Raw genomic sequence first — 72,089 nt, forward strand, 5'->3', positions numbered from 1 at the left:
GGGCCATTTCACACAGGTGGCAAAGGGGTGGAAGAAGGGGTCCTAACATTGCAGCCAGCAGGTGTATTACACATACATTGTCTGCAATGCTTTGCGGCATTGATCCCGCAAATTTAAAATGGCCTGCAGAGTTTGACAAGTAGAGCAGCCTGTCAAATTCGCCCCTTGTGATTAATGGGAATCCCCCTTGGGATGAAAAAGAATAATGCAAAAAAAGAGACTTTGGAGAGCTCACAGGATAACCTTCTGAATGCCTGCCAACCCCTGCTCTACTATCCTCTGAAAAGCAAGCCACAGCAGGTTGCTTTTCAGAGGGTGGTAGAAACTCCTTCCCATGTGATGGTGACCTTAAAGTGTTACTAAACCCAGGACCCTGCATTCACTATATCTGGTCTCCCACAGTACACAGAACATGGAAATGAAATTATTTTAGAAAATATAAACTGCTAAATACCTTTACTCAATAGCAGCATAGCAGTCTTGTGACTTCTAACAGTGTCCGGCCAAGCACTGGTTAATCACTTGCCGACCGCCTAAATGTAAATATACATCATTACTTTGAAGTTAAATACCGGGGTTATGGCAGCAGCTAGCTATCATAACCCCAATATCTTTATTTACAGCAGGCGGCCGGCTTCATGCCCTTGGAAGACCATAGAGATGTCTGACGTCATTTCCGCCTCTCTGGCTTAAAAGGGTTTTTTTTTTACTTAAAGTCAAAATTACCATTTTCTTTTTTTTCTTTTAAAGGTAAATGGGAGATCTGGGGTCTTATTGATCCCAGATCTCTCAATAAAGAGAACCTGTCATGATGCTTATTTCTATTACAAGGGATGTTTACATTCCTTTTAATAGGAATAAAAGTTATAAAAAAATCAATTAATTAAAAGGGACAGTGTAAAAATAAAAAGTAAACTAAATAAGAAAAAAAAAACTTAAATGTCCCGCGCAGAATCGAAAGCATACTGGGACTGTGATCTCATAAGGGGGTGTGGTCATCGCCTATATAAGTCCATTGCGGAGCGCTCAGAGAGCATTCCAGCTGGAGAGAGCGTCGTGTCAACATCGGAAGAAGAGAAGAGGGAAGAAGATGATCCAGATGTCCGGGCCACCGCTAGCAAAAGAGCGGCAGAAGATAGCGGAGGAGTCACAGAAGATCCGGACACCAGGAGAAGACGCCGGAGAGACCCCCGAAGTCGGAAGAAGACTCCCAGAGCTGCCTAATAAATTACTTTAAAAACCTGTGTACTGTGTTTTTTTATTGACACTTTTTTCCCTAGGTGAATGGGTAGGGGTACGATGTACCCCATACTCATTCACAAAGGGTGGGGGGCTGGGATCTGGGGGCCCCCTTATTAAAGGGGGCTCCCGGTTTCCAATAAGCCCCTCACCCACAGACCCTGACAACCAACGGCCAGGGTTGTCAGGAAGAAGCCCTTATCCTCATCAACATGGGGACAAGGTGCTTTGGGGGGGCTGCAGGGCGCCCCCTCCCCCAAAGCACCCACCTCCCATGTTGAGGGCATGCAGCCTGGTACGGCTCAGGAGGGGGGGGTCACTCGCTCGTCCCCACCCCCTTTCCTGACCGGCTGGGCTGCATGCTCGGATAAGGGTCCGGTACGGATTTTGGGGGGACCCCCACGCTTTTTTTGGTGTAGGGGGTTCCCCTTAAAATCCACACCAGACCAAAAGGCCTGGTATTGCCCCAGAGGGGAATTCCCTCTCGAGCCCGCTGCAGTAGGAAAATGTGTTTTTCCTATTGCAGCCAGCGCGAGATGTACAGTACCTTGTCACCGAGAACCAGCGCGATCGGATCACGCTGGAAACATTCTCGTGGCTGCGTACTGTAGTTTGTACAAAAGTCTGATGCTTTTGTGTACACACGAACGGACTTTGCTCCATCGGACTTTTGTTGCCGGAAAGTTTGTGCTTTCGCACAGCCAACAAAAGTCCGATGGAAACAGAAAAAGTTTGTCAGATGGAGCGTACACATGGTCGGATGTTGCTCCAAAACAGCTAATTTGCATGTCTGTTGTCAAAAAGTCCAATCGTGTGTACGGGCCTTAAGAGTGTTTTGTCAGCCAATTGAACTGCTTTAACTGATAAAATATTACAAATAGATCTCAAAGCACCCCAAAACAGTTTTGTTATGCTACTTTGCATATCATTAAATTGCCTTTTTATATAGTTTAATAACTTACCTGGGAACTATCCAGCTTTGGCCAGAGTTGCCAGCTAATCAGGATGAATACCAGAACTTTGCCTGCCTCGGTCAAATGACGGGATCAGCATCATTATTGTCAGTAAAAGCAGGGACAAGGATAGCTGCTGGAAGGAAAATTCTTCTCTTACCCCCCACCACCTCTCTCAGGAAAAGGAAGAAAGGGTCCACCCTTAAAAGGTCTAGGTCAGTGATGGCGAACGTTGGCACCCCAGATGTTTTGGAACTACATTTCCCCTGATGCTTAACTACACAGCAGAGTGCATGAGCATCATGGGAAATGTAGTTCGAAAACATCTGGGGTGCCAACGTTCCCCATCACTGGTCTAGGTTATGAATAAATAGAGGATCCTTTCAAAACATTTGACGTTCTTCCTCTGGATATTAAGCGTTAGTGCTCACCAGTAGCTGCCATCTGTGTGAAATTTAAACACAAAGTGCTACTTTCCATGGAGTACATGCATCCAACCCATCATTTTGAACAGGTATTTTTCTTTTCTTGGTATTGATGTCGGATGAATACTGAACAGGTGGATGCACTTAGAGAAGCTTGAATTTGTCTTTCAGAGCTACATCCATCAACTAGGGGAGACCATCAAGCAAATTGTGATCATTACAAGCTTGTTTGCTGTGCTTGATACAATATATAGTGTTTTTCTGGCTGATAATCCAAGTACGCCTACACTAATTATTGTCTCACATGACACTGATCAAGCTGAGGTGCCCTTGTAGCACTCCTTTTTTCTCTATACAGCACAACCCCATTGCATGGTATAAGGCATGTTGACAGCCTCAAAAGACTAGCGTTGATTAATTGTTCACCAATGTGAAGGCTCCTTTGCTCCCCATTTTTCTTGGCAGTATTATTAGTGAATATTCTCTTCCCGCCAATGGAAGTTTAGTATGGCCAGAAAGAGAAGAGATCAGAGAGAGAGAGAGAGAGAGAGATAGAGAGAGGAAGTGTTAGACTTGGCATCATCATGGGGAGATGTTGGAAAGCCTTCCCAGAAGCATAACATTCCCTTTGGCTGGCCATTTTGTGCTGTGGCTCAAACAAACCTGGATATGAGTGAGGGTCAACTGCGCTTTTTTCCATCTTCCCCGTCATGTGAATTTTTACAAATTATAGGGTTAGATTCGTGAAAATGTTATAATATTGTTGTCATGTTTCACATGCCTTGTGATATGCCTTTAAATGTTATATGTATTATTCTGTCCATAGTCCCTCCCTTTTCTGTATAATCTCAGTTTATCCTGTATAGTTAGCCCCACCCTTTGTTTACTCTCCCAGTAATGCATTTATGCACACATGTGAACTGGATCACATTATGATCTTTTGATCTATCTGATGTTCATTGTTGTAAGATCCTCACAGTTTATGGATTAAACTTCACAAGATCAACAAGGTGTCGTCTGGATCGAGCCACTGTCTGTTTATCCAAATAAGATGGGGTAATTGACATCTCAACACAACTAACTGTAAGTTACAGAGATCACACTTTCAATGCTTAGATTGGAGAGACAGAACAATCGTAGTGTGGTGCCCAAAGAAAACTGTAAATTACTGCTGCTACTTATCCAGCACAGGCTTGTAAGTTAATGCTAATAGCTCATTGGTTGCTTAAGGAAACACCCTCTTTTTTAATCTCCCCCAGTTTTTATACATCTCTTTACAAGTCATGTTGCCGCCACTTTTACATTAAAGCATGTGAGAGTAGAGAAAATGCATCATTGCTTATTAATCAGCCAGAACCCTAGCTTTCCTATAATTGCTTGTCCCTTTGATATATCATCACTCATATCCCCAGGTGGATGCACACTTCCCTCATCTAGTTATAATCACACGCTGTGTTTACTGAGCCAGCAAGTTATAGACAGAAATATTGATCAACCCCGTGAATTAATTTCACTCTTTAGTTGGAGATTTTAATTTCTTTTAATAGACAGTTATGCTAATAAGACAAATCCTTGGTTCTGGATGACTGCGGAGGCCCCGAGAGTTGTCCTAAATGGGCTGCAGAGGTTGGATTTGGATTGACACAGTCATGGGATATGGAGGATGTGATGCAATTTGCATTTAATAACCATAGATATGAGATGGCGTTCAGAAGAGGAGATGTTTGTGAGAGAGATTAAAATATGCTCACTGTCTTTAAGATAAAGTTGCCATGTAACACATGTGATGCCAAGGAAAAAGGAGAAGGAAAACATTTTACAGGCAAGCACTTACCATTCTAAAAAAATGGAAACGTGTTTTTCTGTATTTTACTTTGTAGGCAAAACACCTTTAAAATGATAGAAACCCAATAAGTTCTCTCAGTGAGGCGTGGGTTCTTCTTAAAACAAGCAGCGCAAGGAGCATAGTGTGACATACAATGAGACAAATTCTCTACCAACCAATTGTAACTCTCTGTACTAAAGTCATAATTGACTTCCTCTGCAAGAGTTGATTCCCTAGCACAGCCCCTCCCTCCTCACATCTTCTAGCCCTCTCTTCTTCTGGAAGTGTCTAAGCACTCTCTGTGCTGACCTAGCTCTTCTGCCTCGTCTCCCCTTACCCCCCCCCCCCGACATAATCTTTTATAAAGCTGCTAGGGAAGAGCAAAGGGGAATACTATAAAGTATCACCTAAGTAGAAACTTTAAGTGTTCTGGGGGGGTCCAACAGAAGTCTCTAACCTTTCAGATGTACACGCAAGGGAAGCTTTTACAGGTAAATAACATGCATAAAACACTTTACAGTAAATGCATACTGTAAATTTTTGATGGGGCGAAACAAACTGAAAAATTCTGAAAAAAAACCCATCAATTGCAGTCTCACTGTGCCATCAAACGCAGCCACTGTGCCCATCAATTGCTGCACACTGTGCCATCAAACGCAGCCACTGTGCCATCAAATGCAGCCACTGTGCCATCAAACACAGCCACTGTGGGTGGCTCGGTGAAGAAAATAAGAAAGGGAATATTGAAATATTTTCTGACAGCGGCACGAACCATCATAGCAAGAAAATGGAAATGGTGCCTTCTGTAGTGGAGTGGGAGTGTGAGATGGCGGACATGCGTGCCCTGGAAGAAAGAATGGTGATAGAGGAGGGGTTAAAGGTACAAATACTTAACACATGGGCTAAATGGGAAGAGTTCAGAGCCTCTTCGGGGCTATTGAGGACAATTATATAGATTCCAATGGAAAACAACAAGAGGGAAACCCTTTTTTTTTTTTTTTTTTTTTGTGTGTGTGGTTTGGTAGTATGAATGGGGATGATTGAGTAGAAAGAGAGGACAGAGGGTGGGGGTTTAGAATAGGGGTTACACATTCTCGCATCAATTAAGTAATCAATTAAAAGGTTAATGAAACCTGAACTAGTGCTTTGATAAAGAAGTATAGAATTATTGTATGTCTTGGATGTGTATAAGTTTCCTTTTTAACTTATGGTAAAAAATGTTTTGATAAATAAAGATTGTAAAAAAAAAAAAAATTCAACCCATGTGGGATGCGAGTCTGGAGCAGGAAAATCCAGAATACCTCTCTACGACAAAGTAATCAAAATATATCACCCCCTCTGGGTGGAACCCTGACCTTCTCAATAATTTGTATATGCACGGCTGTAATATTGCCGTTATGGCATAAGTTAAAGTGTTTGGCCACATTTGTTGATAGATTTTTCGTTTCGCTATATAGGTGCTCATAAAAACGATCACTTAGACGTCTATTTGTTCTACCAACATACTGAGTGTGGCATAAATCACAAGTCAACAAATAAACAACATAGCTAGTATTGCAATCTTAAAAATTTGATACTTTATATTCCTTATGTGTCATTGATGAGACAAACTGGTCACCACCAGTAATATGGCCACAACAGGAACACCCGTTACACTGTACCTAAAGTTTCCCTTAAAATGCAGCCATGTGGCCGACTTCGTAGTTTTCTTATTGAAGAAACTAGGGAACAAGGTGTGACTCAGGGAAGGGGCACTGTGGGACACTATATTGATTCCCCCCGCAGAATATTGGCACAGGTTTCATCCGCATATAGAACAGGAAGACGTTTGGTGATTATATCTCTAATTTCCCTAAATTCATTGTTATACGGAGTAGATAAAGTCCTTTGCCTCTGATGGTCTGAAGACAGGTTCTCTTTAGCTGGAACCAGAGTGAGCCAGCACAATTTGCACTGCCATGCTCTAACCACCAGAGGGCTCCCGCTCCCCTTCTCGCAGCACCACTACTCCCTTCCCTCTCTGTGGTCACGTCGGGAAGAAGAGGAACAGAGATGAGCAGAAGGGGGGGAGAAAGGGAAGGAGGATAACTGCGCTGGGGACAGGATTCTCATAGAGCACTGCTGAGGCCTGTGAGCTAACTTCAGGTGACAAGCTACATGCCCACAACCCCCCCGCCCAAGGTGACAAGCTGCACAAACCCCCCCCCCCGTCCGCAGAGGGGTTGTCTTCCAGGAAGCCGAACCCTGGTGCTGGGGAAGTTGGGGACCGCTGGTATACACAGTGCAGTGTACTGGGTCCCTTTTATATTGATGGTCAGCATAAGGTCTCCTTACAAAGTTGGTCAGTGGTAAGTGCCCACTTTGACTGATATCTTTAGATGAATAGAGAGGAGAGTGCCACTGACACTTACAATCCAGCAAAAGTATATCAGTCGCAAAAATCTTTTAAAAGATGAACACATTTCGGAGGATTCAAAGCACCTCTTTCATCAGGGCTACAATATAAAACAGTTATAAAGTTTAACTTAATGTTATCCTTAGTTTGGATCTCTAGTAAGCAACTTTCTCCTATCAAATGTCCTACTCTGTCATATTCGATAGCCGTCTGGGACAGACTGAAAGCGAGGATAAAGAGCCATTCTTCTTATATTCCTCTAGCCCTTATACTAAGTAATCCTGAATTTATTCCAGGACTATCCCCGCATCTTTTTTAATGGTGGGGAAATAAAGGCGTCAGGCAGGATCTGAACTTTGGACCTCTGCAGTGTCTGGCTGTAGCTATTCCCACTGTGCCACCTGAGATGCTGGACAGCACCCCGCCTGATCCCTTGGACAACCGTGCCTTGTATCTTGCTTCTGCTGACCCATGAACTTCCTGATTTAAGCCATTTCTATTCACTTCCCGTTGGCCAGATTATTGTGCTCTCTCCAGTCAATATCATGCTTCTTTGTGTACCTGCAACTGTCCTTATCTTTGCTATCACTATCACTTCGCTATCACTTGTTATCGACCCTTGGCTTGTTCATCAACTATGCTTCCACCTGATCCCATCCAGCTACTTCTTGTTACTGACCTTTTGACTTGTTCATCAACTATGCTTCTGCTTGTTCCTTATTTGCTTCATCTGTCACCTCACTCTTTTCCTGCTGAGCAATCCTGAGGGCCGTGACCTGGCATTAGCACACAGTGAAACCCATCTCCACTCCATTCCACTTCACTCCACAGGGGCTCTGGTTAAGCCCAGCTAGTGCCTAGACACCATGCCTTGGGTGAGTTCATCCGCTAAGCTAGTCTGTTGGTGTATTTGAGGCACCCTCCTAATTTGGTTGCTAGGAAGCTAGGCAAATTTAGTTCTCTGTAGTCTGAGTTTTGATTGCTTTTAGCTGTTCTGGGTTTTAAAGACTGCAGGGTTGATTGCTCTCCCCTGTCTTCCAGAGGATTTGGGAACATAAAGGGTGGAGCAAGGTCAACCCCAGCCTGAATATTTATTGGGCTCCAGCCAATCCATGGGGAGGTGTGCCCAGAATGGGGTTGGAGAGGCATATAAAAAGTCTGAGATTTAGAAAGCAGGGGTCTTCCTCTTCCCCCAGTTGGAGGGAATCCCCCCATCTAGGTGGGGGTAGCTAACCCCATCTGCAGCAACCAGCCTGAAGCCAGTTTTATTCATTGAGGTCCAAGCTGTGGCATAGCTAAGGGGGCCTATTCTTGAGAATCTCCTTTGTGGAAGGTTATCAAAGGAGCCCTCACCTGGAAACTTGGTCTTGGGAGCTCACTGAAGAGAGCCCGCTGGAAGTTAGAAGGAGTCTGGCTGTCCTGTGAGCAATAACCACTCCCTCACTGCCTCCCTCACTAACCACTACCCTCCACAACAACCAAACCAAATTTGATAAAACGTGGGACCCTTGAATACAGCGTCTGTCTATGGACGAGTGAGGCCTCGAAGGCACCACCTTCTTCTACTGCCCTTAATATTTCCCTTGCTTTTTACTGTTTTTCCTATTTCACTGGTTTTCATATCTTCCTTTCCTTTTATTTCAATTTTGTATACATTGCCCATGTACTCTACAATTCATACTTCACCCCTTTGGGTGTTGAACTAGATAAAATCAATATGAATAATAGTATAATTATTCACTAGAAATGTTTTGACTTTACTTTTATGATATGGCACATACAACATTGCTGTTATACTTTATATTTGTACACAGAGGTAACAGTTGATGCCTGAATGATAATTATACACTCCTTTTGGGGAATTGTCCATAATAAACTGGAATTTAAAGATTGAAATATAAAATAATATTATCCATATAAAAAAAAACTGTGGTTATGAATTAAAATTAAGATCTTTAGTTGATAAAATAAGACGAACAATAATGTAGTCAATAATTAGTTATGGCCCTAGTAAAATAGAGAGCTTCCTATTTAAAATTTCTACAATCATTTGGGATACCTACATATATTAGAGTTCAGGCCCCTTGTACCTCCTTTTCTCCACCCTCTCTTTGGCTGTAAGTGCTTAAATACTCCCTTACTATTGTTAAAAATTGTGAAGTTCCTCCTTATATTCACAATATCCTCTTTTGTTGGTGGTAAGTACTTTTTTCACTTTTGGGGGATGAGGGGAGGGGGTGAGTGCCCTCTTTCATTGGTTGTTAGTGGTGGGGGCGTCCCACCATTTAGGTGGTCAGTGATGAAGTTCTCCTTTTGTTGATGATCATCGGTGAGTACCTCTTACTTTGATGGTCTATTTGTAAAGTGCCCTATATCATTATCAGGCAGTGGTATGTACCCCTTTTCATTGGTAGTTATTTTGATTGATCCTTACATTGATGACTAGGCTTACAAAAAAAAAAGATGCCACTGTCATTCGGCTCTGTCACTTCTGAGTGACGTTGGTGCTGGGACTACTTAGGCACTGTCAGTTAAATTATAGTATGGTTAAATGTGACAAGTTGCAGTTAAGTAATACACATACTCTTCACTGGTAACTTAGTATATTTTGGTATTTTTTGTGCAGTTGCCATTTCAAACTCCTTTTAGCACAAGCTCTTTTTTTTGCAAATGGGTATGTGTATCCTCTAGTAATAAGAATGCAGCTCCTTACAGGAATTTTCAACTAATTTTCGGCCCTGTTTTAATTTAAATTCAACACTGCTTGTCCCAATGAATATTATCAGAAGTATGTTAAATTTGCATTATCTTATAGTTGTGACAATTGCTTTTTAGGGTCAAACAAATTTAAGCATTATTTGGGTAATTGTGTTACCAAAGGAGTAGAGTGTTTGAGTGTTCTGTTAGGCTAGGTTCACACTAGAGTGCGTTGTGGGAAACCTGTGTTCTGTCTGCGCTACCAAAACGCACTGCAGTTGCAATCTGTACCGGGTGTCAATGTTAAAGCGGAGTTCTGCATTATTTTTCAGTCAGCAGCAACAAATACTGCAGCTGCTAACTTTTAAAATAAGGACACTTACCTGTCCAGGGCGCCCGCGATGTCGGCACCCGAAGCCGAACCATCCCTCGGCTCTTGGGTGAAAGCGCCGCCATCTTCGGTAAGGGAATCAGGAAGTGAAGCCTTGCAGCTTCACTTCCTGTTTCCCTACTGTGCTGCGCGATCCCACTGGTCCCTGCTGTCTTCTGGGACCTGTCTGTCTCCCAGAAGACAGCGTGGGGGGGAGGGAGAAAGCGCCGGAAGTGGCATAGATACCCGCGGGTGGCTCGGATATCTATGCCCGGAAGTTGGAGCAAAATACCTGTATTAGACAGGTATCTGCTCCCCCCTCCCCCCTGAAAGGTGCCAAATGTGACACCAGAGGGGGGAGGATTCGGAAAAGTGGACGTTCCATTTTTTGGGTGGAACTCCGCTTTAAGTTAATGACACCTCAAACGCAGGTTGCAAATAGTGTTTGCCTGCACCAGATTAAATGCTACAAAAGTACCTTGCTACTAGGTTGCAATGTGTTTTCAAAAGTAGTGCATGCACTACTTTTGCTGTGATGCAGTGCGATTTGAGACCATTTAAAAAGAATGGGCTCAAATCGCACCTCACTGAATTGTACGTGAATTATACAAGAATGTAGTTCTGTTCACTTTTGTCATACTGTCATGTAGGATTTTTTTTTATTCCCCTGTATATGATTTGATACTTGAGTTGACCAGAGCTATACTAGGCCGTCAGAATCTTCTTCCTTTAGTATTTAAAAAAATAGAAGGGCAGTGCATGATATTTAAAAATGCAGGAGGAGGGTAGAGGGTCCCACTAAGTAAGTGTAATTATTCTATAAAAAATGCATTTTCTTTATTATGGCCTTGAAAGCTGCCTATGTAGTAGAAGGTCACATGTAGCCCACACACTTCAAGTTAAAATATGCTAAAGCAATGTCTGTAAACACAGCAAGGTTAATATTTGAACAGTTAGACTAGTTTTCTTGATGAATGAAAAATTTATAGCCACTGACTGCTACGTTTAGGGAGAAGACATTTTTTCTTTCATAAAAGACCAAATTAAATCTCATCTCATTCTCTATTTACAAACTCCCAAAAACCTTTCCAAAGTTCAGGAAAATAATTGGTGACACCGCCAAGGGTAACTGTGCTGCGCTAAATTGTGTAGCAGTGATCATATTATAATGTTTATTATAATTTACTGCTCAAAGAGACTGTGACATCTGAAAAAGCAATAATAGGCCAACAGATAGCACATTATTATTACATGTCAAGTACTGAAATGGAAGTAATACACAAATTCTATAGAGAGCTGGTGTGTGGAGCCAAGAGTGCGTAAAGGTAGCGCTCAAAAATAGAAAATGAAAGCTCATTATGGCTAGCTCTCGATTTTATATTGTCTCCTCTTTACATTGTATTGTTCCTGTGATGAGGATTTTCAAGAGTCATTGCACTTTGTACAATCACATTTTTTTAGAAGTGTTATATTGAAAGAAGTGCCATGATAACTATTTACAGATGCATGGTCACTTAAAGAACTCTCCTTGGGCACTATTTAAAGCGGGGTTCAACTCAAATTTTTAACTTAATCTTACCCCCTTCAGTTAATTGCATAGATGTTCAAATGCCGCACCAAAAATTTTTTTATCGCTGTAATTACCTTTATATTATACTTTATTGTGGCACTTCCTGTCTTTCCTCCCATGGGAGTAGGCGTGTTTATTGCCTTTCCCCGGCGCCGCACTGTCTCCTGGGAGCTTAGTGTCAGGCTTCCCAAGATTCAGTGCGGAAACAATGATCATGCGTGTGAACAAGCTGTGAATGAACAGCATTCACCGCATCCAGGAAATCAATGCTTGTGGGCTTCACATGCCCACAAGCAAGATGGAAACAGCCAGCATCACATTTTTTAAGTTATTCTTCAGTACGAAAACAGACAGAGGCGGAAATATTACACCCAAACTGTGAGTATTATTTTGGGGTTAGCAAAGTGTCTCAATGACCTAAAAAAAAAGATTGGTCTCCGGACTCCCGCTTTAAATGCACACATAGGATAAACTCAGTATCATTTCATAACTTCAGCCCTTTTGTGAAACAAAAATCAGGAGATGGTTTTAAACTGCTTTCCAGCTACTGTAAGGTAAGGGATAAGCTACACGTTCAGGCTAAACAATCTTTTCTTGTTTGCTTTTGAAAGCTTCCTCCTTCCACTGTCAAAGCTGTTAAAGTGGTTGTAAATCCTTACAGACCACTTTTACCTACAGGTAAGCCTAGATTTAGGCTTACTTGTAGGTGCAAGAAATATCTCCTAAACCTACATGGTTTAGGAGATATTTGCAAAAGACAGGCACCGATGTCTACGGTGCATGCGCCGTAGACAACGGCGCGCAGGCGCACTGAGCGTGCCATTTCTAACGGCGATCGTGCCGTTAGTGGCGGCTCCCGCGCAGTGACGTCATCGCGGCTCCGGCCAATCACAGCACTGGAGCCGCGATACCCGGAAGGAAGATGGACGCTTCATGGAAGAGGGGACAGCGGTGACATCGCAGGCTCCTGTGTCAGGTAAGTGACACATAATGGGCTACTATGCATTTGCTTTACCTTTGCAGGGAAACAAAGAGGAAGCAAAACCCATCAGGGTATACTTCCTCTTTAAGAATGTGGTGAGTGCTGGCATCTGCAGGGTTCAGAGCAACCAGTGACACCATCTGGTGCCATTCTTTTGCTGTCTGGGAATCCCCGGCTATGCTTGGATAGTTTAGAAAACTATCGATAATTCATACCAGGCCCTTTAGGTCTGGTGTGAATTTTAAGAGGGAACTCCACACACAAATCAGTATAAATAATGTGGGGTCCTTACCTTCCCCATGAAAATATCATCTCCAAGACAAAAAACTTACAAAATAAAACTTTTTAAAATTTATAATAATGCTGCAAGAGCCCATATCCTTCCCTCAATTTAACACTGGTTTTCCAAGATTAAAAGTGAACAGCAGGCAAGCAGCTAACTACACAGATGAAATGCTGTTTTACCTGCAAAATGTTATGTACTCTAGCTTATATGAATGAAAAAAAATCTATGAATGGAGGAAGGGCGGTTGAACGAAGGTTCAGTCATGTTGGCGCAGTCATGTTGGAACAGGAAGAGGCCAACCCCAAATTGTTCCCACAAAGTTTAGAGCATGAAATTGTCCAAAATGTCTTGGTATGCTGACGCCTTAAGAGTTCCCTTCACTAGAACTAAGGGGCAAAGCCCATCCCCTTAAAAACAACCCCACACTATAATCCCCCCTCCACCAAATGATTTGGACCAGTGCACAAACCAAGCTCCATAAAGACATGGATGAGCAAGTTTGGGGTGGGGGAACTTGACTGGCCTGCACAGAGTCTGGACCTCAACCCGATTGAACACCTTTGGGATAAATTAGAGCTGGGACTGTGAGCCAGGCCTTCTCATCCACATCAATGCCCGACCTCACAAATGCGCTTCTGCCACACTTGCCATATTGTCAGTAAGTGCTGGATACAGGGATTTTGAATGGCATACTGATAGGAGGTAGTCTAATTGTTATATATTTAGAGAAGGGGTCTCCACACTCGGCGTAGGCCATATCCAGCTTGCTACAAGATTTGATATGGCTCATAGCTGATGTACACAGACTGAGGATACAGATCAATTGGTCTCTGCTGAAGGGGACACTGATGTAAGGGGGGCTCTGATGTGAATCCAGATGTAAGAGGGGCACTGATGGAGACCCTGATGTAAGGGGAACTCTGATGGGACACTAATGTAAGGGGGGACTCTGATGGGAACCCTAATGTAAGGGGGGACTCTGATGGGGATCCAGATTTAGGGGGGACCCTGATGTAAGGGGAACTCTGATGATGGGGACACTAGTGTAAGGGAGGATTCTGATTTGGACCCTGATGTAAGGAGGGACTCTGATAGAGACACTGATGTAAGGGGGAACTCCTAAGGTCGACTCTGATGTAAATGGAGCTCTGATGTGGACCTTGATGTTAGGAAAGACTTTGCTTTGTTTTACTTAAATTCTTTCTCTTTTGTTCTTAATCATAATGTGCTGAGTCAAAAAAGATCCAAATAAAACCTGTAAAAAACCCCTACATTTTTTTTTTAAATATACAATGTGGCCCTTATACTGAAAAGTTTGTAGACCCCTAATCTATTATTATTTATTATTATACGGGATTTATATAACGCCAACAGTTTACGCAGCGCTTTACAATATAAAGGGAGACAATACAGTTATAATACAATAAGATACAAGAGGATTAAACAGGCCCTGCTCAGAAGAGCTTACAATCTAATAGGGTGGGGCAGGTGGTACAACAGGTTGTAACTGTGGGGAATGAGCTGATGGAGGTGGTAAAAGGTTAGTTAGAGACGTTATAGGCTTTCTTGAAGAGATGAGTTTTCAGGGATCTCCAGAAGGTAGCAAGAGTAGGGGATAGCCGGACAGGTGGAGGTAGCGAGTTCCAGAGGATAGGAGAGGCTCTGGAGAAATCCTGGAGACGAGCATGGGAGGAGGAGATGAGAGAGCTTGAGAGTAGGAGGTCTTGAGAAGAATGGAGAGGGTGATTTGGGTGATATTTGGAGACAAGATTGGTGATGGATTTTTTGGAGCACTTATAGATTGTCCTCCTTTTGAACTTTGCACAGCACATTGAAACACTTTCACTTATTCATATATTTTTTATATTTTGGATCAATTGCTTTTTATGATCCTATGGACTTTTGGTTTTAAAGCATACAGATAAATATCACGTGAATGCACATTGTCACTTTATTATATTCATTGCAAAATTGCATGTTTTATTAAATTTTATGTATTGCACCAATATCATTTTATAGCTATTAAGTTATAGCTTTATATGTTATTATTTAGGTTCACAGTTCTGTTAGCACAGCGTATATATATTTGATTGGTTTACTCTTGCATGCTGTATGAGACATGTGTAACGCTTGCAGCTGATTTAATAGAGAAGCACTGATCTTAAAGTGATAGTACTGGTTTTATAGTTAGTGGAGGCTCAAAGGACATTATAGTATAAATATATAGCTCTGAACTCATTACCTTAACAATGTTTTATGATTAAATAATCTAGTCTGAGCTCATCGACATATGGTTTTGGGGTTGTCATATGCAAGTCTGGCGGGAATGTCCTCGATTATGGGTCTTTTGAAATAGGGTATTTGCCCTCTTGAGATGGGTGACTGGAGTCACCAATCTGCAATCCCAGGACGTAGCACTGTTAAATGAACCCATCAACCATGCTGCTCAAGCTACCCAGAGACTGGCATTCTTCATCCTCTTAGAGGCCGAGCTAACTATTGCTAGGGATTGGAAGAAGGCTTCAGTCCCAGTGTCTCAGGTACAGCAAAAAGTCTCATCGCAGTCTTATCGCTCTCTCTTTCTACCCTCTGCCTCTTTACTAAACTTGTCTGGAGATCTGGCTATGTTGGGTAGGTCTAGTCAAGGCATTCAGTGAGGATAGCAATTATGTTTTCAGTGTAACAAGTCACTTTTACATTTTGGAAAGTTTTTTTGCTCATGTCTGACCAGTGCTTTATTGTATTATTTGTACTTGGAACTCCATGGTGAGTTTTTCTCCAGTTTTGCATTAAAATGTAAATCTTTAACTAAAAGTATTGATAGTAAATAATCTAGGCTGGACTACTGCATAGCCAGCATTGGCCGTGGCCTATGGTAACAGGTCTTCCTTGTTCGACAAAAAACCACCAACACTTCATGTTGCTGATTGTCAGCAACACATATTCATATATATTAAAAGGTTTCAAACTGTCAATGTGATTGCCATTGATATCTGACTGGGTCCTGTTTGCTGTCACTGCACAGTTGGATTAAACTTAGTTGGAATAATAGTGTTTACAGTGGCTCTGTACACCAAGAACTGAACATCTAGCAGAAAAAGTTGACAGCTTTTACTACTCTTCTAATCATCGGTTTTGAGTATACTGATGCAGAATGGACAAACTGCCTTTTTTGCCCAGTCCACCCCTAGGTTCATTGTGCCTTGTATAGCTATGATATCTGACCCCATTAGTGTAATACTAAGACTAACCAGTCCAATGGGTTAGGAAGTGAGTTGCAGAAGAAAGTTTTCTTTGGGGGTTGGAAGGGTAAGAAACATAATAGCCCATTCACACCAGTGCATTGAGATATTGTAAGGTAAAAAGCAGGCATTATCGCAATCTGCAGTAGCTCATCAAGCACCATTGGATGCAGTGCTTTGCTATTAATCTTTATTGGCAACCAATGCACCAGTGCTATAGCCCATGTAGGCATGTGTAGTGCAGGGCAGCCTAGTTGGCTGTAATAGGTAGTGGGTTAGCAAGTGTATATACTCACTTTTCAGCCGATTTGGTATGTTTATGTGTACAATTGTTCAGTGCTGTCTGCCCCTATCATTGTCTCCCGCACCATTTTGGAGAAGCCTGGTGTCCTGATAGGACAGAAAATCTCGGGAGATTTGGTTGGCCATTTTTGGGTGGATACCTTATATAGGAAAGCCCAGCCACGTTGAGATAGTTCACGTGTGTGTATAGACAGGGACAGAGACCCTCTTGTGAGGGAGAGTTAAGAGAAGATAGGGAGAGTGTTCCAGCCTGTCAGGGATAGCTGAGGGTTCATACGGAGTCCTGTATTAGCAATCCTGGTCGGATGAAAGACTCCCCGTGCTGGATAATAAAACCGGTGCTCTCACTGTGAGGGCAGGACAAGCGTATCAGATGCCTATATCCATCTGCTGAAGAAATACCGTTGTTTCCGGGTAACGTGTGTGAATATCAGCCTCTACAGATACGCATTGTGTGCTTGGGTTTATACTGTGATATTCAATGGAAAGTGCCTATAGTGTTTGACGAATACAATTACTGCTTACATCAGAAGTGACTGTGCTGTGTATCTGTGCCTCCATGCTTGGAGTGAAACTGTGTGCATTACTGCTGTAAATACTCTTTCTACTACCGTCTCTCTGGTAATAAACGTTGCCTGGTTTATAAAGTCAGTACGTGTGATTCCCTCTGTGAAGCCGCTACACCCTACCCCTGGTTACACCCACTTTAGCACCCTGTAGTGCACAATGTGCATTGAGGGTACTGCAGTGAAAAAATTTAGAGCATTTAAAAAGGATAGGGCTGTGGTAACGCAGCCTGCTTGCAATGCACTGCATTGCATTGCAGTGCAAGTTACCACAATGCATGGTAGTATAACAGGGTCTAAGGTCTGAACCTGAATGATGGATCTTTGTTTTTGGATTTTGCATGTATGAGCATCAGACATGTATCCTTGCAACTCTGGGTCCCGAGTTCCCTTCCTACCTGAGACATAGTATACATGGAGTTATATGTGTTTCTGTGGGGTTTTACCCACAATCCAAAACTCCCTGTTATGAAACCCACAGCAAATGATCAAAGTCTTACCTTGCAATTAAACTTGGGGTAAGGGGACCTGCAGCAGATGGTGGTACAGCTACTGGACAGACCTCTCCTAAAGCACTATGAACACTGGAACATCTACCTGGCAATATATTTATAAAGGAAACGCCAACAATCTGAGATTAACTGGGATTGTGACTGTAGAATTTCTAGGAAGCATTTCAAATGTTTAATTACAGAATAATTCCATTAAGTGCCATTTGTCTTTAAACACGGCACACATGTAAGTATTTGCTCATATTCTTTTAATCAAAAATGATTATTAGTGGAAAAACTGTGATTTGCAAAGACTGACAAAGTGCCAGCAATTGTTTATTTGAATTGCACAGAAATTTACAGTGAGGAAAAGGAATTTATAACTTAAATGCCACCTCCAAACAGATGGTACACGCTACTTGGACAGGAACAGTGTGGAGAGATGGCACAATATTTGCTAGGCAGATGGAATTCAGCTACAATAAATTAGCCTTGATCCAGCAGGGAAGGTTTATAAAATTCTGAATAACAGAGAGAATATGGAATATTTATACTTTAATTTACATCAAGAGGAAACCAGTGTAATTATCTGGAAGTACAGATAAATCAAGTTGCAGGAAGACATATTTCTCTGTCCAATATTAACCAGAGGGATTTTATTTTTTGTCACTAATGTTTTTGTAAACTTTACAGTTTAAAATTGCATTTATAAGACCCAAAAATATCAATGTACAATTTTTTATAACATTTTTTGTTTTTTATTTAGCAACTTTGTGCGCTGGTGGTCACACTCATTATCTATTTACTAGCATGACTAAAAGAGTTCTGGACAGTGGATGACAGTTTCCCATTTTAACCAACGTTGATCTAATGTTTATAGGGCAACACTAAAATTGGTCCATATTTGGAGCTAATTTTTACAGTTCCTGATGAACCGGCCAACATTCGAGTCATGGGTGGCCCTGACAGGAAATTCTCTCCTGACAATCTTTGACCTGAAAACTGAGAAGAAAATTGTTAGCTGGACAGAAGCTGCATCCAATAAGATGCAGCTACTGTCTGGGTAATCAGACAGCCTAGGGTGCCGACGATCAGGATACAATAGCCTGCAGGAGAGATTTGCCGTTTAATTTAATTGGGGGAATCAAGTGAATTCTCCCTCATTCCTGAACATAACTTTCATTTTGTACAGGTTGGAAAAAAAAAATCCATTCTCCTATGCATTTTTTGAAATGTGAAAGAAGATTGTGATTGCTCCCTTTATTATTTATTGTTTTATATAAAAGTGATTTTTATAAGGTATTAAGCTCCATCTATCTGTGTCATCTACATTTATATATATTTTTTCTCAATTATGCTTTTGCTGTTAACAATCAAGTACACTTTCCAGCAACCCTTAAACATGGGCTGAACAGTCTCTTCTCCTTGTCAAATCCAAGCAGATCCAACAAGAACAGTTCACTGGGCAAAATCAGAACATCCTGTTGGGTTATAGTTCCTAGATATACTAAACTCTTGGATTACCCCAGAAGAGTTTAAATCCTTGGCCAGGCAAAGTTTTTCTAAGTGGGCATGCTGCTCCGCCAGCCTTCACTAGGTAAATGAAAGATGATCTGATGAAATTGTCCACCATTGTCTCATTAAAATTGCCACAAATAGAATTTATAGGAATTGAAATACGTTCTATTCATCATTTTTCCAATATGAATATGATCTCCTTCTAAGAAAATCAGCTCTAGAATATCGATACCACCTAAAATCAGTGTTATTGTCGCTTACTTTCATTTTGAATTTTATCTTTTTAAAAGTTCTCAAGCATAGGATCATTAGAGACAACACAAGGAATAAAAAAATATAAAGAAAAGCATCATTAAATAGAAAGTCTGAGCAGAATCTTGTATGCCTCGAGCAAAAACCGATTTGGTTTCCTGTTAACTGGCTCAGTGGCTTCCCATGCAGTGATGAGGGGGAGACGCATTTAATTCCGTTGTCTACTTCCATGTCTCCATCAGAAAGCCACATAATTAAATACCAGATATTGCAGTCACAATGCAGTGGGTTGGAGGTTAAATTTAACTTTTTCAAGTTTATTAAGTTGTCAAAGGCCCCAGCGGGGATTGTTGTGAGTTTGTTTTCCTGCAATAGTAATTCTTCTGTTTCTTCTGGGAAGGATGGAAAACTATCCAAGTTTCCAAAGCTGCAGTCCACTTTTAGTGCACCTTTGCCCAGACTGCTACATTTACATTTTACCGGGCAGTCACCTCCATGTGTAGTTGTCAGGAACCAGAGCCCCAGCAGTATTAATTTTGAATAAACCAGCATCCTGAAATAAGAAATTCACAATTATTTTTAGAATATTTTATACATATTGCAAGAACAGGACTTTAATTCCATTTAAGTACAGTAAATTACTCAAATTATGATGTTACTCTAAATTTTTCCTTGATATGTTGTACTTTATACACTTCATCACCATCATTGTGTCTGCCTTAAACCAAATGGAATGTGTCAACAACAATTTTATGTTAGCAATTTAACCTTTTTGTACTATTCATAAAATTATGTAAAGGGTTTACGGAAAAAAGACTATAAACCATTAATTTAGTTATTACTATGTTTAGCAGTTTAACTTTTAAGTGGAATCATTTCTTTATATGCAGCATAACATTAAATCAGTTAGCTTACCTTTTTTTTTTTTTAAAGGGTAAATTTTTATTGAAATTCACAAGATTTTACACTTCCATATCACATTTCACTTTTTCATACAATATCATTGAAATACATTACACACTGTTACCATATATTTAACCCATATAACTGTTAATAAGCAAGCATTCAATTTTTATCATAGAATGTAAGCAATAAAATTGTTTATCACACATGCTGTTAACTGTTCTGTTTCTTTCTTTTTCCCCGTTTTTATGTGTCCCATCTATGTTCCAAATATGACATTTGCTCTTTCTCTCACTTCTCATTTGTCATAGTCAATATATTTTCACTACTAATAACAATATAACTTTTATACCACAATATCTCCCGATATATTTTCAATCCATTTTCCCAAGACTTTATCAAACTTTTTATTGCTACCTCTGGCTTGATATGTAAGTTTATACATTGGTAGAGCGTTATTAACCAATTTTAACCAGTCTTGAAAGGAGGGGGGGTCCGAGTTTTTCCATTTAAGGGCCAGAGCTTTCTTGGCATAACAAAATACAATTTGCAAAAGGGTCTTCTGTGATGTGGACAATTCTTCCTCCTCCAGGTCTCCAAGAAGACACCTGGCCAGAGAATATATGTTTGGGATCCCAAGTTTCTCTTCCATATATGTAAGGATTGTCTTCCAGTATGACATCACCCGAGGGCATTGCCATACCATATGGAAGAAGTTTCCCACCTCTGCTTTGCATCGAGGACACTTCGGGGTCTCCCTCCTTCCCATCTTGTGCAGTCGTTTAGGGGTATAATAAATTCTATGTAAGTAATTGAACTGAAGCATTTTATCTCTAGCTGCGATCATTGAGGACAACATTGTATCCAGCACCTCCAGCCAGTTAGCTTACCTTACTACTTAGATGTCCATAGCAAGAATGTGAGTTTAGTGCGGTTACATAATTACTCTTATTCAGCTGAAACATTAATAGCTATTATCACCATAAATAGGCACCAAGGGCCCTGATATGGCACAAGTAGACGGTTAAAAGTACTTTAAAGCCTCACTCTGGAATATGACTAAATGGAGGTGTTCTGTACACAGATGGTGTACAGAACGCTCCCCAGAAACATAATTTCCTGCTTGTTTGATTGGCTCACTGATTTTCTCATTAGTCTATACCAGTGGTTCTCAACTCCTATCCTCAGGACCCACTAACAGGCCAGGTTTGCGGGATAACTGAAATACATCACAGGTGATATCATTTGCTGTTCAGTGATTGCAGTATTCTAGTCTGCATCTCCCCAAGGTAATACATAAAACCTGGCTTGTTAGTGGGCCCTGAGGACAGGAGTTGAGAACCACTGGTCTATACAAAGATACAAGTCAGATTTTTGGCATCCCCTGCAACAAAAAAGTCATTATTGGTAAGATACTCACAACAGGAAATCACGTCTAAAGAGATGCAGACCCTGCAATTTTCCCATTAGACTCACTCAGAACATGGGCACAGAGAAACACAGGGATTTCTTCAGAATAACAAAAGGTAGGAATCTGCATCAAAGTTTGTTAAAATCTTTGTAATGTACATAGATCACCCAAAGGGGAATGTTTTTTTCTCAACAAAAGTGTAGTAAAACCTTCTGTTTTCAGCTTACCCCTGCCCCCAAAATTCTTACCTTACCTACTATCTCCCTCCCTCTTCACTAGATGGCTCCTGCTGCTGTCAATCAAATCCAGTGATGAGGTTACATAGTTACATAGTAGGTTACATAGTAGGTGAGGTTGAAAAAAGACACAAGTCCATCAAGTCCAACCTATGTGTGTGATTATGTCAGTATTACATTGTATATCCCTGTATGTTGCAGTCGTTCAGGTGCTTATCTAATAGTTTCTTGAAACTATCGATGCCCTCTGCTGAGACCACCGCCTGTGGAAGGGAATTCCACATCCTTGCCGCTCTTGCAGTAAAGAACCCTCTACGTAGTTTAAGGTTAAACCTCTTTTCTTCTAATTTTTATGAGTGGCCACGAGCAGGGCCGATCCTAGGGTCACAGGCGCCTGGGTGCAGAAATATTTCTGGCGCCCCCACATAGGCGTGGTCATTTTAGTAACTCCTCCCCTTTACAAATATTTCTATGGCAACGACTCAACCACAGAGATGCTTCACCACAAAGTCTTCATTACCCTGGGATCCTCACAGGTACAATAAACAAAATACAGGAAGAGAACTGCAGACATAGCACAGGAGATGGTCAGAGACCGCAGACATAGTACAGGAGATGGTCAGAGACTGCAGACATAGTACAGGAGATGGTCAGAGACTGCAGACATGGTACAGGAGATGGTCAGAGACTGCAGACATGGTATAGGAGATGGTCAGAGACTGCAGACATGGTACAGGAGATGGTCAGAGACTGCAGACATGGTACAGGAGATGGTCAGAGACTGCAGACATGGTACAGGAGATGGTCAGAGACTGCAGACATGGTACAGGAGATGGTCAGAGACTGCAGACATAGTACAGGAGATGGTCAGAGACTGCAGACATGGTACAGGAGATGGTCAGAGACTGCAGACATGGTACAGGAGATGGTCAGAGACGGCAGACATAGTACAGGAGATGATCAGAGACTGCAGACATAATACAGGAGATGGTCAGAGACTGCAGACATGGTACAGGAGATGGTCAGAGACTGCAGACATAGTACAGGAGATGATCAGAGACTGCAGACATAGTACAGGAGATGGTCAGAGACTGCAGACATAGTACAGGAGATGGTCAGAGACTGCAGACATTATATAGGAGACGGTTAGAGACTGCAGACATGGTACAGGAGATGGTCAGAGACTGCAGACATAATACAGGAGATGGTCCGAGACTACAGACATAGTACAGGAGATGGTCAGAGACTGCAGACATGGTACAGGAGATGGTCAGAGACTGCAGACATGGTATAGGAGATGGTCAGAGACTGCAGACATGGTACAGGAGATGGTCAGAGACTGCAGACATGGTACAGGAGATGGTCAGAGACTGCAGACATGGTACAGGAGATGGTCAGAGACTGCAGACATGGTACAGGAGATGGTCAGAGACTGCAGACATAGTACAGGAGATGGTCAGAGACTGCAGACATGGTACAGGAGATGGTCAGAGACTGCAGACATGGTACAGGAGATGGTCAGAGACAGCAGACATAGTACAGGAGATGATCAGAGACTGCAGACATAATACAGGAGATGATCAGAGACTGCAGACATAGTACAGGAGATGGTCAGAGACTGCAGACATGGTACAGGAGATGGTCAGAGACTGCAGACATAGTACAGGAGATGATCAGAGACTGCAGACATAGTACAGGAGATGGTCAGAGACTGCAGACATAGTACAGGAGATGGTCAGAGACTGCAGACATTATATAGGAGACGGTTAGAGACTGCAGACATGGTACAGGAGATGGTCAGAGACTGCAGACATAATACAGGAGATGGTCCGAGACTACAGACATAGTACAGGAGATGGTCAGAGACTGCAGACATGATATAGGAGATGGTTAGAGACTGCAGACATAATACAGGAGATGATTAGAGACTGCAGACATAGTACAAGAGATGGTCAGAGACTGCAGACATAATACAGGAGATGATCAGAGACTGCAGACATAGTACAGGAGATGGTCAGAGACTGCAGACATGATATAGGAGACAGTTAGAGACTGCAGACATAATGCAGGAGATGATCAGAGACTGCAGACATAGTACAGGAGATAGTCAGAGACTGCAGACATGATATAGGAGATGGTCCGAGACTGCAGACATAATATAGGAGACGGTTAGAGACTGCAGACATACTACAGGAGATGGTCAGAGACTGCAGACATGATATAGGAGACGGTTAGAGACTGCAGACATAATACAGGAGATGATCAGAGACTGCAGACATAGTACAGGAGATGGTCAGAGACTGCAGACATGATATAGGAGACAGTTAGAGACTGCAGACATAATGCAGGAGATGATCAGAGACTGCAGACATAGTACAGGAGATAGTCAGAGACTGCAGACATACTACAGGAGATGATCCGAGACTGCAGACTAAGGATGATCTCCGGCGTGTCCGCAAGCTGCACGTGCCGAGCCTGCCAGGAAGTTGGCAATGTGCTGCGCTAATCACAAGCAATGAGACATTTCCCAATCTCTGCAGCCGCACATTAGGAAATGTCTCACTACTTGTGATTAGCGCTGTGCAGTGTCGAGTTCCTGGCGGGCTCGGCACGTGCAGCTTGCGAACACGCCGGAGATCATCCTTACTGCAGACATAGTACAGGAGATGGTCCATTAGACCCCTTTCACACTGGAGGCGTTTTTCAGGTGCTTTAGTATTAAAAATAGCGCCTGGAAAAAGCCTTATCTGCAATCCCAGTGTGAGAGCCCGAATGCTGTCACACTGGAGCAGAGCACTGGCATGACATCCAAAAAATTCCTGCAAGTAGCTTCTTTGAGGCGCCTTAGGAGCGGTGTATACACCGCTCCTAAAGCGCCCTTGCTCATTGAAATCAATGGGCAGTGCCTGCAAAGTGCCTCCGCAGTTGCGCCTTTGAACCCTTTAGTGGGGGTTAAATGTACCTCTAAAGTGACGGTAAAGCGCCACTAAAAGTAGCAGCGCATTACCGCCGATGCCCCTGCACTGTCAGTGTGAAAGGGCTCTTAGTACATCTCATTATACATCACATCTGTAGATGGACTACTTAGGTGCAGGAAGGGACAGGGCCTGTGTATCCTATGTAATCTATCATGCCAAAAAACATCTCCTAGCAGGGGCAGCCCAGAGCACATCTAAAGGTGTGCTGGGGATGCCATTCCCACACACAGCACACTGACTCACCTCAGTTCTCTCTCCGTGCAGCCCAAGATAGAGATGGGAGGGGGAGGCATTCCAACTGGAGTTGGTAGAGACAGTGCAGGATCCCAGTGTGAGGAATTCATTCCCGTGTCAGGAAGAGGAGCGCCCCTCCCCCGAGCACTGCCAGGCTGTACGGCTGCCTTACGCTCACACTGGAGTTCTGGATGGACACTCACAAGGAGAGAAGGAGGGAGGGGAGAACTCTGGCTCTTCGGCGCCCCCACCACTGCAGGCGCCTGGGTGCAAAGCACCCTTCGCACCCTGGGTAGGATCGGCCCTGGTCACGAGTCTTGTTAAACTCACTTCTGCGAAAAAGTTTTATCCCTATTGTGGGGTCACCAGTATGGTATTTGTATATTGAAATCATATCCACTCTCAAGCGTCTCTTCTCCAGAGAGAATAAGTTCAGTGCTCACAACCTTTCCTCATAACTAATATCCTCCAGACCCTTTATTAGCTTTATTGCCCTTCTTTGTACTCGCTCCATTTCCAGTACATCCTTCCTGAGGACTGGTGCCCAGAACTGGACAGCATAATCTAGGTGCGGCCGGACCAGAGTCTTGCAGAGTGGGAGAATTATCGTTTTATCTCTGGAATTAATCCCTTTTTTAATGCATGCCAATATTCTGTTTGCTTTGTTAGCAGCAGCTTGGCATTGCATGCCATTGCTGAGCCTATCATCTAATAGGACCGCCAGGTCCTTTTCCATCCTAGATTCCCCCAGAGGTTCTCCCCCCAGTAAACGTTTATGGGGAACTGTGTCAAATGCTTTTGCAAAATCTAGATACACCACGTCTACGGGCCTTCCTTTATCTAGATGGCAACTCACCTCCTCATAGAAGGTTAATAGATTGGTTTGGCAAGAACGATTCTTCATGAATCCATGCTGATTACTGCTAATGATAACGTTTTCATTACTAAAATCTTGTATGTAGTCCCTTATCATCCCCTCCAAGAGTTTACATACTATTGATGTTAGGCTAAATGGTCTGTAATTCCCAGGGATATGTTTTGGGCAGTCAGCTGGTACCATCCCAGTCAGTAGACTGTCAGTAAAAATGAGGAACATTGGTCTGGCAATTACTTGACTGAGTTCCCTAAGTACCCTCGGATGCAAGCCATCTGGTCCTGGTGATTTATTAATGTTAAGTTTCCCAAGTCTAATTTTAATTCTGTCCTCTGTTAACCATGGTGCTTCCTGTGATGTGTCATGAGGATAAACACTGCAGTTTTGGTTACTGAAGCCCCCCGATTCCCTCGTGAAGACTGAGGAGAAGAATAAATTCAATACCTTCACCATCTCCCCATCCTTTGTAACCAGATGTCCTCCCTCATTCTTTATGGGACCAATATGGTTTGTCCTCCCTTTTTTACTGTTTACACACTTAACCGTTTGCCGACCGCCGCATGTACTTATACGTCGGTAGAACGGCACGGCTGGGCAAATGGATACACCTGTATGTCCCTTTGAATTTGCCGCCGTGCCATCGCGTGCGCACCACTGGCAGTGCACGTGCACTCCCGCCACAAGCTCCGTGAGTAGGATTGCGGGTCCAGTCTCGTCTCACGGAAAGGAAGAATGGGGAGATGCTAATGTAAACAAGCATCTTCCTGTGCTTCCTAGTGATACTGTCACTGATCATAGCTCCCTGTGATCGGGAGCTATGATCAGTGATGTGTCACACACAGCCCCTCCCCCCACAGTTAGAATGACTCCCTAGGACACACTTAACCCCTCCCTAGCCCCCTAGTGGTTAACCCCTTCAATGCCAGTGTCATTTTTACAGTAATCAATGCAATTTTATAGCACTGATCGCTGTAAAAATTACAATGGTCCCAAAAATGTGTCAAAAGTGTCCGATGTGTCTGCCATAATGTTGCAGTCACGATAAAAATCGCAGATCGCTGCCATTACTAGTAAAAAAAAAATATTAATAAAAATGTCATAAAACTATCCCCTATTTTGTAGACGTTATAACTTTTGTGCAAACCAATCAATAAACGCTTACTGAGATTTTTTTTACCAAAAATATGTAGAAGAATACATATCGGCCTAAACTGAGGGAAAAAAAATGTTCTTTTATATATTTTTTGCGGATATTTATTATAACAAAAAGTAAAAAATAATGCGTTTTTTTCAAAATTGACGCTCTATTTTTGTTTATAGCGCAAAAAATAAAAACCACAGAAGTGATCAAATACCACCAAAAGAAAGCTCTATTTGTGGGCAAAAAAGGACTTCAATTTTGTTTGGGAGCCATGTCGCACGACCGCGCAATTGTCAGTTAAATCGACGCAGTGCTGAATCGCAAAAAGTGCTCTGGTCTTTGGGCAGCAAAATGGTCCGGGCTGAAGTGGTTAAAGAATTTCTTGGGATTTATTTTGCTCTCCTCCACTATGTGTCTTTCATGTTCTATCTTAGCCATCCTTATTGCACCCTTACATTTCTTGTTGCATTCTTTATAAAGTCTGAATGTTGATGATGATCCCTCAACCTTGTATTTTTTAACCACTTGACCACTGGGCACTTAAACCCCCTTAATAACCAGACCAATTTTCAGCTTTCAGTGCTCTCACATTTTGAATGACAATTACTCAGTCATGCAAAACTGTACCTATATGAAATTTTTGTCCTTTTTTTCACACAAATAGAGCTTTCTTTTGGTGGTATTTAATCACTGATGGGTTCTTTATTTTTTGCACTATAAAAGAAAAAAAGACCGAAAATTCTGTAAAAAAAATGCATTTTTCTTCGTTTCCGTTATAAATTTTTGCAAATTAGTAATTTTTCTTCATGTATTTTGGCCAAAATTTATACCGCTACATATCTTTGGTAAAAATACCCCAAATCGGTGTATATTATTTGGTCTTTGTGAAAGTTATAGAGCTCAAAAGCTATGGTGCCAATATCTGAAAATTGATCACACCTGAAGTACTGACGGCCTATCTCATTTCTTGAGACCCTAACTTGCCAGAAAAGTAAAAGTACCCCCCAAATGACCCATTTTTGGAAAGAAGACATTCCAAGGTATTTAGAAAGATGCATGATGAGTTTTTTGAAGTTGTCATTTTTTCCCACAATTCTTTGCAAAATCAAGATTTTTTTTTTCTTTTTTTTTCACAAAATTGTCATATTAGCAGGTTATTTCTCACACACAGCATATGCATACCACAAATTACACCCCAAAACACATTCTGCTATTACTTCCGAGTACGGTGATACCACATGTGTGAGACTTTTACACAGCGTGGCCACATACAGAGGCCCAACATGCACGGAGCACCTTCAGGCGTTCTGGAGCCTCCAGGCCAATTCTGACATGTCTCTCCTACATGTAAAAATCACCATTTATTTGCTAGAAAATTACATAGAACCCCAAAACATTATATATGTTTTTTTAGCAAACACCCTAGAGAATACAATGGCGGTTGTTGCAACTTTTTATTTCACACGGTATTTGCGCAGCAATTTTTCAAACGCGTTTTTTTTGGAAAAAAAACAGTTTTGTGCTTAAAAAAAAAAATAAAACAGTAAAGTTAGCCCAATGTTTTTGCATAATGTGAAAGATGAAGTTATGCCGAGTAAATAGATACCCAACATGTCACCCTTCAAAATTGCACACGCTCGTGGAATGGCGCCAAACTTCGCTACTTAAAAAATCCCCATAGGCGACATTTTCAAATTTTTTACTGGTTACATGTTTTGAGTTACAGAGGAGATCTAGGGCCAAAATGATTGCTCTTGCTCTACCAATTGCAGCGATACCTCACATGTGTGGTTTGAACACCATTTTCATATATGGGCAGGACTTACATATGCGTTTGCTTCTGCATGGGAGCACATGGGCACACTGGGAATTTTTTTTTTTTTATTATTCATTTTACTTTATTTATTTTAGTTTGATGTATTTTTCCAAAAATTTAGAAATTAGAAATTTAGAAAATTTAGAAAAAATAGACATTTTTTGATCACTTTTATTCCTATTACAAGGAATGTAAACATCCCTTGTAATAGGAATATGGCATGACAGGTCCTCTTTACAGTGAGATATGGGGTCAATAAGACCCCACATCTCACCTCTAGGCTGGGAAGCCTGAAATAAAAAAATAAAAAAACGATCCTGGGTTCGATCATAGCGGTGAGTCGGTAGAAGCACCTGACGGCGGCGGGAGGGGAAGGACGTCCCCTCTCGCCTCCCGTAAGAACGATCAAGCAGTGGAACAGCTGCTGTGATCATTCCTATGGTGTAGGGAATCGCCGGCTGAAAAAGCTGATATCTGAATGATGGCTGTAGCTGCAGGCATCATTCAGATATCCCCGCACAAAGTCAAGGACGTCGTATGATGGCCGGCGGGCGGAAAGTGGTTAAAACGCATTTTTTTTAACACAAATTTGTCCATTTATACAATATTTCTAACACATAGCATGTACACATACCAAAAATGACAACCCAAAATAGATTCTCCTACTCCTCCTGAGTACGGCGATACCACATGTGTTAGACTTCCACAGCCTGGCCACATACAGAGGCTGAGTACAGCCAAGTATGGCTGAGCATGGCAGAGCATGGTAGGGTATTGCAGGGTATCGCTGAGTATAACTGGGTATGGCTGAGTATGGCTGGGTATGGCAGAGTATGGCTGGGTATCACCGAGTATTGCAGAGTATGGCTGGGTATTGCAGAGTATGGCTGGGTATTGCTGGGTATGGCTGGGTATTGCAGAGTATGAAACAGAAAAAACAATAAATTACCGCGCTTCACAAACACAAGAAAATATAAAGCTGCAGTCCCAATTTGTGAGGCATACAAAAATAACAAATCATAAAATAAAAAAAAAATGAACTGCGCTAAACCAAAAATGAAATAATATGCATTGAAGTATATATATATATATATATATATATATATATATATGACAACCAATATATCAAAAAAGCAAATATCTGACAGTAATAAAGAAAGTATATAGTCCTGAGGAGTCAGATTAGGTAACGTAATTAAAAGATATTATAGTGAATCACAGTGTGTGAAAAAAAGTCCCAGAGAGCCCAAATGGTATCCATTAGTAATTGCAATGAAGCTCATCAAATGGCACCAAGTGAAAGATCCACCACCAGTAGCAATGCACGCTTACCGGAGGCAAGCTACAAGACAGCTTTTAATGAAATTGAATATCCGTTCAATGGAGGCGTCCTAATCCGACCTCACCGGGGAAGGGAGACAAGGCAGGAAGGCTCTGTCCAGTGGATAGGGGTAATCAACAGGGAGGACCCGGAGGAATAAAAAATAGGATCTCCATAGTGTAAGTCAGTAGACACAATTTTATTAAAAAAGGGGTTTACACTTACGTAGACAGCGTGAATATAGGCATAAACAAGGATAAAAAAGGATTAAAAACAGCCAGCCAGCCTGCAGACACCCGTTCAAGATGAGATGACACCGATGACGTCAGCGCGTAAACCATCCGACGTACGTTTCGTCTTAGAAGGAGGTCGTCAAAGGAACGGGCGACGCACTGACTCATCACTACATATAACGCTCACAGAAACCACGCCTAGTTCTGAAGCTCAAGTGGCAGCACCAAGACATTCTGATTGAAAACAGGAAATAAGTAAAACTGTAATGGATGTATTAAAAATAATAATACTAAACGGGAAAAAAATAATAAATAATAAAGAAGAAGACTAAGATGAAAGTCTAATGGGGCATAAATAAATATATATATCTGAAAAACGATATAAAATGTGGCGTTATAAAAAACCAACCAAATAGATACATAGATGTCCCGCTATGCCATCTAGTGGAAAAATGAGAGAAGACATCCATAATGAATAAATATCTAAAAATGGTTAATTAAGAAAGATATATCAAGAGGCACTAATAGAAGGTGTCATAAGACACTCCTAAAGATAATAATCATGAAAATTTTGTACAGTGCCCCCAAAAAAATTAGTTTAAACATAAAAATGTTGGTATGAATAACAATAAGGAATAAGGAAAAATACATAATAAAAATAAATATTCAAAGGAATAAACTCAGATAAATTGATGTTACGGTATAGCCACCAAAGGTTCACAGCAAGTTTACAAAAATGGGAATAGGATACTCATGAATTATCTATAAAGGCATTAAGATCTACCTCTACATTAAGCCCAGAGGGGGTGTAGCATTTTAATTTGTATATCAGGCCATCTCCAATCTAGAAATCCCACGTATTAGAGAACCCCCCCTCCAATGGGGGGTATATCTGTCAATCCCCAGAAAAATAGTCTTGGTAGGATCTCGATTATGAACCTCGAGATAGTGCCTGGAGACCGGATGTTTAGGGAAGCCTGTTAGAATGTTGGTTACGTGCTCGTTAAGCCTGACAGAAAGAGGGCGTTTAGTCCTCCCAACATATTGTAGCCCGCAAGGGCATTGGAGGAGATAAACAACCCGTTCAGTAGAGCACGTAATGAATGATTTAATCTCAAATTCTGCCAAGGTGCTGGTGGAAACAAATCTATGTGTTCTTCTATGTGTGCAACCACTAAGGGAGCACACCCTACACCTCCTACATTGAAAAAAGCCAGTCATATACTCAAAAAAACCCCTCTTAGCTGGAGGAGGATCGAGAACGTTCGGGACCACTCTACCTCTAAGAGAGGAGCACCCTTATAAATCACCTGTGGCTTGGTTGGAAGGATATTACCCAATACATGGTCATTCGTGAGGACATGCCAATGTTTTCTGACGAGTTTGGCCACATTTCTATGTTGTATGGAGTAGGTGGTTATAAAGGGAATAGATGGTACCCTATCCGGGTTAGGTGCTTTACTTTTCAATAAAACACTCCTATCTAGAGATGCAACCTCATCAAGCGTGCTCCTAAGGGAGGCCTCAGGGTAACCCTTCTCACGAAAACGTCAGCCTGAAGTAAGAACTCGCCATGATCAGAGCAGTTACTTTTCAGACGTATAAGTTGACTTTTTGGCACCGACCTTAGCCAGGCCTCATGATGGCAGCTGTCAGAAGGTATGTACGAATTGCGATCCGTATTTTTAAAAAAGGTAGCCGTAGTAAACTGGCCATCCTTGACCCCAATTTTCAGACCCAAGAAATTAATCTCAGTTTGGCTAGCTTCATAACAGAGCCGAATGCCACGATCATTGGCGTTCAGCTCACTCATACAGGAATCCAAGTCCTCTCAGTCCCCATTCTACAGGAGGAGGATGTCATCTATGTATCTAGCCCATAACACCACCTGAGGCCTCCGGTGGGCATAGATGACATCCTCCTCCCATAGGGCCATAAAGAGGTTCGCCAAACTAGGGGCATACTTAGCCCCCATGGTGACCCCTCTATTCTGCCTATAAAACTGGCCCCCAAACCAGAAGTAGTTTCGAGTAGCCACAAAGTGAAGCAGTTGCATAATAAAACAAATTTGTTCATCAAACAGCGCGGAATCTCACCTCAAAAAATATTCCACCGCAAATAGCCCCAAGTTATGTGGTATTACTGTATATAGTGAAGCAACATCAGCTGTCACTAACCACCACCCTGGGTTAGGGGTATAATCAGCAAGTAAGTTGATTACATGACGGGAATCCTTCAGATGTGAGGGCATTTTGGTAACTAGTGGTTGTAAATAAAAATCTATATACCTGCCCACCCGGGATGTGATAGAATCAATGCCACTAACAATAGGGCGTCCCGGGGGGCAGGTAGGATGTTTATGGATGCTAGGTACTAGATGTAATCTCTCTTTATTATTTAAAATGCCCTGTTCAAACCCATACTGTATTAACACCTCTGATTCCTTCTTATACTGGGCCTTAGGGTCAGACCTACGAGGGGTATAAGTGTCACGCTCACCCAATATTCTAGACACCTCAGCAAGATAATCTTTCCTATCTAGAATAATAGGGGCTATGGCCCCCTCCCTGAAGGTTTTTAGGGATTTAATATTAAGGGGTTTGGAACAATTGCCCCTTAGAAGAGTGAAATGCAATAGAGACATGATGTCCGGTCTTAACTCTTTATGCGAGAACAAAAACTTAGTAATTAGACCAGCAGACAAAGGGGGGGCATTATTATTCTAGATAGGAAAGATTATCTTGCTGAGATGTCTAGAATATTGGGTGACCGTGACACTTATACCCCTCTTAGGTCTGACCCTAAGGCCCAGTATAAGAAGGAATTAGAGGTGTTAATACAGTATGGGTTTGAACAGGGCATTTTAAATAATAAAGAGATATTACATCTAGTACCTAAAGCCCCACGTGCCCCGGTGATTTACTATCTGCCGATAATCCATAAACATCCTACCTGCCCCCGGGACGCCCTATTGTTAGTGGCATTGATTCTATCACATCCCGGGTAGGCAGGTATATAGATTTTTATTTACAACCACTAGTTACCAAAATGCCCTCACATCTGAAGGATTCCCGTCATGTAATCAACTTACTTGCTGATTATACCCCTAACCCAGGGTGGTGGTTAGTGACAGCTGATGTTGCTTCACTATATACGGTAATACCACATAACTTGGGGCTATTTGCGGTGGAATATTTTTTGAGGTGAGATTCCGCGCTGTTTGATGAACAAATTTGTTTCATTATGCAACTGCTTCACTTTGTGGCTACTCGAAACTACTGGTTTAGGGGCCGCCATGGGGGCTAAGTATGCCCCTAGTTTGGCGAACCTCTTTATGGCCCTATGGGAGGAGGATGTCATCTATGCCCACCGGAGGCCTCAGGTGGTGTTATGGGCTAGATACATAGATGACATCCTCCTCCTGTGGAATGGGGACTGAGAGGACTTGGATTCCTTTATGAGTGAGCTGAACGCCAATGATCGTGGCATTCGGCTCTGTTATGAAGCTAGCCAAACTGAGATTAATTTCTTGGATCTGAAAATTGGGGTCAAGGATGGCCAGTTTACTATGGCTACCTTTTTTAAAAATACAGATCGCAATTCATACATACCTACTTACAGCTGCCATCATGAGGCCTGGCTAAGGTCAGTGCCAAAAAGTCAACTTATACGTCTGAAACGTAACTGCTCTGATCATGACGAGTTCTTACTTCAGGCTGACGTTTTAATCAGGCGTTTTCTTGAGAAGGGTTACCCTGAGGCCTCCCTTAGGAGCACGCTTGATGAGGTTGCATCTCTAGATAGGAGTGTTTTATTGAAAAGTAAAGCACCTAACCCGGATAGGGTACCATCTATTCCCTTTATAACCACCTACTCCATACAACATAGAAATGTGGCCAAACTCGTCAGAAAATATTGGCATGTCCTCACGAATGACCATGTATTGAGTAATGTCCTTCCAGCCAAGCCACAGGTGATTTATAAGGGTGCTCCCTCTCTTAGAGGCAGAGTGGCCCCGAACGTTCTCGATCCTCCTCCAGCTAAGAGGGTTTTTTTTTGAGTATATGACTGGCTTTTTTCAATGTAGGAGGTGTAGGGTGTGCTCCCTTAGTGGTTGCACACATAGAAGAACACATAGATTTGTTTCCACCAGCACCTTGGCAGAATTTGAGATTAAATCATTCATTACGTGCTCTACTGAACGGGTTGTTTATCTCCTCCAATGCCCTTGCGGGCTACAATATGTTGGGAGGACTAAACGCCCTCTTTCTGTCAGGCTTAACGTGCACATAACCAACATTCTAACAGGCTTCCCTAAACATCCGGTCTCCAGGCACTATCTTGAGGTTAATAATCAAGATCCTGCCAAGACTATTTTTCTGGGGATTGACAGATATACCCCCCATTGGAGGGGGGGTTCTCTAATATGTGGGATTTCTAGATTGGAGATGGCCTGGATATACAAATTAAAATGCTACACCCCTTTGGGCTTAATGTAGAGGTAGATCTTAATGCCTTTATAGATAATTCATGAGTATCCTATTCCCATTTTTGTAAACTTGCTGTGAACCTTTGGTGGCTATACCGTAACATCAATTTATCTGAGTTTATTCCTTTGAATATTTATTTTTATTATGTATTTTTCCTTATTCCCTATTGTTATTCATACCAACATTTTTATGTTTAAATTAATTTTTTTGGGGGCACTGTACTAAATTTTCATGATTATTATCTTTAGGAGTGTCTTATGACACCTTCTAATAGTGCCTCTTGATATATTTTTCTTAATTAACCATTTTTAGATATTTATTCATTATGGATGTCTCCTCTCATTTTTCCACTAGATGGCATAGCGGGACATCTATGTATCTATTTGGTTGGTTTTTTATAACGCCACATTTTATATCTTTTTTCAGATATATTTATTTATTTATGCCCCATTAGAATTTCATCTTAGTCTTCTTCTTTATTATTTATTAGTTTTTTCCCGTTTAGTATTATTATTTTTAATACACCCATTACGGTTTTACTTATTTTCCTGTTTTCAATCAGAATGTCTTGGTGCTGCCACTTGAGCTTCAGAACGAGGTGTGGTTTCTGTGAGTGTTATATGTAGCGTTGAGTCAGTGCGTCGCCCGTTCCCTTGACGACGTCCTTCTAAGACGAAACGTACCTCGGATGGTTGACGCGCTGACGTCATCGGTGTCATCTCGTCTTGAACGGGTGTCTGCAGGCCGGCCGGCCGGCTGTTTTTTATTCTTTTTTATCCTCGTTTATACCTATATTCACACTGTCTACTTAAGTGTAAACTCCTTTTTTAATAAAATTGTGTCTACTGACTTACACTATGGAGATCCTATTTTTTATTCCTCCGGGTCCTCCCTGTTGATTACCCCTATCCACTGGACAGAGCCTTCCTGCCTTGTCTCCTTTTCCCGGTGAGGTCGGATTAGGACGCCTCCATTGAATGGATATCCAATTTCATTACAAGCTGTCTTGTAGCTTGCCTCCGGTAAGCGTGCATTGCTATTGGTGGTGGATCTTTCACTTGGTGCCATTTGATGAGCTTCATTGCAATTACTACTGGATACCATTTGGGCTCTCTGGGACTTTTTTCACACACTGTGATTCACTATAATATCTTTTAATTACGTTACCTAATCTGACTCCTCAGGACTATATACTTTCTTTATTACTGTCAGATGTTTGCTTTTTTGATATATTGGTTGTCATATATATATATATACTTCAATGCATATTATTTCATTTTTGGTTTAGCGCAGTTCATTTTTTAAATTTTATTGCAGAGTATGGCTGGGTATTGCAGAGTATGGCTGGGTATGGCAGAGTATGGCTGGGTATGGAAGAGTATTGCAGGGTATTGCAGATTATTGCGGGGTATTGCAGGGTATTGCGGGGTATTGCAGGGTATTGCAGAGTATTGCAGGGTATTGCAGAGTATTGCTGGGTATTGCAGACTATTGCAGGGTATTGCGGGGTATTGCAGAGTATTGCGGGGTATTGCAGGGTATTGCAGAGTATTGCAGAGTATTGCAGGGTATTGCGGAGTATTGCGGGGTATTGTAGGGTATTGCAGAGTATTGCGGGGTATTGCAGGGTACTGCAGAGTATTGCAGGGTATTGCAGAGTATTGCAGGTTATTGCAGAGCATTGCAGGGTATTAGAATATGGCTGAGCATGGAGGGATGGCTGAGCATGGAGGTATGGCTGAGCATGGATGGATGGCTGAGCATGGATGGATGGATGGCTGGATGTGACTGCAATTGTCACAGAGCAGCGCTGTGGGCACTACAGATCCAGCCCACAGCGCTGCTGCCATCTGATCCCTCCCCCTCTCCTCTCACACTGTACTGATCGGTACACAGAGGGGAGAGAGGAACCTGTCATGACGCCGGTTTGTTTACAAGTGATCGTCCGTCATTTGACGGAGCGATCCCCTGGTAAACGGCCGCGATCAGCGATCACTGTACGCCCTCTCAGAGTTATCCAACCGCCCTGCAGCCGTCATTTGGTTATGGGCAGGTTGGTAACTGGTTAAAGGCCTTCTCCTTTGCTTTTATATGCATTTTTACATTGGAGTTAAGCCATCCAGGACTTTTGTTCGCTCTTTTAAATTTATTACCCAATGGGATGCATTGGTTAATGCCCTTATTTAATATGCTCTTAAAACAAACCCATCTCTCCTCCTTGTTCTTTGTTCCTAAGCTAGAATGTCTTCTAGCAAGGTTTCTAGTTTAGGGAAGTTGGCTCTTTTGAAATTCAGTGTCTTTGTATCCCCTTATGTTTCCTATTTGTGTGATTTATACTAAAGCCAATTGACCTGTGATCGCTGTTACCTAAATTGCCCCGTATTTCCACATCTGTGATCAGGTCTGTATTGTTGGTAATCAGTATATCAAATAACGCTTTATTTCTAGTTGGTGCGTCTACCATCTGACCCATAAAATTGTCCTGCAAGACATTTAGGAACTGGGGAGCCTTAGATGAATGTGCAGTTCCCTCCACCCAGTCTATGTCTGAATAATTAAAATCCCCCATGATGATAACACTTCCAATCCTTGCTGCTAATCAACATTGTGATAGGAGTGGGAGGCAGGGATAGAGCTGAACTGTGTTCATTAATGGAGTGGCTTCCTATGGTGCCACACAGAGAAGAGGAGGAGACCAGAGTGCTGGCGGGGGACCCCAGAAGAGGAGGATCGGGCTGCTCTGTGCATTACACAGAGCAGGTAAGTATGACATGTTTGTAATTTAACCTGCAATTGATCTTGGGTGTCCCCATAGCAAGCTGTTTGCTGTGGGGGCTCTCAGCAGGAGGGAGGGGCCAGGAGTGCTGGCGAAGGACCCAAGAAGAGGAGTATCTGAGCTGCTCTGTGCAAAACCACTACACAGAACAGGTAAGTATAACATGTTTGTTATTTTTAAACAAAAAAAAAACCTAGAATATAGTATCACTTTAACCCCTTGCTCCCTCCTAGGCAGAATTCTTTACATGTGGCTGCATCTAATTCCACCCAGGTAATTAAAGGAAGACACTTTGCCGTTTAAGTCCCAACTTACATCTTAAAGTAAACTGCCCCTACAGATTCACCCTCTTAAAGTGATTCTTGTCAACAACCTTATCTCTTAAAGTGAACTGTGTCAACAACCTCATCTCCTAAGGTGACCTGTACCAACAACCTTGTGTTTTAAAGGGAACTATCCTGTTCATTCTACATCTTAAAGGGACAGCATCTTACATTGCACGCCAACATAAGGGGCCCAGCTAAGCCGGCAGAAGATTCAATTTTCAGACTCCTTCATAATCAGGGTTTATCCTGTCAGCCACACTGGTTTACAGGTAGTCTAACCAATTTATCAGGCTTAAACCTAGACTCTCCTGACTGAGGACCTACAAGTGAGCTAGCCAGTTGTTTAAATGTCTCACTTGGGGAGTGATCTCCCAGTCAGAGGGCAATTCGTTCCTGCAGGACATAGATGGCCAAACTTTAAAGGGTATTACACTGTACTGTATTTTTACTTTGTTGTTTCACTGTGTCTTTCAGTTAACCTCTAAATTGTTGCACTGTCTTACTATTTTATTGCTACGAATACAACCTGGGCATTTGTCAGGTACCTGACTGGAGGCTGAGGTGACAAGGGGGGTTACTTTGCGGCTAAGTGCAGAGTACCCCTGAAGGTGGTGACAGGATGCTATGCCCAAAGCTGCACGGGTTGCCTGAAGGTGAAGTTGCCTGATGGTTCCAGATGTGAGGACACCCAAGAGCAGAGAAGTAGTCACAGCAGATGATTCTCTGTAGGTGTTGGCAGATGGCGCATCTTGACCGATGGATAAAGCAGGAAGCAAGGACATAAGCCAGGCAAGGGGTCAAACACAGGAAGTCAATCAGGAGCAGAGGCAGAAGCATGTTCGAGGTCAAACTGGGGTCAAACACAGGATGTCAGTCAGGAACAAGGCATAAGCAGGTCCATGAAGGAAGCCAGGTTCAGAGCCAAGAGAGAAGCTAGAGCAGGTCAGGAGTAAGCCAAGTCGGTAAAGTGTAATCAAGCAGAAGCACAAGGCACAGGAACACAGGATACAAGGCTGACAATAATCTAGCAATTTGTGAGAGGAGCTGCTAAGCGATCCTCGTGCGCCCGCGTGCATGAAGATTCGCCATTGCGTGCTGTTCGCTAATGCGCATGCGCAAATTAGCGCAGCCATACTGGATATTCGCATATTTGCCAGGTATTCTCAGAATTCTTCCCTGACAGCATTTTTATCACAGCTGATGTGTATTTTTCTTGTGTATCTCCAGAGAGCCTCCCCGGCCAATGTATTTTGTGGTGTCAGCAGGAGTGGGGCTTCGATCAGAGCCAAAGAAAGACCAGAGCACCCAAATCTGTCAGCGGCTCCTTCAGGGGTAGCGCTACACTATCTATTTCTGAGAATTCAAATGCTTTAACTAAACCCACACTGAGAACAGATTTAGTTTAAAGTGGTATTAAACCATAAAACAAACATTTAATACATTGCAGCATACCAATCCTTAGATGTGGTGGCTGTATTAGTTTCTTTTTTTTTTTTTGCCTTTTTTCCCTTTATTTTTACCTGGCAATTCAGCCAGTAAGTAAGTTCGCACTGATGCGAGTTCATGACAAATGTGATGCGTCAAAAGCACTTTAAATTCGCATGTCATCCTTAAAGTCATTGTTTTCAATGACGGCTGTTCACATACATGCATTGCGATTCCTCTACGAATGCGATGCGATTAAAAAAGGGTCTTGTGCGAGTTTAAGGCATTAAGAATTTAGTCTCCATAGACATCAATGTAAATCGTTCTTGAATCGCATTGAGGGTTCACATATGTGCGAATTCCACCACACTACTCTCCACAAAAATCAGGAAGTACACAGGAGGTTAACACCTTTTTTTTTTTTACATTATGATTCCATTGGCTAGAATATCAATCGCAGCTATGACCAACTCCTGAAATTTGCGGTAAAATCGCGGTAAAATCGCTGTAAATTCGCACCTCACAAAGGACAAAAAACGGAACAAAATCACAGCGCATCAGTGTGAACCGGGCCTCACTCACAAGAAGATAAGATCTCATGCCCTGCCACAAATCCTGACCGAACAACCTGAGCTTCTGCCAGCACCAAAATGTGTTCCCACATCCAAAAAGAAAAAGAAAAAGAGTGCTGCTGTGCTGCTAAATAACTATGGACAATTAACCATAAAACAACAAGCACTCCCCAGCCTATTCAACACACTTAAATTGGTGCCCGAATAAAAATCAATGGCAAGTAAACCCAAGAGCACCACTCTTTTTTCTTTCATCCAGTAACTCACTTCCCGTGTTAAGACTTCTGCACTTCAGGTGAAAGAGTAACAGGGACCCCCTTGGACAGCAGTATCGACAGTCTGCCGGGGCATGTAGTGTTAGGGTGTCAGATTTAGACAGATGTGAATAATGAATTCCTGCTAAAACATTTAAACATTTACAGCAACAGTTTTTTCCCCTTGTGAGATAAAGATTTTACATAAGTGAATAAAGCTGACCATTGTAAGCACCCCTGTCAGTTGGAAATAGTTTGTTTCACCCCTCTAACTGCTACTTTCTCTGGGTAGCTTGGTCTGTTAAGGGAAGATCAAAAATAGCAGACTGACTGGCAGGATCACATTGTGAAAATAAAGAAAAAAAAGCCTGATAACATAAAACTAAAGCAGCCATCACATCTTAGAATTGGTAAGCTGCAATATAATAAATGTTTGTTTTTGAGTTATGTGGATTCTCAGGGGTGAGGATTGATAGGAACATCATGGTCTGATACTAATAGAGTGAAAAATGAGTAATCTCATAAATCTGCAGTCAAATAAAGCTGAAAAGTAACTTCTACCTTTCAAACTCTTTCGCATTTAACCTTCTTTGACTTATGTTTAGCTGGATATTAATTACCTTGAAGATGCATTGTGCTTCACTTACAGAATCTCTTCCAGAAACCTATTGAAGAGGCTTTTTAATTGTCAAATTTTTTGCTTGCATGTGGCTCCTTTCCAAAGTCGATAAAATTGTAAGAGGTAAAGATGGCAGTTAAGTTTATGGGGCATGAAATTAAAAGGAGAACATTTGATAAGGTAAATATGATATAACATATTTAGAGGAGAGCTTGGATTTTTTGACACTACTGGTACCTTTAGCTAATAAATACAGCAAAAAAAAAAAAAATTGCTCAATGTGCAGGACGTCATGCGTGAACTTAGGCCAAAGATGCAAAGCAGTAGTTGATCCATTTTTAATACAAGGCTTCATGATTTTATGCTACTACACTAAACATAATTGATTCTAAACATTACATTCCTATGCAGGCCTGGACTGGCCATAGGACACACCGGGCATTTGCAGGCCAGTTCCGTTCTGCCATCGACCATGACGCGGGAGGGGATCTGGGGGAGACACTGGACCAGAAAGAAGGTAAGCTCCTTGTGCGCCTGGATAGGAGGAGCGGTAGGGCGGCTGCATAGAGGAATCTCTATTCTACTCCTGCAGCCTCTTAAAGCCCTCTTATCCTCCTCTCTCTCCCGCAGGCATTCAGAGGCTGCAGGAGGAAGATGGAGAGATTGATTCTCCTATATCCTCCTATCCAGCTACTTTCTGCTGCCCCTCCTGTGCTGTCCACCCCCCAGTGCTGTCTGACCCCCCCATGTGCTCTCCAGCCCCCTAGTGCTCTCAGCCCCCCACGATGTGCTCTCAGACTACCCCCCCTGTGCTCTCAGCTCCCCCCATGCTCTCAGACTTCCCCCCCTGTGCTCTCAGACTCCCCCATGTTCTCAGGCTCCCCCACCCCAGTGCTCTCAAGCTCCCCCAAATGCTCTCAGCTGCCCCCGATGCTCCCAGGCTCTCCCCAGTGCTTTCAGCTGCCCCCGATGCTCTCAGGCTCCTCCCAGTGCTCTCAGCTCCCCCCATACTCTCAGGCTCCCCCAGTGCTCTCAGACTCCCCCCCCCAATGTTCTCAGGCACCCCCCCAGTGCTCTCAGCTCCCCCCATGCTCTCAGGCTCCTCCAGTGCTCTCAGCTCTCCCCTGTGCTCTCAGGCTCTCCCCAGTGCTCTCAGGCTCCCCCCATGCTCTCAGACTCCCCCAGTGCTCTCAGCTCCCCCCATGTTCTCAGGCTCCCCCCATTGCTCTCAGCTCCCCCATGCTCTCAGCCTCCCCCCCCCAGTGCTCTCAGCTCCCCCCTATGTTCTCAGCCCCTCCCTTGTGCTCTCAGGCTCCTCCCAGTTCTCTCAGCTCCCCCAGTGCTCTCAGCCCCCCATTCTCTCAACCCCCCATGCTTTCAAGCTCCCCCCAGTGCTCTCAGCCCCCCCATGTGCTCTCCCCTCTGTGCTCTCCAACCCCCCATGCTCTCAGCCCCCCCCGTGCTCTCAGCTCCCCGCCATGTGCTCTCCACCCCCCCCAGTGTTCTCTGACTCCCCTTGTGCTTTCCAACCCCCCCTGTGTTCTCAGGCTCCCAGCCCCCCTGTGCTCTCCAGCCCCCCCCCAGTGCTCTCATCTCTCCCCCATGCTCTCTGCTCCCCCCAGTGCTTTAAGCTCCCCCAATGCTCTCCAGCCCCCTAGTGCTCTCAGGCCCCCCATCCTGTGCTCTCCAACTCCCCCCCAGTGCTCTCCGCCCCCATGCTCTATGCCCCCCTAGTGCTCTACAGCCCCTCTCACGCTCTACAGCCCTCTCTAGTGCTCTACAGCCCCCCCAGTGCTCTACAGCCCCCCCAGTGCTCTCTGCCTCTTGTGCTTTCCAGCCCTCCTATGCTCTCCAGCCCCCCCGTGCTCACCAGCCCCCCACAGTGCCCTTCACCCCACAACGTTCTCCAGACCCCCCTATGCTCTCTGCCGTCCCCTTGTGCTCTCCACCCCCTATGCTCTACGACCCCCCCCGTGCTCTTTCCCGGTCCCCCTCGCCTCTATTAGGATGGAGATTGGCGAAAGGGCCGGTAAAAATGCCATGGGCTGCTTAGTCTAAAATGCCCAGGCCTATTTTTTGTCCCAGTCCGGGCCTGCCCCCCATGCTCTCAGACTCCACCCCATGCGCTCAGGCTCCCCTTACCCCAGTGCTCTCAGCTCCCCCCATGCTCTCATTCTCCCCCCCAGTGCTCTCAGCTCCCCCCCATGCTCTCAGGCTCCCCCCAGTGCTCTCAGCTCCCCTCATGCTCTCAGCTCCCCCTGTGCTCTCAGGCTCCCCCCAGTGCTCTCAGCTCCCCTCATGCTCTCAGCCCCCCCCCTGTGCTCTCAGGCTCCCCCAGTGCTCTCAGCTCCCCTCATGCTCTCAGCCCCCCCTGTGCTCTCAGGCTCCTCCAGTGCTCTCAGCTCCCCTCATGCTCTCAGCCCCCCCTGTGCTCTCAGGCTCCCCCCAGTGCTCTCAGCTCCCCCCATGCTCTCAAGCTCTCCCCAGTGCTCTCAGCTCCCCCCATGCTCTCAGGCCTCCCCCTGTGATCTCAGCCCCCCCAGTGCTCTCCCCCTGTGCTCTCAGCCCCCCCCGTGCTCTCAGATCCCCCCAAGAGCATGGGGCTGGGTTGCAATTGCACCCCCTGCGACCCCTGTAGGTACACCTCTGAACCATCCTGTTCAGAACACAAGCAGCTGTGAAGATATCATTCACGACATGCCTTGAATGTAACTGTTTTGGGAAACAGTCACATTATTGGGCTTAGTTCTGCTTTAATGTTGTATTGGAAATACAAGACTGCATTGATTTGGCTGTACATTTGGCTGATTTTGCTATACATGGCTGTACAGCAGAGGGACACATCATTTTTATAGCAACAGTGCCTGTAGAAACAAGACAAGGCTGTCAAACAATTCAATTGTTCTCTTTTTAGTGCTGTCTGTTCCCTTTCTTCAGCTGTGTCCAGTTGCTAAGGATGTGGTTGCTATGCTCAGGGCAGCTCTGAGTAGAAAAGAACAACATTATTGGGCAAATTTATTAAAGCAAAGAGGATGTACAAAGTACAGTAACCCTTATGCCCCGTACACACGGTCGGATTTTCCGATGGAAAATGTGTGATAGGACCTTGTTGTCGGAAATTCCGACCGTGTGTGGGCTCCATCACACATTTTCCATCGGATTTTCCGACACACAAAGTTTGAGAGCAGGATATAAAATTTTCCGACAACAAAATCTGTTGTCGGAAATTCCAATCGTGTGTACACAAATCCGACAGACAAAGTGCCACGCGTGCTCAGAATAAATAAAGAGATGAAAGCTATTGGCCACTGCCCCGTTTATAGTCCCGACGTACGTGTTTTACGTCACCGCGTTTAGAACGATCAGATTTTCCGACAACTTTGTGTGACCATGTGTATGCAAGACAAGTTTGAGCCAACATCCGTCGGAAAAAATCCTAGGATTTTGTTGTCGGAATGTCCGAACAAAGTCCGACCGTGTGTACAGGGCAATAGTGATCAGATTTTACAGTCAGCTCAAGAGATTATTTCCTATTGCTTGCTGTCGGGTACTGCACTTCACACATCTTTATTGCACTTTTACTGCTCTTCTAAATTATTTAAATCATGCTGACCCAACAGCAAACAATGGTATGAAAACTGTGATACAGTCAAAACTTCTAATGTGTTAAGCCGGCCATAGACGGATTGAAATTCGTCCGGATCAGCAGGAACCGGACAAATTTTGGTCCATCTATGGGCGGGCTGGTTGTACTGAGGTCGGATCTATCGATCAAATTCAGTATAACCATTCTGTGTTGTTTTTTTTTACGCAATCACTGCCGGCGGCTATAGCCTTCCGCTGTCAGAATACCATAACCCAGCAGGAGGGATTACCCCACCATCCCTAACTGTGTTGATGAGGGAATCAAGTGATTCTATTTTCTTCAATTTGTAGTTGAAAGAAAGAAAATAGCATAAGCTATTACAAATCTTAGTTCACCTTTACAGATATAAGGACAATTTTAAACTAACAACTAGGGCAGCGCAGTGGTGTAGTGTGCAGCACTCTCGCCTAGCAGTAAAAAAGGGTTGCTGGTTCGAATCCCAATCACGACACTACCTGCCTGGAGTTTGCATGTTCTCCCTGTGCCTGCGTGGGTTTTCTCCGGGTACTCCGGTTTCCTCCCACGCTCCAAAGACATGCTGGTAGGTTAATTGGATCCTGTCTAAATTGTCCCTAGTATGTATGATTGTGAGTTAGGGATCTTAGATTGTAAGCTCCTTGAGGGTAGGGACTGATGTGAATGTACAATGTATATGTAAAGCGCTGCGTAAATTGACGGCGCTCTATAAGTACCTTAAATAATAATAACAGTGTTCACTCTCCCGAGCCCCTTGTGTCTAACTATACACTCCTTCTTTTGTGACACCCCCCCTTTTCCGGCTACTGTCACTGTCACACTGACAGACGCACGGCGAGGAGTTTTGTAACAGGGTTGGGTGTAGCCTGACGGGGGACTGAGAAACTAGTTCCCAATCAGGTCCAGGTTCATGGCAGTGGGCAGATCCATAGCCATTATTCGGTCAAATAGCAGCTTTCGAATCCACCCACTGCCCTGTGCTTTCAGTCAAAATAGGGATGGGGAACTAGACTTTCAGTTTTTTGTCAGGCTCCACCTACTCAGTGGCTAGTCATTTTTTAACTGTGGGCATTGCCCATATTTATGGGCATCCTTGGCTCCTTTGTTTACATTTAGCTTTCAGCTGGAGAATGTCCTGGCCAACAGCTGAATGAAGCCGAGGAGAGAGTTCTGTGCGGGAAACTGTCACTTACATGACCCAGTACAAACATGCCCCTTTCTGAGTCTTGGTGTACCTCTATATGCAGGCTCAGGATCTTAATTTCCACCAGTTTCCTATTCTGGGAACTGGCAACAATTTTTTAGAAATCTGCCACTGCCAAAGTAAGTAGGTTCTTAACCACTTGCCGACTGCCGCACGCCGATATACGTCGGCACAATGGCAGCGGTGGGCAAATGGGCGTACCTGTACATCCGCTTTAAGAGCCGGGGATAGCAGGCGCGCATGCCCACTGCATACAGTGTGACCATGCCCGCGGGACCGACAGACTCGGTGTCCGACTGGTCTCCCGGCGATCGTGTCACGGAGCCTCAGAACGGGGAAGAGCCCATGTAAGCAAGGCATTTCCCCGTTCTGTCCTGTGATATGACAGAAATCACTGCTCCCTGTCATCGGGAGCAGTGATCGCTGTCATGTGACTAGTAGCCCATCCCCAACACAGTTATGCCGCGTACACACGATCGCACATTCCGACAACAAAATCCATGTTTTTTTTCCGAAGGATGTTGGCTCAAACTTGTCTTGCATACACACAGTCACACAAATTTTGCCGGAAATTCCGAACGTCAAGAACGCGGTGACGTTACAGCATGTACAACGAGCCGAGTAAAATGAAGTTCAATAGCCAGTGCAGCTCTTCTGCTTGATTCCGAGCATGCGTGGAATTTTGTGCGTCAGAATTATGTACACACGATCGGAATTTCCGACAACAGATTTTGTTGTCGGAAAATTTGATCTCAAATTTTATTTGTCGGAAATTCAGACGGAAAATGTCTGATGGAGCCTACACACGGTCGGAATTTCTGACAACGAGTTCCCATCGAACATTTCCCGTCACGTAATCTGACCGTGTGTACGCGGCATTAGAATCACTCCCTAGGACACATTTAACCCCTTCATTGCCCCCTAGTGGTTAACCCCTTCACTGCCAGTGTCATTTACACAGTAAGCAGTGCAATTTTATAGCACTGATCGCTGTATAAATGACAATGGTCCCAAAATAGTGTAAAAATCGCAGATCGCCGCCATTACTAATAAAAAAAAAGTAAAAAAAATAAAAATGCCATAAAACTACCCCCATTTTGTAGACGCTATAACTTTTGCGCAAACCAATCAATATATGCTTATTGTGATTTTTTTTTTACCAAAAATATGTAGAATACATATCGGCTTAAACTGAGGAAAAAAGTAGGTTTTTTAATATATTTTTGGGGGATATTTATTATAGCAAAAAGTGAAAAATAATGAGTTTTTTTTCAAAATTGTCGCTCTTTTTTTGTTTATAGCACACAAAATTAAAAACGCAGAGGTGATCAAATACCACCAAAAGAAAGCTCTATTTGTGGGAAAAAAGGAGGTCAATTTTGTTTGGGTGCAACATTGCACGACCACGCAATTGTCAGTTAAAGCGACGCAGTGCCGAATCGCAAAAAGTGCTCTGGTCAGGAAGGGGGTAAAATCTTCCGGGGCTGAAGCGGTTAAAGTGGCAGTGGTAAGAACTACCTGAATTAGTTACACAGGTCAGTGTTACGTTACCAAAATTGGCGCAAATGCTTGCTTGAGTTAGGCTCAGGTGGTTCGGAGGTGCATTGAGCGTTCGATCAGGTCCGCCTGAAAAACGGACAGGCGGACCTGATCGGACAGCATGTGTGAAAGGGGCCATACTGTTTTATTGAATTCCCCTGAAAGACTATTAACATAACAAAACTAGGGAAAAGGTTGCTTCTCCTGCTAAAAGTGCGGTCAGGAATGTACTGTTAAACCTTATCAGTGGTATACAGCAAATATACTTAGCTTTGGCATCATTAAAAGGGTTGCCATCTTGCCTGTATTTTACAGCCCTGCCTACTAAAAATGGGACCTGTCATCAATGTTATATGAACAGGAAAAAGATCATAAAGTTTTGTATTTTTGAATTGTATTTATTATTATTATTATTATTATTATTATATGGGATTTATATAGCGCCAACAGTATTTAGAGCCACATTTTTTTTTTCAGTGTAGTAAGAAATTATTTCAAAATCCTGCCCGTTTTTCTCTTTCTTATTGTGGTATGTGTTCCACTGTAGAGATTTCCTTTCACTTCTTTTTCTAGGGGTAAAACAACAATTAGGAGTAAATTTCTCTAAAGTGAGAGAAAATCCTCTCTTAGGCTTGTAGGCAGGTGGCCTACTGTATATTTAGTTAGCACCTGGCTGTCCAGGTCAAGGGGGAAAGGGTTAATGTTTTGCAGCCTTTACCAAGGTGTTCGCTGGCCTTCTCTGGGGTCCAGCCTCCCTCCCCTGTTCTTTAAAAGGTAAGAAGTTCGGATCGGGGGTGGGTGGGGGGGTGTTGAGGGGTCCGACTCACTGGGACCTCTGAAATGCTGATTTCCCAGAATACCCCAAGAACATAGACTTCTCATTTTGAGCATTTCCAAGTATGGACTTTTCCCAAAGAGGCTTCACCTGGGGCACCCACAGTTAGGTTTAGTTAGGAGAAAGACAGTATTGCATGTTATACATTTTGTGCCAAGTTTGCATTAAATGTTGATTCAACTGCTCAGAGCCTGGTCTGAAGTTATTCTAGGGGTGCATTTGAGATCTTGGCATATTATTAAAGAATGTGGGTCCATAACAGCAATATGGGTGTAGCACTACCCCCGTAGGAGTTGCTGATGTCAGGGTTCCCCACTGCTGCACAGCCAGTCACAAAGCATTTCCTTCTAGCATCCAGACACAGAAATTAGCCCTTTGGCTTGTTTTTGTTGTTTTATTAGGGGATGATAACTTGGATGGGGTGAGGGATTATGGGATGCCCAACTTGAAAACGTTCAACAATCAAAACCAGGGACAACGTTCTCCCTATTTATAGATACCTCTTCTTCCTTCCACCTGCACAAACTTGGTTCCCTTGTATAGCTTCTGCTGAATTACTCCAGGAGGAACTAACAGTCTATTTAGCTCAGCAACAGCCCATTACAGGCTAGGAACTTACCCTTTGGTAAAGTAGCATATGTGGAGTAAACATCATTGCTTACAACCTTCTGCTTGCCCGTAGACATTGATCCCGGTTCTGCTGTCTACAGAAAATGCTAGCCCGCCTGGCTGCTACCAGCCCACCTGGCTATTTTCTCTTCCCAGTCCTCCCGACTGACATTCACATGGAGACTCCCCAGGGCAAGGTTGGATGAAGACCTGGCACACCGCTGTCTTTAAGAGAGCACTGCTACAGCTGGCAGTCTCTCCCCTTGTCTGTCCCTGCACCGTGCTGATCTAATCACTCTGTCTCTCTTTGCTCCTGCTGCCTCTCCGGAAAGCTTTCCTCCAACTGCCTCCTGTGGTAGGATCCTGCCAGGCCAGCCACATGAGCTCCGGCCCGAGGTAAAACCCCTACCTGGCAAGTGTCCCTCAAGGGCCACCGACAGACTCTTCTCAACACTGCTTCTCCATCTTCCACCTGACTCCCTGACTGGCATGGCTCATTCCTATTTAAGGGCTCCTTGTTCCCCTGCCAAGCCCTCTCCTGGGGATTGGCTAAGGGCCCCTAATTATTCAAGGCAACCCCTCCTAGCCTCCGCCCTCTATCTTCTAGAATGTTCTCCAACATTCTAGAAACAGGGGGAGGCACCAGAGAGCTGCCAGGATGAGTCATCCAGTCCTAATCTCTAATAACCCTGACCCAGATGCCATTCCTCGGATTTATCCCTGGACCAGATACAGATACATTTCCCTGTACTACCACTAGTCACACACTTGTAGTTGCTACATGGGGCATGTGTAACATTACTAAGACAGAGGTTCATTCAGACGTTCATTCAGCAAGACAAGAAGAAAGAGGTAGTTGCCATGAGTAATTGCAAGGAAGAACAGCAACCAGTCATTTGCATGGTCCTCCGGTAGCGAGGGGGTTGGTGCTTTGTCTTCCTCCTTAACGGTTCGTCTCCATCAGACTAGCGTTACAGGGATCTATGGCCTAGGTATGGGAAGAGAAGAGTTAGGTGAGAGCAGGCATGAGGTCCAGGCTATATGCTTAATGGGACCCCACTCTGTTACTGGGAGTGAGGTACACTGACTGGTGCAGTGGGCAGAGACTCGGCCTGTCCTTCCGAATGCAACACATACATCAGTTCAAGTGTGTGTGAACTGCCAGTTACAGTTTACTCCAGTTAGTTCCTGTTAAACTTTGCATTCCATTTTTTTGGAACAAATTGCCTATTTGCATTACTCATGTGTCTATTTTTGTACACTGCACTTTTGTAAATTTATATGCTGCGATAGACGGCTTTCGATAGAGGAGGGGGATGTGTAGGCAGGTGGACTACTGTATATTTAGTTAGCACCCATCTGCCCAGGTCAGGGAGAAAGGGTTCGTTTTTTGTCACCTTTCCTGGTGTGTTTGCTGCCTTTCTCAGGGGTCCAATGGTTTCAGAGGGGGTCCCATGTTTTAAAAAAGGGAAGAGGTCCAAATCCTAGGGGGGATACACGCAACTAGGGATATATATCGAGACTCGCTAGGACCTGTGGTCCGCTCTGAAACACTGATTCAATGGAAAAACCCAAGAACATGCATTTGGACATGGACTTCTCAGTTAGAGTATTTCCAAGTATAGGCTTTTCCCATGCTGACTGGTGGACTGGGCAGAGGCTTGGCCTGTCCCTCCAAATGAAACACAACCATCAGTACAAGTGTGTAGGACATGGGACGAAGCAGCTTATGGAGGAACCCTGTTCTTCGGGTACTGCACACATGAGGCCATCTTAATGTTTGACTCTTCACATGACCGTGGCTCACGCCTGGTTACTCCACATGCAAGGGTTAGTGAGTAAAACACCTGGTGTACCCTAAAGAACCCCTGGAGGTACGCAACGTGGAATAGTCAGCATGGGTACACTGCGCCCTTCATCAAACTCTCCCACCCCCTTACAGGCTTAGCTTAAACTTGCAGCATTGTGGGGACAAGGATTGTAATATCAGGTGGCTGAACTACGTTTTTACTGCCCGCAACCACCCCCTCATGCTGCAAAGACAGGTATACAGGGGTATATACATGCCATGGCCATGATGCTTTGCATTGCAGCTGGTAAAAATGATCCTCCCTTCGTGTTGGGTGGGCAGTACTGCAGAACATGACCCGGTTGTGGCACGGTGGGTGGTGCAGGCTTTTAGAGGTTAGTCAACATAATGCCTCCTCACGCCTGTCAAATGTTCTCTGAAAAGCAATCCATCTCGGGAGTGCTCTTCAGAGGGCTACCACATGTGTAAACGAGCCCTTAGAACAGGGGTCTCCAAACTTTCTAAACAGAGGGCCCGTTTACTGTCCTTCAGACTTTAGGGGGGACGGAGTGGCCAGTGGAAACAGTAAATGCCTCAGTGTCATTGGGAGTAAAAAAAATTACATAGTGCCTGTAGTCAGTAGAAAGAGGAATAGTGTCCTATCACTGGTATTATTGAGAGGAATAGTGTCTAATTGTTTATATAAGTGGGAGGAATTATGTCTCATTGCTGGTATTAGTGGGAGAAATAGTGTCCCATCACCATCATTGGTGTTAGTGGAGGGAAAAATGCCCGATTGTTGGTGTCAGTGAGAGGAATGGTTCTCCACTGTTGGTGTCAGTGGAAGGGATGGTGCCCACTTTTTGGTGTCAATGGGAGGAATAGTGTCCTGAGAGCCAGATAAAGGTGAGCAAAGGGCCGCATTCGGCCCATGGGCCACAGTTTGGAGACCACTGCCTTAGACAGTTGTCCATGGAACAGGAGTCTCCCCATTGAAAGATTTCCCCTCAAACCCTATTCTGCTAACAACCGTAAACTTTCTGAACTTGTGACGATCCTCAACAAGAGAAATAGAAGGGATAAATCTCTCCAGCAGGGACACAGACAGCAATACACAGTTACAGAGATTCCAACTCTTGCACAAACTAAAACTAAAGAAAAAGTTTTGTCTTTGGATACACTTTAAGGTAACTGAGAAAGTAAAGACTGTTTAGCATATACAGTACAGTATATCACAGCTGGTAAAGAATGAAAAACATGAACTTACTGGAGGACAAAGCAATAAATACACCTAAATCTGTACTCTGGGCACAAAGACTTTAAAGGCTAAGTTGTTTCCCAAAAATCAGTCTATAGAGTCAAGAGGCCTCAATAGGTATTGAAAACTATGCAACTTTGTAAAAAAAAAAGGATTTTCATGGTCATACTATTTAGGGCCCCCTCCCCCGGAAGCCTGAAAAACTCTAAGTTACCAATGACCATCATTGGCTTTTGTCCTGTAATGCTGGGAGTGAGCATCCAATTGTTTTCATGCTCCTGCAACAAGGCAGCATATGGGGATTGCTAACTGGGAGTTTTTTTTAGCCTGGCTTCTGGGGGGCTAATGGCACACAAGTATGACAATAAAAATGTTTTTTTTTTTTTTTTAAAGTTCTGTAGTAAACACATTCAAAACTAAACACCAGGTGCATTAAAAAGTAAGTACAAAAAAAGTGAACCACAAAAATGGACTTCTGATGGGGGCTGTGGTGCTTGTGGTCCACACCATTCTTTATAGCGGTAGTAAACCGCAAACAAAAAAAAACCTTCTCCCTGCAAATTAACCACATTTTGAAATATTATTATTAATCTTTCATATTAATTATTAGCACATTATGAAAGACTTGCCTGAAAATGAAGCCCTCCAGCGGGGCACTGTCACCGTTGACAGGGCTTCCATCTTCACCCGGTCTTCCTTCCAGGTTCGCAGGCAGCTGCCGTTTAACTGTCACACTATCCAATGGCTGGTGTCATAACTGATCAAACGTGCAACATTGTGGCAGTTGCAGATTAAACAGAGGCCAAGATGGCAGTGTCCTTGGCTGAAAACAATAGGAGGGTTTACTTCCACTTTAAGTATTAGTTGGCCCTAAAACACACTGCAACGCACTGAATTCGACTTTGAAATTGTACTAGTTCACTTGAAATCGCACGATTTTAGTGCAACTTCAGGTGCAACTTGGCTGACATCTGTGCGACTTCATGCATGTATCTGGAGGGTTCATAAGACAAAAAGAATGCTGCAGCAACAAAGAAAAGGCAACGTATTGTCTCATCTTGTATTACACACTGCCTATACACATGATTTATGAGCCCTGACCATTTGAATGTAATGAAATTGTGAAGGTGAAACATCTCCTGCCTCCTTCCCCTCTTTCAGCACATTAATAAATTTACATGTAATAGAAAAATAAAGTTCCAAGAGCACCAATCAATTTCTAAGAGCAATCAATTTACCTTTGGATACTAGAAGGATCCCCATTGGCCCATGGCTATTTCTCTTCATATTTCCAGGCCCCCAGGTTAGTTCTTGTGATTATTCAGTTCTCCTTCGGTGTCGGCACTGTCGAAGATTATGGGACGGGCTAGATGAGAGCTGGTTTTGGTGAATGCAGAAAACTTGGCATTTGTTGGAGATGTGTGACGCAGCTGATGTGACATGTCTTGTTGTCAGGAAGAGATAAGAGATGCTGGTCAGGGCTGGAAAAAAACTCATCAGCAAACTAGTGTTTAGGAATGATAAGAGAACTTACTACAGAGCCGTAAAACAGAGCCAAAAATAACAGTTTGAAATGGAAATGTGCTTTTATTCTGTTGAATGATGCTCACTGGGGTGACACACTTAGGCCTCATGCACACCGGACATTTTTACAGCTGCTGTTTTTGGCTCCAGACTTTTTTTCTGCAGTCAAACTCCCCAGCATTTATTCTATGTTTCCATGCACTCATAGGCTGTTATCAGCGGCTTTTGGCAGGGGTATTTTTCTAGCTGGAAAAACCCCAGAACTAGCTTTTCAACTGTAAAAACGCCCTAACTCTGAAAACAGCTTAAAAACACCAAAAAACGCTGAAAAACTTAGCTATTCAGCATTTTTGAGCCATAAGCTTTTATGGGAGCATATTTTGCTAAAAAACGCTACAGCTAAAAAACTCTAAAAAACACTACTACAAAAATGCTGAAAAACTCACTCTACAGCTGCAGCTTTTTACAGCTGACGTTACTGGCTTTTTTAAAATCTCCAGTGTGCATGAGGCCTTATAGTAACACTAAACGATATCTGTATTCTCTGAAAAATAATCCACACATATCTACTACTTAACCACTTCAATACTGGGCACTTTCACCCCCTTCCTTCCCAAACCAAATTCCAGCTTTCAATGCTCTTGCGCTTTAACCACTTGCTTACTGGGCACTTAAACCCCCCTCCTGCCCAGACCAATTTTCAGCTTTCAGCGCTGTCGCACTTTGAATGACAATTGCGCGGTCATACAACACTGTACCCAAATTAAATTTTTATCATTTTTTTCCCACAAATAGAGCTTTCTTTTGGTGGTATTTGATCACAGCTGGGATTTTTATTTTTTGCTAAACAAACAAAAAAAGATGGAAAATTTTGAAAAAAAAAAAAAATCATGTTTCGTAGTTTGTTATAAAATTTTGCAAACAGGTAATTTTTCTCCTTCATTGATATGCGCCGATGAGGCGGCACTGGTGGACACTGATAGGCTGCACTGATGGGCACCGATAAGCACAGTTAAGGCATCACTGATAGGCACAGTTAAGGTGGCACTGATAGGCACAGTTAAGGCGTCACTGATAGGCACAGTTAAGGCGGCACTGATAGGCACAGTTAAGGCAGCACTGATGGGGACAGATAAGGCAGTACTGGTGGGCACAGATAAGGCAGCACTGATGGCCACTGATGGGTGGCACTGATGGGTGGCACGGATGGGTGGCACGGATAGGTGGCACTGATGGGCACTGATAGGTACCACTGATGGGGGGTACTGATGGGCAGCACTGATTGGGGCACTGATGGGTGGCAGTGATGGGCGGCACTGATGGGCACTGGTAGGTGACACTGATGGGCACTGATAGGTGGCACTGATGTGGGCGCTGATGGGTGGCACTGTGGGCGCTGATGGGTGGCACTGATGGGCGGCACTGTGGCGCACTGATGGGTGGCACTGTGGGCACTGATGGATGGCACTGTGGGCACTGATGGATGGCATTGTGGGCACTGATGGGTGACGCTGGTGGGCACTGGTAGGCGGCACTGCTCCCTTTTCTTAGGTGTCACTGGCAGGGGGCAGATGATCGCCGTGATCGGGACTGATGTCCCTCTCACGGCCACCGGTGATCGGCTTTTTTTTTTCCTCCTCACGCTGTCAGTGCAAGGAGAAAAAATAGCCGATTACCGGCTCTGTTTACATCACATAATCAGCTGTCATTGGCTGACAGCTGATCATGTGATAAGGGGTCGGGACCGACCCCTTTCTCTGATCTGTGATCAGGCGAGTCTCATAGACTCGCTGATCACTGAGCGTGCCGCGTGGGCCCTGCAGGGGACACGCAGGCCACTCGTGCACAGGACGACGTCAATAGACGTAGTCCCGGCAATGTAGATCCGCGCTGTTGCCGTCATTTGGCAATAGCGCGGATATGAAGCGGTTAAATGACTTGCGCGGTCATGTTACACTGTACCCAAATTAATTTTTTATGATTTTGTTCACACAAATAGAGCTTTCTTTTGGTAGTATTTATTCACCACTTTTTTTTTATTTTTTGCGATATAAGCGAAAAAAGTGAAAAAAAATAAAAATGAAAATTCTACCTTCTGCTTTAAAAGAAATACAATAAAATCAAATTTTGGCTTCAATTTAGGCCAAAATGTATTCTGCTATATGTCTTTGGTAAAAAAAAAATCCTGTTAAGTGTATTATAATTGGTTTGTGTGATCACGGACAGATGTGCGCAAATGATCATGTACAGTTGTGCGCAAATGATTATGTATAGATGTGCACAAATTATCATGGACAGATGTGCACATATGATCATGGACAGATGTGCACAGATGATCACTGGGACAGATGATTTTAACAAGACATATGTGGGGCAGGTGTTTTTACTGTGTGGGGACACTTTGTGGTGACACTGTTTTGGTGTCACTGTTTTGGGGACACTAGCCCGGTGATCGGTGTGTAAAAAGCTGTAAAAAACTGCTTATACACACTGATCACAATACAGAGAACAGGGTTCCCCCTTATGGGATTTTAAAGGTCCTAGTGGTGATATAACACCCACAAACAAAATGTGTATTATATATAAAAATAGAAATTTATTATTCTATAAATTATTCAAAAAAATACATGACATATAAATACTTGCTGAGGAAAGCGTGACTAATACAGTTACATGACAACATGACATAATGACTAGATGTTGTAAGGGTCCTGACACACCGTAATATAGAATGCTTTCTCTTTACACCCAACGTATTTCGGAAATTACTTCCTTCTTCAGGGGTGTATCAATGGATGCAAGCATTCATACTATAAATGCAAATAGATAAGGTTTAAACAAATACAGCGTATCAAGACATAAACAAAATAGCATTTGTCTATTATGGAAACCAAGTCCAGGAGCAGACTTACATGTTGATGGTGAAAAATCGCATATTAGCCACATAAATTTAGGAATTTATAAACAGCCAGATCCAACCAGGGGTAACCCATGCACCAAAGAACCACTCACCATCACCGGGGCTCTATCTAAGGACACCCTGCGAGGTCAGAAAGCGGAACTGCACAGTAGGGCTGGACTGCAGCGGATAGAGTCCTTCAAAACGGAGTGGTGTGCAAGAGAGGGTGAAGAAAGGAAGCGCCACCTGAGTGCAGTATTAGTAGGTACTTTTTAATGACACATAATAAAAAACACTTACAAGAGAGACATGAATAAAAGGCTCATCTATAGATGGGTAATCCTGGTAATCCTGCAATTTTGTGTCATTAAAAAGTACCTACTAATACTGCACTCAGGTGGCTCTTCCTTTCTTCACCTTCTCTTGCATACCACAGAGCCAGCTCTCTGAGGACAGCAGCCGCCTCCTAGATCACAGCCCCACCAACCCACTTTACATGCTCTGAACTGTCAGAACCTTATTAACCCCTGGGCTGCCAACACTTTAGCCATGGACTATACGCCTGGCTAACCTGATTAATTCTGATCACTGTATGCTGTATATGCGCTTATCGTTATTATTACTTTTATCTTTTGAAACGGAGTGGTGTGGCTGCTGAGCAAAGAAGCAATTATATATAATATATAAATATATACACACTGTATATATATATATATATATATATATATATATATATATATATACACACTGTATATATATATATATATATATATATATATATATATATATATATATATGTTTATGTTAAACAACAATTAATCTGTGAAAAAGAACAAAAATGCAACTTATAAATATATCAAGTCAGCAGTAGGTGGAGCCAGGAGGGGGGTTTTACCCACTAGTCTGGAGAAGTATGCAGCTTGCGAGCCAAATGGCCTGCGTAAAATATGTGTGTATAACACGACTGCTGTAATCAGCATAACATAGAGGTAAAGCTTTAAATATAGAGTTCAAAAAATTTCCTTGATATAGTGCTGAAAAGATATGGATCCAAAGGTGAATTTTTCCACGCCTTTCAAGCTCTTTGAAGAAAGGGGGTATATAACCATATACCAGGGGTGTGGGACTTTGTGTGAAGCATATGACAGCCCAAAGAATGATAAGGTGAATAATAAAGGAATTTTATTGTACATTGCATAATACATACAAATTCAAAATAGCACAGGTAATTAAACATACAAAGGTATTGAGACTATTAAGCACAATTCATAATGAATATGCTGGTAACATTAAGGGTATGCATAATTCACAATGATGACTCTACATTGATAATAAATAGGTCATATCAAAAGGTAAAAATATTTAGTAAATATATTTTTAAAATTCCCATGTTCACCATAAAATACAGATGTATGCCATTGATAAGAAAAGATATAGCCTGCAGGACCTATGGTCTCACTAGCCTGTAGGGGTACAGAATACGTAATTAACTTGAAGTTCTTGTAACACTAGTGGAAACACGTCACTCAGAAGCTCTACGCGTTTCGTGGCTTCTGCACTCATCAGGAGCAGGTGCGTGTAGTTACTATAAAATTAAGGAATTTTGTTAGAAAGTTAGACAAATGAAAACCAGTATACATATGAGGGCATGGTTTAGGGGTACACCTGGAACCCCCATAACCAATGCTTACTTACTCAGGATGGGCCCGTTGAAGAGTGGCGGCGAGGCCCACAAACGGTCCGGGGAACAATCCCACACCGGGAGCTGAGGTGGACAGCAACGCGGGCAGGGGATGGGCGGCACTCACGGCAGGCATGCAACCGAGGACATTCTGGGGGTGAAGGGACAATGGTGAGAAGGGAATGAAAGGGGGGAGGGAAAAGGGGGAGGGGGGGGAGGGGAGAGGAAGAGGGAAGAAAGAGGGACAGGAAAGGGGGAAAAAAGGGGGGGGGGAAAGGGAGGGGATTTGGAAAAACAAGACAGCAGAGGGAAAAGGGGAAGGAAAAAATTCCAGAATTAAGAGGGGGGAAAAAGGGAAAAAGGAGGAGGGGGGGGGGGGGAAAAGGAGGGGAGGTAAAAACGGGGGGGCGAGAACAGGGGGGATAAGACGAGGAGAGGGGAGGGAGAGAAGAAAGGGGGGAAAGGGGAGGGAGAGAAGAACAGAGGGAAGGGGGAAAGGGGGAAGGGAAAGAGAGGGGTGGTGAGGAGGTTGAGGGGACAAGGAAAGTGAAGTGACAAAGAGGGGTAGTGTGGGGTGGGTGGATGAAGGAAGTGGAGCCGGACAAAAGTAGTGATAAAACAATGAGAGGTGCCAATTACCTTGTGTTTCAGAGAGAGCCCAATGAAGGGAACCAGAATGACCAATGGAAAAGCAAACCCAGTGTTGGTAGTGTGTGGGAAGCCTCGATTGTCATGACCACCCGAGAAGCGCCCCTAAATAGCCCGCCGCGGTGATGTCCACCAATGTCACGCCGTGGGGTGGGGGGAGGCGCGCCAGGCACCCGATTGGCCGTTTCCGGCCAGCGGTACGCGGCAAGCCCTCCCATAGCCCACGAGTATGGTAAACACAGCCCGTGCGCGATGGCGTCAGAACGGCGCCTCGCGCACAGCAAGTGGAGCGTGACACCGACACGTATGGCAGCACATCCGCCCCCCCAGGCCCGTTGATAGACGGCGGGGGAGGGGGGGACGCCCGCAAAGCGTGTCGCAAGCCCCCCGGGATGAGGAAGAAACCAGACCGCAGGACGGCCCAGCACTCCCCCCCACAACAACAGCGCCCAAACTGGGCCTATGTATAGTCTCCCCTGATTTATGTATTTGTAACTTTAACCTTGCTAATCATTCATCATAATATCCACATTCTTTTTAATTTTTTTCTGTTTGTGATCCCCAATCAATTATTATTCCAACTGTCTACCCAGCCCAGTTTGGGCGCTGTTGTTGTGGGGGGAGTGCTGGGCCGTCCTGCGGTCTGGTTTCTTCCTCATCCCGGGGGCTGCGACACGCTTTGCGGGCGTCCCCCCTCCCCCGCCGTCTATCAACGGCCTGGGGGGGCGGATGTGCTGCCAATACGTGTCGGTGTCACGCTCCACTTGCTGTGCGCGAGGCGCCGTTCTGACGCCATCGCGCACGGGCTGTGTTTACCATACTCGTGGGCTATGGGAGGGCTTGCCGCGTACCGCTGGCCGGAAACGGCCAATCGGTGCCTGGCGCGCCTCCCCCCACCCCACGGCGTGACATTGGTGGACATCACCGCGGCGGGCTATTTAGGGGCGCTTCTCGGGTGGTCATGACAATCGAGGCTTCCCACACACTACCCAACACTTGGTTTGCTTTTCCATTGGTCATTCTGGTTCCCTTCATTGGGCTCCTCTGAAACACAAGGTAATTGGCACCTCTCATTGTTTTATCACTACTTTTGTCCGGCTCCACTTCTTCATCCACCCACCCCACACTACCCCTCTTTGTCACTTCACTTTCCTTGTCCCCTCAACCTCCTCACCACCCCTCTCTTTCCCTTCCCCCCTTTCCCCCTTCCCTCTGTTCTTCTCTCCCTCCCCTTTCCCCCTTTCTTCTCTCCCTCCCCTCTCCTCGTCTTATCCCCCCTGTTCCGCCCCCCCGTTTTTACCTCCCCTCCTTTTTCCCCCCCCCCCCTCCTCCTTTTTCCCTTTTTCCCCCCTCTTAATTCTGGAATTTTTTCCTTCCCCTTTTCCCTCTGCTGTCTTGTTTTTCCAAATCCCCTCCCTTTCCCCCCCCCTTTTTTCCCCCTTTCCTGTCCCTCTTTCTTCCCTCTTCCTCTCCCCTCCCCCCCCTCCCCCTTTTTCCCTCCCCCCTTTCATTCCCTTCTCACCATTGTCCCTTCACCCCCAGAATGTCCTCGGTTGCATGCCTGCCGTGAGTGCCGCCCATCCCCTGCCCGCGTTGCTGTCCACCTCAGCTCCCGGTGTGGGATTGTTCCCCGGACCGTTTGTGGGGCCTCGCCGCCACTCCTTCAACGGGCCCATCCTGAGTAAGTAAGCATTGGTTATGGGGGTTCCAGGTGTACCCCTAAACCATGCCCTCATATGTATACTGGTTTTCATTTGTCTAACTTTCTAACAAAAATTCCTTAATTTTATAGTAACTACACGCACCTGCTCCTGATGAGTGGCAGAAGCCACAAAACGCGTAGAGCTTCTGAGTGACGTGTTTCCACTAGTGTTACAAGAACTTCAAGTTAATTACGTATTCTGTACCCCTACAGGCTAGTGAGACCATAGGTCCTGCAGGCTATATCTTTTCTTATCAATGGCATACATCTGTATTTTATGGTGAACATGGGAATTTTAAAAATATATTTACTAAATATTTTTACCTTTTGATATGACCTATTTATTATCAATGTAGAGTCATCATTGTGAATTATGCATACCCTTAATGTTACCAGCATATTCATTATGAATTGTGCTTAATAGTCTCAATACCTTTGTATGTTTAATTACCTGTGCTATTTTGAATTTGTATGTATTATGCAATGTACAATAAAATTCCTTTATTATTCACCTTATCATTCTTTGGGCTGTCATATGCTTCACACAAAGTCCCACACCCCTGGTATATGGTTATATACCCCCTTTCTTCAATATACAAATGGGATGGATGTCTATGTCCTTACCAGGTCATGATATCATTAAAAGTCCCGAGGGATGGAAATACATGATTTTACCAGATCATGGCTTCCTAAAAGTCCCTTAATTTCTTCTTCTCCCCCCTTTTTTCCTCAATTGTTGTTTTTTCAAGCTCTTTATCATAACCCATCTACTAGGATAAGATTACCTGGTTGTAATTCAGACTTTTTCAAGTTGGGCAGGGGTACACATCAGGCATGTCCCCTTTCTCCCTTAGTATTTGCTCTTGCGATTGAACCCTTAGCCACAGCAATACTACTACACCCAGATATTAATGGTTATAAATCTAATAACAACACCTATAAACTGAGTACGATATGTATTCAGACAATATGATTTTATTCCTCACACAACCCAATATTGCTTTACCAAATCTATTACATACTCTTGGAACATTTGCATCATTATCAGGCCTTACGGTGAATGTCTCCAAATCTATCGGTATGCCAATAAACATCTCACCATCTCACTTAGACTCCTTACGCACCTCATTCAATTTCTCCTGGTCGATGGAGTCTCTCCCATATTTAGGTATCTTTCTCACCCTGAACATTAATAACCTTTCCTCAAAAAACTACACACCCTTAATACAAAAATTAAGATAAATGCTCAAAATGTGGAAATCTTTCAAAATATATTTTTTAGGCAGAATCACAGCAATTAAATGAGAACTCTACTAAAAATATTACACCTATTTAGAGCACTCCCAATTAGATTAAACAAAGAAATTATTACCAAATTCCAAACAGAGATTAACAAGTTTGTATCGTCAGATTCTCATCCACGTCTATCAAAATAGTATTATATAAATCACAAAAGAACGGAGGACTTGGCCTCCCTGATTTCTGGTTATATTACTTAGCTGCCAGATGGTCACAAATAGCTCAATGGCATATTCTCAACCCCCAAATCCCATTGGTTACATTTGAAAAAGACTACATTTTACCATATTCTATCTCAGGCATATTATGGGGGAAACAAGATTTCAAACCATACTCTAGACACTCTTAATCAACTAGTCTCACAATCATACCAATTATGGAAACTACACAATAAAAAATATAAACTGATATCTAACACACCCCCTCATGCTTCTTTTGTTGGAGATCCAAAATTCCCCCTAAATACACATGAAGCTGGAGACTTCACATGGTGGACAAATAACAACCCAATATCCCTCTTTAATTTTTTAGAAAACAACAACTTCACCTCATTCTCTTCACTAAACTCGCAAAATCAGATTCCCAATACTAAGTTTAATAAATTCCTCCAGATTAGACATGTTTTAGCACATATTTCCAAACAATAAACTCACATCCACCATCATTCTTCGAAAACATATGTCTAAAGTCACCTAGAAGAACAGGACTCATATCAGAAATATATTCTAATCTAGTTAATAACATAGAGTAAAACAAACTCCCCTACATGTACAAATGGGAGCAAGAGTGTGATTTCTCGTTTACAATTGAAAACTGGGACAATTGCATCAATAATTTACACAAATGTGCAAGATCAATCACGATTAAAGAGACTGCAATTAAATTATTTACAAGATGGTATTATACTCCAGTTAAAATTCATGCCATTTTTCCAGATACTCCTTAGACATGCTTCAGAGGTTGCAATTCCATAGGTTCATTCTCACACATTTTTTGAAATTGTGAAAGGGTTACACAAATATGGAAGCAACTAGAAACATTTGCCTCCAAAATTTCAGATAGAAGTATAAACCTCACTCTCCACAACTGCCTCCTATTTTCCCCTATCATTGGACTCTCCACACATAATATGAGACTGATCCACACAATATGTGTAGCAATACACTGGTTGATAGCATTCCATTGGAAATCCTCATCACTTCCTCTAACACATTTGAAAACCAGAATGAACAATATTAATCTTATGGTAAAAATATTCCACACATTACAGAATACTAATCATTTTTATAATAAAAAATGGCACCTCTGGTCTAACCTTTCCAATCTCTTTTTTCAACCCTGAATAACATTACCAAGATCTGGCATCCAATGAGCAATATGAGATAAGATATGTATATAGAGACTATTGTTATCTTGTTGACTCTATAAGTCCTTATGTGTAAAATACCTGTATTGTACTTTTTATGGCATATGACAAAAGATTTTTGTACCACTTTTTGTACCTAATAAAAATAGTTCGTAAACAAAAAAAAGACTGTAGTGCATTGCAGTTTGTAGTTACAGTATAATGTATTGTGCAAATTGGGCTTAAAAACGCTTTTACAGGCATTTTATAGCTGTTTTTTTTTTTTCAGCTTATAAAAGTATAAAAGTACCTGAATATTAACCTATATGTCCATGATTGTACACATAGGCATTGTAATAGAAATTTGTAAGTTCTGTATATAATTGTGTTCTATTTTTTATGTATTGCACACCGCGATATATCAGAGCTGTAGCTTTATGCAAAGGTGCTATTAGATAAAGTTACAGATATTATTTTGGTCAAATATTTAATTTTTAATGGTCCCACATTCTGTGCAGCAAACATACAGCTAACTAAATGTTTGTCTAATGAAAGGTTCAAAATATGAATTTGTTTTGTTAGTTTATGTACAAATCTAACAATGAAAAATGTGTATATTTGAATCCAGCCACCTTATTGCCTCTATTGGAGGAGGCTGGAGACAAAGGAAAACCACATGTGTTAAATTGATGACGTAGGAATCAGCTGCTATGAGCCCAGTGCAGGACACACTCCCTGAAGACCCAGATATTACATTTTTTGTAGAGTTATTCCCGGTTTTATACTGAGTATGCAATTTATTACCCAGAAGAATACTCTGTATTTAGAGTCGTTGGATCCTTTTTCCCCCAGCTCCAGAAGCACAGCTCCAGGTTTTAGCAAAGCCTGGGAGCTATAAAAAGAGTATATATATTCACATAGTCGAGATATAGAGAGCTTTTGGTTCCATTTGAAGGGCCAGAAGTTTGTTTTTACTTTGGCAGGTAAACCAATCAAGCATGCTAAGTTAATGTGATTGGCTGTTTTCAGCCTTCCAGGTTCTTGCTGAGGTATATTAATTTTAAAACTCATACATGGAAGCAGACCAGACGACTCTAAGGATGCTGCATTACAGCCCCGGACACTTGCTGGGTCTATGCAACTCACAGATTCAACCCTAGTTCTGGCCCAGTATAGGGATTAATAATTCAACTTTAAGGAACCCAGAACGAGAAGAACACGTGGTCCACAGGGGGCAACTTCTTATGAAACAGGACTTTGGAAAAGGTGATCATTTATGTCTGCCAGCCACTCTTTTCCCTCCAGCTTGACACATGGACCGTGTCATCAGTCACTAGCAGTTATGGCTGCCTTAGTAAATGAGCGTGGGATAGAGCCAGGGTTCACCACAGTTGTTTTTTTTTATAACATACCACTTCTTTTTACAAAAGGTGGTACCAAAAGCTGAACATCCCTTCCAGAGATTACAAAAAGATATATCCAGATGCCCAAGTTAGGATCTTACAAGTATGCATTTTGTCTGTATGGGCATGTTTTCTGGATGTCCAGTGGCAAATGCTACTGCAAAGGCCACAGTAAAAAGTGTTATCAGAAGTAGTTTGTAAGTACAGAGTGCAGAATCTACAGAGAGTAACAGAGGAAATCATTTTTATAGGAGAGTCCTTACTAGAAGTTTTGAGGTTTTATTTTTACACCCCCCTACTGTCTACAATGTAGCGGACAAAGTAGAGTAAGGAACTAGAAAATTTTTTCCTGAATGTTTTCTTATATTTTATCAAGCCCCTAAGGGGGATGTTGGATTCTCTCCCTATGGGATTCGGTTTGGGAGTGTGTTACTCACTTGCTTATATTTTGTCTCAGCAGCTGAAGTCCTCCATTCGGATCTCACAGAAAATGTTGCTGATCTTTTAAGGTTTTTGACAAACTCATTTATGTGTTTTCTCCCCAATTCCAGATCCTAAAAGTTTGGAAGGATCTAAAACTAGAGCCAGGTGACTTGTGGATTGTTAAGAGACATTTATATATAAGGAAATGTTTGGAGACTCAATACAGCATCTATTTCATGTACAGTTGTGGAAAACTTGAAGGAAAAGTCACCTGGATCCACACCAGACACTGCAAAAATGACAAAATTAAAGAAATCTCTGTGTTTGATTTGTTTCCCTCTTGTGATCACAGTCTAGGGTACTTTTTGATTCAATTACTTTAATTGTAAGGGATATATATATAAAATGTGATTTGAAAAGTAGTTCAGCCATTTTGAAGTTATATTTGTCTTTTGTAAGACTTCCATTTTATGTAGAATTGTCTGTGTTTACATATGCCAACAATTAAGCTAGAAGGCCATTCTGGCCACATGAATGTACGGCCAGTACTCTGTAAATATGTCTTATCAATCATTTGTTTTTCACAATGAAAAGTCATTTTGTAATGAAAAAGCTGCTCAGCTATTATTTTCTCCACAATGGAGTTTTTGCCTCTTTGGTCAGGACTCCCTCCACCTAAGCGTGTGGAGGTTCCAGGTTAAAGGTGATAGCAGGTATGGTTAGTGATCAAAACATTGATCAAAAGAGAGGAGACTAATGGAAATTTGTAAGTTCTGTATATAATTGTATTCTATTTTGTATGTATTGCACACTGCAACCCAAAATTTCCAAATACCACTTAACAAAGCATCATGGGACGTTTAAGGTGTGAGTTGTATACAGTAAGTCATAAATGTTTGAATACCTAAAATATCAATTTTTATTTTTAATTACATCTAATAAACAATCCATTAAAATCCATAAAATATGTTCTGTCCAAGAAACATAAAGATGGTAAATACAGTAATTAATTGACTGCTTTGAAATGTAATTGAAAATAAAAATTGATATTTTAGGTACTTAAGTATTTATATCTTACTGTAAATAATTGACACCTTAAATGTCCTACAGTACTAAGTTTAGTGGTCCAATTTGGAAAATTTGGGATGCGGTGTCATGAGTCACTACCAATCTAGGGACAAGCTACTATATTAACCACTTCAGCCCCAGAAGATTTGGGTGCTCGATGGCACTGCGTCGCTTTAACTGATAATTGCACGGTCATGTGACGTTGTACCCAAACAAAATTTACGTCCTTTTTTTCCCACAAATAGAGCTTTCTTTTGGTGGTATGTGATCATCTCTGCGGTTTTTATTTTTTGCTCTATAAACCAAAAAAGTGCGACAATTTTGAAAAAAACACAATATTTTGTACTTTTTGCTGTAATAAATATCCCCATTTTTTTAAAAAAAAGCTAATTTTTTTCTCAGTTTAGGCCAATATGTATTCTTCTACATATTTTTGGTAATAAAAATCCCAATAAGCATATATTGATTGGTTTGCGCAAAAGTTATAGCGTCTACAAAATAAGGGATAGATTTATGGCATTTTTATTATTATTTTTTTTTTACTAGTAATGGCGGCGATCTGCAATTTTTATCGTGACTGCGACATTATGGCGGACACATCGGACACTTTAGGCGCATTTTTGGGACGATTGAAAATTACACAGCGATCAGTGCTATAACAATGCACTGATTACTGTATAAATGTCACTCGCAGGGAAGGGGTTAACACTAGGGGGCGATCAAGGGGTTAACTGTGTTCCCTGACTGTGTGTTCTAACTGTAGGGGTAGGGGACTAACTAGAGGGGATGACAGATCATGGTTCCTAGCTATTAGGAACTCACGATCTGTTTCTCCTCACAGAACAGAACAGGGACTTGTTCTGCCTCTGGTGCCCGCGATCGTTTGTGGCCGGCGGTCTTTGTGAGCGATGGCCACGAGCATCGGCACCCCCACAGTACAGCACGCACCTGCTATCCCACTTAAAGGAGCCGACGTATAGCTACGACGGATCGCGGGAACGTGCCCTCCTGCTGCAGTATAATGACGGCGGCTGGTTGGCAAGCAGATTGACATCTGTGAAGCAGGTGAGCCCACACTCTGATTGACATTCACCTGGTGCCTGATGGCCTGGCCAGTGTATAGCCAGTTTCAGACTGATGTAAAATAATGATGTACAGAAATTAATAATCCCAGCAGCTTTCTATTAGGAGGCCAGGACCTAAAGCGTAGTACACACACAGTTTATTTTCAGCTTACCAATCATTAGATGTGGTGTCTGCATTTGTTTTCTTTTTTTAGGATTTTTTTTCACCTGGTGATCTGGCCAGTAACACACCTCCTGTAGAGTGCCTACATTGTGGAACAGCAGAGACACTTTTGGACAGCAGCATTGTCAGTCTAGGGGGAGGGGAATGTTGGATGCACTAGCAGATTAAAATATACAGACAAAATGAATCCAAACTCCAGCTAATGCTTTATAAGGAGTTTCAGCAACAGTTTCTCTTTTTGGGATAAATGTTTTACATAAACAAAAGCTGATCATTGTAAGCACCCCCAGCAGCGGTATATGGTTTGTCTCATCCCTCTAACTGCTACATCTGCAAGGTAGCTTGAGCTAGACAGACTTACTGGTAGGATCAAAAGGATAAAAGGATAAAAGGAAGAAAGCCTAAAAAAGAAAATGTATGTAGCCACAACATTTAAGCAGGGTTGCCAACTGTCCATAAATTTACAGACTGTTTGTAAAAATCTGTGATTTGTTACAGCTGTCTGTAAATATCAGGGGCTGATAGTTTGTCATGCTGTGTTGACTTTTTAAGTGTAAATCAGACAAATTGCTTGTTATGGGCATTGTCAGTGTTTCCATATTGTGTTTATACTGTTTAAATAACAGTTGTCTTAGTTTCTCATAGGAGTTCTGCCATTTTTAAGGTTGTCAGTAAAAAATGTGCTCCATCAGTAAATTTCCCATGTTTTGTCAGTAAAAAACGCTGTGGGAGGTTGGCAACACTGCATTTAAGAATTGGTTGTCTGTAACAGTGGCAGCTGGTGAAGTTTTAGGATGGGGGGGGCGCCAGACCCTGCCCTTCCTTTTTGACTCCTCCCACTTCTCAAAAGCCCCACCCCTTATAGAAGCCACCAACTCCGTCCCCTGTATTCAACTTACTTTCACCCATAGTGTCAGGAGTATATAGCTCAGCATCATAGGACAGAGTATACAGCTCAGCATCACATGGCAGTGTACAGTCAGGTCCATAAATATTGGGACATCAACATAATTCTAATCTTTTTGGCTCTATACACCGCCACAATGGATTTGTAATGAAAAAAACAAGATGTGCTTTAACTGCAGACTTTCATCTTTAATTTGAGGGTATTTACATCCAAATCAGGTGAACAGTGTAGGGATTTCATTTTCATTTCAAATCCATTGTGGTGGTGTATAGAGCAAAAAGATTACAATTGTGTCGATGTCCCAATATTTATGGACCTGACTGTATATAGCCCCAGCATCACAGAACAGAGTATACAGCCCCAGCATCACAGGACAGAGTATACAGCCCCAGCATCACAGGACAGAATATACAGCCCCAGCATCACAGGACAGAGTATACAGCCCCAGCATCACAGGACAGAGTATACAGCCCCAGCATCACAGGACAGAGTATACAGCCCCAGCATCACAGGACAGAATATACAGCCCCAGCATCACAGGACAGAGTATACAGCCCCAGCATCACAGGACAGAGTATACAGCCCCAGCATCACAGGACAGAGTATACAGCCCCAGCATCACAGGACAGAGTATACAGCCCCAGCATCACAGGACAGAATATATAGCTCAGCATCACAGGACAGAGTAAATAGCTCAGCATCACAGGACAGAGTATACAGCCCCAGCATCACAGGACAGAGTATATAGCCCCAGCATCACAGGACAGAGTATACAGCCCTAGCATCACAGGACAGAATATATAGCTCAGCATCACAGGACAGAGTAAATAGCTCAGCATCACAGATCAGGGTATATAGCGCAGCCTCACAGATCATGGTATTTAGCGCAGTCTCACAAATCATGCTATATAGCGCAGGTCATATCCGTACAATGTATACCTCACAGATATATATGTGTATAATGTATACTCCACAGGTAATTTCTATGTACAATGTATCTACACAGGTCGTATACTGCATATGTACATTGTATACAATGAACACACAAGTCAATTACTGTATGTACACAAAAGTCATATATGTACAATGTATATACACACAAGTCACATACACCAATCAGCCATAACATTATAACCACTGACCAACCATCTGTGAATAATACTGTGTATCTGATTACAATGGCATCTGAAAGTCGGTGGGATATTTTAGGCAGCAAGTGAACATGTTGTCCCTGAAGTTGATGTGCTGAGATTTTTTAAGTGTCAGGGATTTCTTTCCTGCATTTCTTTGGGTAGGACAGCTATATACCCAGCACACAGATACACAGATGTGATCCAAGCCTAGGGGCTCAATCACACATGAGGTTTGGGGACAGTGAAACCATGCGGTTGAGCTATGTTTTTACCACCCCCAGCTGCACCACCTTTACCTGTAGAAGAAGCGGCTGAGGTCGTACACATGCTTCAGTCACAGCAGGAAATATACCCCGTCACATTCAACGGCACTATCAGTTAAAAGTAACATACATACATATACATATATAGGCACATACATAGTTGCAACATAGCAAAAAAAATTTGTGGGACGCTTTTTTGGCTGTAGGCGGAGCCGTATAATAATTAGGGGGCGGGGCATGCGCTTGTAGGCAGGGCATAGCAATAAAAAAGAAAACTGCGCGCCGCCCCGAAAAATGGGCGTGGTTTATGGTAAACAGTGGGTGTGGCTTAAATGGGCGTGGCTCAAAGGGGTGTGGTTAGAGTCTGGTTAGAGTCTGAGATGAATGAGGGATGGAGCCCTAGAGCCTACACAACAATAGAAATATGTGTATTCTAGAAAGTTTAACAATCAGCAGATAAAGATACTCCAAACACCTGGTGTTAGCGCTTCAATCATCCCGGCACCATGATTGTTATGGTGTCAGGATGATTGAAGTGCATTATTTCTATTATTATATTGTAATATAAAATAAAATCATTCAACTCACCATAATGCCGAATCAGTGGGATCCCTGAGCGTGTCACTAACCACGTCGCCTGCTACCAGCAGAGTCCTTCCTTGCATCAGGTGCCCCCAGCAGAGTCTGTCCTTGCATCAGGTGTCCCCAGCAGAGTCCTTCCTTGCATCAGGTGCCCCCAGCAGAGTCCGTCCTTGCATCAGGTGCCCCCAGCAGAGTCCGTCCTTGCATCAGGTGTCCCCAGCAGAGTCTGTCCTTGTATCAGGTGTCCCCAGCAGAGTCTGTCCTGGTATCAGGTGCCCCCGGCAGAGTTCCTCCTTGCATCAGGTGCCCCCGGCAGAGTCCGTCCTCGCATCAAGTGCCCCCAGCAGAGTCCCTCCTTGCATCAGGTGCCTCCAGCAGAGTCCCTCCTTGCATCCGGTGCCCCCAGCAGAGTCCCTCCTTGCATCAGGTGCCCCCAGCAGAGTCCCTCCTTGCATCAGGTGCCCCCAGCAGAGTCCCTCCTTGCATCAGGTGCCCCCAGCAGAGTTAGTCTTTACACCAGTGTTCCCAGCCTCAGTCCTTAAATCAGTGTCACAGGCAGAGCCATAGTTACCCCCCCTGTACATAGTTACCCCCTCCCCTGTACATAGTTTCCCCTCTCCCCCTAGTCACCCCCTGTACATAGTTACCCCCCTGTGCATAGTTAGCCCCTGTACATAGTAACCCCTCCTGTAAATAGTTAACCCCCCTCCTGTAAATAGTTAACCTCCTCCTGTATATAGTTAACCCCCCTCCTGTATATAGTTAACCCTCCCCTCTCCTGTACATAGTTAACCCTTCCCCCTCCTGTATATAGTTAACCCCCCTCCTGTATATAGTTAACCCCCCTCCTGTATATAGTTAACCCTCCCCCTCTGATATATAGTTAACCCTCCCCCTCCTGTATATAGTTAACCCCCCACCTCCTGTATATAGCTAACCCCCCTCCTCCAGTATATAGCTAACCCCCCTCCTGTATATACGTAACCCCCCCTCCTCCTGTATATAGTTACCCCCCTCCTCCTGTATATAGTTAACCCCCCTCCTGTACATTAAAGTTAAATTGGTGCAGAGACAAGAGCCAGTGGCGTCACTACAGCTGGTGTCACCCGGTGCGGAAAAAAATTGGTGTCACCCCCCTCCACCAACTATGGTCCCCCTTCAGTACAGACCCCCCTCCCTCAGTAAAGACCCCCCCCACTAAGTACAGATGTCCCTCCAGCAGTATAGATCCTCCTCCCTCAGTACAGACCCCCCCACTAAGTACAGACCCCCTCCATTAGTTTAGACCCCCTCAGTGTAGACCCCCCTCATCAGTACAGACCCCCTCTCCCTCAATACAGACCCCCCTCAGTGCAGTCCCCCATCTATCAGTATAGACCCCCTCAGTGCAGACCCCGCTCCATCAGTGCAGACCCCCTCAGTGCAGACCCCCCTCCATCAGTGCAGACCCCCCTCAGTGCACACCCCCTCAGTGCAGACCCCCTCAGTGCAGACCCCCCTCCATCAGTGCAGACCCCCTCAGTGCAGGCCACCTCAGTGCAGACCCCCCTCAGTGCAGACCCCCCTCAGTGCAGACCTCCCCTCTATCAGTGAAGACCCCCCTCTATCAGTGCAGACCCCCCTCGAGGCAGACCACCCCCTCTATCAGTGCAGGCCCCCTTAGTGCAGACCACTCCCTCTATCAGTGCCAGTGCAGACCCTCCCCTCCCAGCACATGCCCATTAGAGCAGAAGGAACATGGCATGAGTGGCTGGCGCCGTGCGTTCAGTGGAGAGGGGAGGGCCTGATCCGTGCAGCTAACCCCGGCTTCAGTATTGTGAAAGGAGAAGCTGATTCATTGGCTGCACGGATCAAGCCCCCTTCCTCTCTCCACTGAACACAAGGGGGAACGATCTAGCGGCTGCGCCGCGGCCATTTTGCTGAAGCCAGCTGCTCCAAAAATGAAAAAAGGAAAAACATTCCCGATTTCCCTGGGCAAAATCCCGATTTGGGACAGCCTCCGATCGGGACGAGGGTCCCAAAATCGGGATTGTCCCAGGAAAATAGGGACTGTTGGCAACTATGCACATACATAAACTCACAAACTTTCATATATGCACATAGACCCACATAGACACATACAGTATATACACACACATTCATACATAAGGTCACATACATACACACACATATTTACATAAATACAAATACACATACATATACACACGCATACACACATAAGCTCACATACATACATACTCACACATATATAAACTCACATACATACATATACATACATGCACACACATCTATACATACACACACACATATAGTACATACATAAAGCCTTTTTAAAAACTGCAGTACTGTACCCATACTTGCACTCACATCAGCATTAACCACATT

At 43.3% G+C, this 72,089-nt stretch overlaps 1 protein-coding gene across 1 annotated transcript; it reads right to left on the bottom strand.

The window, feature by feature from the left end:
• Positions 1-17,667: 17,667 nt before the first annotated feature.
• On the bottom strand, positions 17,668-53,002 carry LOC141103128 (platelet glycoprotein IX-like). The gene is made up of 2 exons (XM_073592389.1): positions 52,818-53,002; positions 17,668-19,667 (listed from the first exon to the last, which is right to left on the bottom strand). Exon 2 carries the CDS (start codon positions 19,664-19,666, stop codon positions 19,028-19,030), a length of 639 nt encoding a protein of 212 aa, XP_073448490.1. The 5' UTR covers position 19,667; positions 52,818-53,002; the 3' UTR covers positions 17,668-19,027.
• Positions 53,003-72,089: the final 19,087 nt, after the last annotated feature.

The sequence above is a fragment of the Aquarana catesbeiana genome, linkage group LG07, assembly GCF_042186555.1.
Source record: "Aquarana catesbeiana isolate 2022-GZ linkage group LG07, ASM4218655v1, whole genome shotgun sequence".
Taxonomy (NCBI): Eukaryota; Metazoa; Chordata; class Amphibia; order Anura; family Ranidae; genus Aquarana; species Aquarana catesbeiana.

Excerpts from the sequence above, each read along its gene's own strand:
- LOC141103128 (XM_073592389.1), bottom strand. The coding sequence starts at position 19,666 with ATGCTGGTTTATTCAAAATTAATACTGCTGGGGCTCTGGTTCCTGACA.